This window comes from Aphelocoma coerulescens, chromosome 22, assembly GCF_041296385.1.
Source record: "Aphelocoma coerulescens isolate FSJ_1873_10779 chromosome 22, UR_Acoe_1.0, whole genome shotgun sequence".
Lineage (NCBI taxonomy): Eukaryota > Metazoa > Chordata > Aves > Passeriformes > Corvidae > Aphelocoma > Aphelocoma coerulescens.
The window spans coordinates 4,838,358-4,896,429 of record NC_091035.1 but is presented as its reverse complement, the minus strand read 5'-3'; the positions used below and the strand labels follow the sequence as shown (position 1 = coordinate 4,896,429).

The 58,072-nt window shown below is 51.9% G+C and overlaps 5 protein-coding genes across 9 annotated transcripts; 1 reads left to right on the top strand and 4 right to left on the bottom strand.

Moving 5' to 3' along the window:
- Positions 1-499: 499 nt before the first annotated feature.
- Positions 500-2,044, bottom strand: TCIM (transcriptional and immune response regulator). Of its 2 annotated transcripts, none has more exons than XM_069035523.1 (2): positions 1,341-2,044; positions 500-1,303 (listed from the first exon to the last, which is right to left on the bottom strand). In XM_069035523.1, the coding sequence occupies exon 1, from the start codon at positions 1,938-1,940 to the stop codon at positions 1,620-1,622; it is 321 nt and encodes a 106-aa protein (XP_068891624.1). In that variant the 5' UTR covers positions 1,941-2,044; the 3' UTR covers positions 500-1,303; positions 1,341-1,619. The 2 variants fall into 2 exon arrangements, with proteins under 2 accessions (XP_068891624.1, XP_068891625.1); XM_069035524.1 differs by having other exon boundaries at positions 500-1,357; positions 1,413-2,044.
- Positions 2,045-15,350: 13,306 nt separating this feature from the next.
- Positions 15,351-21,846, bottom strand: LOC138121828 (indoleamine 2,3-dioxygenase 2-like). 4 transcript variants are annotated; one of them, XM_069035693.1, is made up of 10 exons: positions 21,621-21,846; positions 21,029-21,124; positions 20,333-20,452; positions 20,008-20,126; positions 19,664-19,678; positions 19,145-19,244; positions 18,838-18,955; positions 18,695-18,746; positions 16,787-16,935; positions 15,351-16,134 (listed from the first exon to the last, which is right to left on the bottom strand). In XM_069035693.1, the coding sequence occupies exons 1-10, from the start codon at positions 21,717-21,719 to the stop codon at positions 15,764-15,766; spliced, it is 1,239 nt and encodes a 412-aa protein (XP_068891794.1). In that variant the 5' UTR covers positions 21,720-21,846; the 3' UTR covers positions 15,351-15,763. The 4 variants fall into 4 exon arrangements, with proteins under 4 accessions (XP_068891794.1, XP_068891796.1, XP_068891795.1 ...); XM_069035695.1 differs by having other exon boundaries at positions 21,029-21,120; positions 21,621-21,709; XM_069035694.1 differs by having other exon boundaries at positions 21,029-21,120; positions 21,556-21,638.
- A 1,031-nt stretch (positions 21,847-22,877) lies between these two features.
- On the bottom strand, positions 22,878-29,959 carry LOC138121827 (disintegrin and metalloproteinase domain-containing protein 18-like). The gene is given in 19 exon segments (XM_069035692.1): positions 22,878-22,900; positions 22,903-23,045; positions 23,272-23,431; positions 23,511-23,628; positions 23,713-23,793; positions 24,113-24,296; positions 24,593-24,701; positions 25,124-25,322; positions 25,629-25,718; positions 25,989-26,166; positions 26,788-26,924; positions 27,095-27,176; positions 27,598-27,764; positions 28,390-28,461; positions 28,728-28,793; positions 28,989-29,181; positions 29,338-29,414; positions 29,552-29,630; positions 29,777-29,959. Coding segments are annotated over 19 exon segments (2,229 nt in total). The 5' UTR covers positions 29,848-29,959.
- Positions 29,960-30,380: 421 nt separating this feature from the next.
- On the bottom strand, positions 30,381-54,101 carry ADAM9 (ADAM metallopeptidase domain 9). The gene is made up of 22 exons (XM_069035431.1): positions 53,944-54,101; positions 47,400-47,497; positions 47,016-47,080; positions 45,885-45,963; positions 44,270-44,346; positions 43,349-43,538; positions 42,527-42,592; positions 42,023-42,094; positions 41,311-41,480; positions 40,046-40,127; positions 39,167-39,300; positions 38,784-38,955; positions 38,574-38,666; positions 38,165-38,360; positions 37,555-37,660; positions 36,940-37,123; positions 36,223-36,303; positions 35,641-35,746; positions 34,493-34,631; positions 33,916-34,018; positions 33,203-33,330; positions 30,381-32,476 (listed from the first exon to the last, which is right to left on the bottom strand). The coding sequence occupies exons 1-22, from the start codon at positions 54,047-54,049 to the stop codon at positions 32,362-32,364; spliced, it is 2,562 nt and encodes an 853-aa protein (XP_068891532.1). The 5' UTR covers positions 54,050-54,101; the 3' UTR covers positions 30,381-32,361.
- Positions 54,102-56,363: 2,262 nt separating this feature from the next.
- On the top strand, positions 56,364-57,576 carry TM2D2 (TM2 domain containing 2). Its single transcript, XM_069035370.1, has 4 exons — positions 56,364-56,593; positions 56,669-56,756; positions 56,837-56,952; positions 57,073-57,576. The coding sequence occupies exons 1-4, from the start codon at positions 56,406-56,408 to the stop codon at positions 57,284-57,286; spliced, it is 606 nt and encodes a 201-aa protein (XP_068891471.1). The 5' UTR covers positions 56,364-56,405; the 3' UTR covers positions 57,287-57,576.
- The last annotated feature ends 496 nt before the right edge of the window (positions 57,577-58,072 follow it).

Genomic DNA, 58,072 nt, shown 5'->3' with positions numbered 1-58,072 from the left:
GCACAACCTGCAGAAAAACAGTCCAGTTCTGCTGCCAAAGCTTCATAACTTACTTCTGTTTCTTTGGGTGATGAGGAGCCAAGTCCAGGTTCCTTCTCTGCTCTGCAGAGATGTCAAAGGCTGACGAGCCATGCTGCCCACCCTGGCCCCGAACCATCATTTTCTACCCCTTTCTTTCCTCATTGCAAAAGATGTCATTCTCCTTTGTAATAGGAAACTATTATTGGAGAGCAAACTCATATTGGAGTTGATTAACAATAAATTTGGTGAGACCTTTCTGGGGAATGACATGGTTGCCATAGCAACTGTGGGCTAAACTGGTGCTGCCAGGTGGGATAGTGGGGCCATGGGGGAGCCAGGGACTGCTCCCTATCCTGAGAATGGGCTGCCAAAGCCACACCTGGGGAATGAAGGAGAGGTGCAGGTAGTCTGCTCTTAAACTGGGTCTCAATGAATTGACAAAAAAAGTCTAACCCCACCATTCCAGGAGAACTGAGCATTTCAGACAAGATAATTTGTGTTTATTTAATAATTTATTAATTTTCACATCACTGTATGCAATAAATTATAGTCGATATAATAATAACATTGTCATAAAATAATGCCATGAAGTAAGTACTCATCTAGTAGTGACTGTAACCTACACAGAGAAGAACTGTAGTTATTATATTTAGATTTTTAGTGTTAATGGTAAGTGAGCGCAATATTAGGGAACTTCACAGTAAATTCAGGGAAATCTGTCATTATTATTGCTTTTGTGCAAACGACTTTTACTGCACACACACAGCTTGGGATGGAAGGGTACAGTGGTGCAGAGTGTCTCTGGAGCAAATGTGTTCCTGGACGGCCGAACTTACTGCACCACACAGTGCATTTGGGTGCATTTAACAAATGTGAAGTGACCGTGATCAGCAGCTGATTGGTCTCCAGAGCCTCCTGCCAGCCACAGCACCAGGGCTCTGCACGGGCTCAGGCTTTAAGGAAACAAGTCTGAAAAGGCAAAGCACACGGGTCGAGTCAGTAACACCAAGTCCATCAGAAGGTCCTGTATCACACCCGGCCGTGTGGTTTCCCCCCCAGTTCAGTCCCATGGCTGCCTGGAGGAGCTTTTCTGCCTCCCGCTGGAGCTGCTCCCTCTCTGTGAGCCTCTGGCCACCAAACTGCTGTCCACACTGATGCTGCTGTGGGCACCAATGTGCCTTGGGCACCGATGCTGTCATGGGCAGTGATGTTGCCGCAGACACTGATCCTGGTGTCCACACCAGTGCTGCTGTCCACACCAGTGCTGCCGTGGGCACCGATGCTGCTGTTCACAGCGATGCTGCCGTGGGCACGGATGCTGCCGTGGGCACCGATGCTGCTGTTCACAGCGATGCTGCCATGGGCACTGATGCTGCCGTGGGCACTGATGCTGCCGTGGGCACCGATGCTGCTGCAGGCACCGATGCTGCTGTCCACAGCGATGCCGCGGTCAGCTCACAGTTTGCGGTGGGGCTGAAGCCCTGTGGGTGGTCTGTCCAGTCCCCGATGCCACGGGGCAGCGGAGCATGCTGAGTGTGGTAGGAGGTCACAAACAGTCCCGTCACAAAATGTTCTCCATTTCTGCTCCCTCCGCCAGTTCAGTGAACTTTAATGGAGTATTTCCGAAATGTCAGGAACTGGAGCAGTTTGTCTTTTCTCCTCTGCTTTAATGCCATTAGTGCTCTCGTTTTTTCCTCCATGTCCTGGTCGGTGGCGAGGATTATCTTGGCTCTTTCCTCTGCCTTCTTGTCTCCGGAGTTTCTGAAGAGTTTCTGCAGGGACTCCTCGTTGATGCTTTCGAAGATGTTGGCCGCGGCTTTCTTGCGCAGGGCCGTGTCGAAGCGGTAGCCGTGGACCGAGGGGCTCACTCTCAGTGACGTGGACATGGCTGGAGTGCTGGAGCTTGTCTTTGCTTTCATCTATGTGGGTGCTGCCGGGTCTGCCCTGGGCTCCAGTCGGAGGAGTGGGTGCTGTGCTGGCTCCAGGACTGGAATTTAAAGGCAGGCTGGAGGAAAAGCCGGAGGGCTCCGGTTACAGTGGTGAGATCACGATGATGTCAACACCCAACAGTCACAGGCGAGTTTAACAGTTAAGTTGCCAATTTTCCTGTCCTGCGGACGAGATGAAAAGTTCTCTCTGCTTCTGCAACGGAAATGGCTTTTTTTGACCCATCACAGAACAAACGGGCTTCAACCATCGCTGTGGGACTGAGCCAGCACAGCCCAAACTCCACTCCTGCCCTTGTTGCATGTGAAAAGCACTGCGTGCAGAATGTATCACACCATCAACAGGTAAAACTCCAGGTGAGAACTGTTGCAATGCTAGCAAGAGGCTGGAGCCTGTGCAAACAGCCAAGAACTTGGCTCTGTCTCCATCAGCAACACTGCAAACCTGCTCCTGTCTGGACACGGGTTCCTTTCTGCTGCTCCTTTCTGTTCCTTTCCATTCCCAGCAGAGGCAACTCATCTTTAGTGCACACAGAGCTACAGTTTCTAATTGACAAGTGCTGTCCCAAAGGCAGGTGATCCATAACATCCTTTGAAGTGACTTCCCTGGGTGCTACACCCTGGGCTGCCCAGCTGCACATGGCAATGGTCTCAGGGGAGCAAGAAAACTCATTTTGCTGCCCTGCTCCTGCCTCCAGTGTCCTTTTTTGCTTAAATTTCATGCTCATTGGTGCTGGAAAGAAAACTCACCTCTGCTCCAAAAGAGTCAGTTCTCTCTACATCACCCTTGGCCAATGACAAGCCCTTGGGCTGGGAGGACTCTCTCTTAGTCATATGGGTTAGTTTTGGCTCCTGTGAGGAGCAGGGAGTCGAACTCATGACCCTTATGGGTCCTTTCTCACTCAAGATACACTGTGGACAGGGCATGGCTGCCAGCAAGGGGCTGGCTCTGACCACCGGAGCTCCTGCTGGGCTTAGACACCTGGTGTTACTGAGCACAATCAAATCTGGCCCAGAATAGCTGTGGGTTCAAAAGTCACTTAAGGCCAGGAGCCAGAGATAAGTGTATTTTGGTTAATGTTTTAAAGCAGCCGGATGCTGCAGAGGCTCTGTTTGGAAAACTAGAAGCTTGTTTACTGTTGTCGCTGACCTTGTTACCCACCCTTGCTGAAAGACTCCAGGAACAGCCTCTGTCCCCATCCCACTTGGACCAGGGGTTTCCCTTATTTACCAGAGAGCTGCGGAAATTACCTCTGACCATACTGAAGAACAGATCCAAAGACACATCACCCAGATTCTTTTTATTCCACATTTCCTTTAAAAGTTCAGTTAGTTTGGATAGAGGGAGGGGATATGTCCAGTTCCGTCTGGGCTCAGATCAACTTCTAGCTGGCCAGGGCTTGCCAGGCTCTTATCTTTAGGAGAGGGAGTGGTCTCATTTCAGTCTGGCCACTTTCCTACCTGGGACTTGGGACTCATCCATTGGTGCTGCTGGGCACATCCTGAAACAGCCCTGCACCCTGCAGTCACCATATCCTGCCAGGACATGGGTTTCCCCACTGCTGCCAGGACTTGGCTCCAGCACAAGCTCTCTCTGCACGTGCCATCGCTTCCTGTGGTTTTGTCATTGTGTGAGTTACTTTTTACAAGTTTTTCCCAATTTCTTTTGTATATACTGGATGTTCTGTGCTTCAGTGTATAAACATCAGCTTTGCAAATCCCTGGGGTTCTTCTTTCACTAGCCAGACATTCAGCCTCTCACCTTGTCATGGTCTTGCCAAATTGGTGAGACCAATTCATCAGCTGCTTGTTCAACATTTGCAGGACTGATAAATCCACCCTGAAAACAGGACAGTTTTGGTGTGGCTGGTTCTCTGCCTGGGAAAGATCTCACGGTTTATAGACTTCACTAACATGAAATGCTATGGGGGAGCAGAAGGAAGCAGGGCCACATGTGCTGCCCAACCCTTCCTGCTCAGAGCTGTCCTGAGCACTGGGGGGAAAACCTACCCAAAATACGTGTCCAGATGAAATGCTGGAAGTGCTTTGCTTCACAGGACAGATAACACAGTGTCAGGGTACCTAGGGCAAAATTCAGTGCCAGAAGATCAGCCAAGATCTTGTGGCTGAAGAAAACAAACCCTTTTGTGTCCCCTGGTCAAAAACAAGAGCTGAGGCAGATTCACGTGCACGTTGTTTTCACCACTCCCACCGCACATGGAATCGCTCTGCAGGTATTTGCAGAGATGTGGCTGACAGCATAAATTAGCAATATCTGTGGAAGATACAAGCTCAGAAAAGTATCTGCCATGGAAACCGAGACTAAAGCTGATGCTTTAGGAGTAAGACATCAGAAAGCTGCCAAGATCAAGCACGCGTTCCTTGTGAGCTCATCTCGCACAGAGCAGTAACAAATGTCTTTGCCCCTTCAAGCTTCTCTGCCCACTTTGTATAAATTTAGTTGTGCTTGGCTCTGACAGAGCGATGAAGCATGCCTCGTCTGGTTTTTCTCCAGTAATTTTTGTTTATATCAGTCTTTTAATACTGCTTTCCCAGTAATGCTTAGGAGGAATTATTCATGTGTTGGATTGGAGAGCAACTTCAGAGAAGATGTGATTTCTATCATCGTCCTTCTGCTATTATTGTGTAATTGCTTTGTGAGACACAAACGCTCCATTTCACCCGTTAATGGGAGGATTAATTCCCATCCCCACCGTCTGCAGAGGGGCGCAGACACATCTCTAATCGCGCTCTGCTTGTCCCGACGTGACGGGCTCGGGGCACTCCGGGCACGAGGGGCTCTGCTGCCAGGAAAGCCCCCAGCCTGGCTGGGGAACCGGCACCCCAGGGCAAAAGGGGAGGGAGGCTGGGGCTGCCCTGGGTGCAGGGGCAGCTGGGGCAGCCAGTGCCTGTCTCACAAACTCTTGCAGAGAACTTGCTTTGCCTTAATCTAACCTCCAAAACCACTCCAAAGAAGGTAATCCGGGATGCGTGGCAGTTCCCTGGGGCATGTTTTGCATAGCTTTCCCTTCACTCTCTGCTGCCAAAGCCTGCACGGTCTGGAACAACCATTTGGGATCAGAGGATGCAGCAGCCCCCATGGAGCATCGGTGCTGCCCAGACCTTCCCAGCCAGACATGGGACATTCAGAAACTGAGGCTTTGGAAGAGGTCAGGGAGGCTTTGGAACAGCAGAAGAAAGTTAAATTATTGGCTTAAAATATGGGGGGGGGCAGTCACTTAAGAGTATAACTTGATGATCCTTGTGGGTCCCTTCAGACTCAGAATATCCTGTCATACCTGTGAGATATAAGAGATATGGATATGGATATGGATATGGATATATTTGCTTTGTCTTCAGATCATTCAGTGAAAACCTAAGAATGGGAAATGTTCAGGAACCTCCAGCCAATCTCTGCTCTTCCCATCCTTTCCCTGGTTTACGTGGTCTGGAACTCTGACTCCTCACAGCCTTCACAGCTGCCACCAGCCTGCAGCTGTGGAACCTCAGCCCTTCTCAGGAGCCAGAAATGCCCCTCTCCGCTGGGAAAGGTTTCCGAGATGGAAAGGTTTCCAAGGCTCTGCAGAGACAGCTGTGGCATGGCCCTAAGGTCAAGGAGGAACCAGTTCATTGTGTTGCTCTTGGAATCCAAATTCCTGGGAGGTTGTCAGACATGCAGGTCGTGCAAATGGCAGTGCCTGCCCTGGCTCCAACCTGCCTACAGCCTCTTTCTACTGGGACTTGTCTGCCTCTGGGACTCCACCTGAGATTTCTGTTTGTTTGGCTGTTGCTTGGGTTTTTCTGTGGTTGTTGTTTCTTTAATAGAACATCTGGGAACACTTGTGCAAATCTCACGGCAGGACATTGTACCCTTTGCTCACAAAACCAAGAGCTTAACTTGGCCATCTGTGTTCCTTGTGACTCCTGCTGTGGTCTCTGGTTCGGAGATGCAGGACAGGGGAGGCACTTGGTCCCTCTTCAGAGGTACAGGAAGGGAGGGATATTTGTCCCCACGTCAGAGGTTCAGGATAAGGAGGGTATTTTAGGGGCACTTCTGTTGCAGTTCAGTTGCTGGAAAGCACAGGTATGTCTCAGAAAATCCTCACACAGCTCCCTGCCAGAAAACAGGAAAAACATACTGCTTTTCAAACAACAGAAGGCATGATTGTACAAATAAGCTAGTTAAATTCCATCAGAGAATATTTTAATAGAGGAAAAAAATAAGGACGGGCCTAAGTGAGGGGAATGCAGCCCCAGAACTGTGCAGAGCAGCCCTGTCCTGCTCTGGCCCAAGGAATGGCTGGAGCTGGGTGAGTGCTGGCTGAGCCAGCATTGCTCTATGCAGGGAGACCATATAAGAGTAAAGTCTGTGGTGTTACTGATAATGAATGTCTCCTCATTTCTCATAAATTCTCTGCTAAATGTACGATCACCAAGTTAATAATGCAGTGCAGGACATAACAGATAGCCAGTTACAGTAAGTAAATCATGTCTGGTAAGAAACAGAAAAGAAACAGAAACTTCTGGCACTTTTACCAGGCAGAACCCCTTGGAAGAAGCCCTGCACACAGCAAAGCAGAGCTGAGGACACATCTGGTGTGGATGCTTGCTGCCACAGGAGACAGGAGGGTCTGGGGAGGTGAGGGCTCACTGTGTAAGGAAGCCATGGGTGCATTCTCTTGGTGGTTGAGACTTCCAAAATCCATCTTGCAAAGAGAAGCTCTGCTGCGGTGCTCCCCACGTGTCGTGGGAGATCATTCCTGAAATACAGTGGCAGGTTTCCAGCCAGAGCATTGCCACAAGAAGAGCAGCCATGTCTGCAGGGATGCAGGCGAGCGGTGCCGTCGGGGCGTGGGGCAGGGTAGGAGTTCAAGTGGGATGACTCCATCAGGTGGGAGCACGACCAGCACGCTGAGACGGCACCAACCCATCACTCGTGCAGCCCCTCTCACCATGCCCTGCTCTTCCCATGGGAGCCAGGGAAAGTATTTGAATACCCTGACTTCAGCATCTTCCTCCCAGGTCAGCAATGGAAGTTTGGACTTTCGAGCACGAACAACTTTTTTCTTTCTCTGCCCAATTTCCTGTTTGACCTTCCTGAAGGTCCCGAGGACCTGTCGCTGGAGAGGGGCGAAGGCAGAGCTGTCTCCAGCTGTCAGACAGTTCATTGTCTGCTGCCGAGGGGACGGGCTCACGGGAAATCCTGCTGTGGGGCTGGGCCAAGGGGCTGGCTCGGGTCATTGTCACAGCCCGGCTCACGGGCGACAGTACCCAACACACGTGCAGGCCCCCAGTGCCCCGCTCCTCAGGGCTCTAATCTCTCTGGAGCCGCTTCCTCTGCTGCAGGAGAGGTGGCAGACAGGATGTGCCTTTGTGCCTTTGTGCTGCTCTGGCTTCTGGGGGTCTGCAGTGCCCCCACCGCTCCCAAAGCCTCCGTGGCTGTGCTCCAGAGCTGAGGGTGGAGGCGGGATGGTGGCAATGCCAGCAGTGAGGCAGCGCGGGGGTCTAGGGGTGCGTTAAGGGTGATCTGGGGTACCTGGGGACAGCTGTGGCGGTGCAGAGGAGATGCTGGGCTGGGCAGGGGGACAGGCTGAGGTTTGGGGATGTGTAGTTGAGTAACACTGGGAGAAGAAAACTAGGAAGGGAAGGAGGGAAGCACCAAAGCTGTGGCTGTGGAGATTTTTCAGGGAGTCAACTGCAGCGTCGATCATCTGGGAGATGAGCTTGGCATTGTGGAGTTATCAGCCTCGTAGCTCATTTCTCCACTAACAAAAGAGTTCCTGGGAGAGAACAGATGGTGTTTGGCTCCTACCACCGTCTCTGGTGGCCCAGCAACTTCCCTTTGTAGCTGCTAGAAAAGCGATTTCTGTGATCCCCTTCCCATCCCTGTGGCCATGCCTGAGCCACAGGGGCTGCTGGCTGCATCCAGGATTTTGGGGGGTATTTTTTGTGTGCTGAGGCCCTGCTGCAGATCGTCCCCAGTTTCAGCTGGGGCTGGCTGTGCTCCTGCTGCTGCAGGGGAAAGGGAGCTGCTCCATGGGTGTCATACAGGTTTGTGCCTGGGCTCTGGCTGTCCCCAGGACCACCGCGACTGCTCGCAGGTTATGGCAGGTGACTGAACTTCTGCCAGTGGTTGTTTTCCCCAGAAAACTGCCATGAGCTGCACACGTCAGCCCTGCTCAAAGAGCAGCAGCAGGGCTGTAAAGCCTATCTCTGGGACAGGCAAGGTTGGCAGTTTCAGGCAGCAGACCAGTGTCGCCTGCCACAGGTCTGAGCTGGGCAGAACCGGAGCAGGGAAGCTCCCATGAACCGTGAATCATCTGTGGGGTACAGACCTGCTCTGTACAGACACAGAGTGGCCCCAGTCAGACCTGCCAGCCTAAGTGCTGTGACCTCGATATGGAGTAGCAGCCTATTGACAGCTCCTGCTCCCAGACGTGTTTAACTCTCACAGCAATGCCTTCTAGATGTTTCCCCACAATCAGTTACAGTCTCAGTGGCTGATGCCTTGTTTACATGGGAGCCTTGTCTTTGTTCTCGAGATCTGCCCTTGACTTGCTGTCAGGTGTCAGTGTGCGGGGGCTTCAGGCTCTCTGTTGGGTTATTTATGCAGCAGTTCAGACAAAAAAGAACCAGTTTAGAGCTGCCAGTAGATTTTAGTTCTGTGTGGGAGGGGAGGGGAGGAGAGGGGAGGGGAGGGAAGGCGAGAGGGGTGATGCTGTGTGTATGGCAAGCAGTGCTTTGCAGTCCCTCTGGCAGGGTCTGGCTGAGCAGCAAAGAGAGCCTGGGCTGTGACAGCTCCCAGAGTGGCTCGGAGTCCTCCCTCAGTGGCTCAGGGTCGAACCAGAAGCCCAGCAGTTTGTGCTCTGGAGTTGTTGGCATCTGCCTGGGAGAAGTAAATCAGATTTGACTTTGTGTCTGCCTTGTGGAAAGAATCTGCCCATCACAAGGGTCTGCGTGAGACTGAGGGAGCCAGGGGGTTGTGGGTCAGGGGACACATTGGAAGCCCTGATCTCACCACTCTGATGGGCACAAATAGAAATAAAATATGTTTTCTGTCAGTAAACAGTGCCGAGTGTGACGTCAAGTTATTGAGGCCAGTGAGCTCATCTCCAGGACCCTCTGTGCAGAAAGCTGAGTCAGTTCCGGCCACGATGAGCTTTGTGGAAGGAGCATTTTCCAAATGCTGTTTAGGGAAATCTTATGGAGAAAGTAAACAGATGTCTGACCCCAAAACCCTGCCCCTCTGCAGGCTTCTCTCATCACAGCAGCAGCTGGGGAAGAGACTGCTGGTGCAGCAGAGGGGATCCGCACACCTTGGGGCAGTGTCAAGGTGCTCCCGGCACTGTTTGGCAGGCACGTGGTAAACACCAAGTTTCTTGTTAGGCAAATTATTTGGGGAAGAAAAAGGATTAATAGCCTGGCCAATTGCCCCTGGGCTGGTGGGATGGTGTCCTGACTTGTGGGACTGTGTCCTAACTCTCAGAGATGGTGTCCTGATGTGCCTCATCTGCTCGTGGGGAGTCCCACTGCACGTGAGCTGTGTTCCATGTCCCCTCAGGCAAATAGTTTCCTCGGGGACTTCTCTCCCCCCCGGGCTGTGGGGCTCCTCTCTGTTGAGGAAGTGTCTTTGATCAGTAGAAATTAAACCGGGGAAATATTTTCCATTTGTGTCAGGATAAAAATGGCTCAAGGCAGGCGTGATTGATAGCTGAAAAAAACGGGAGCAGCCCCCGTGCTGTTTCGGAAGGCTTCCCACTGTCCTTGCTTACAGTAAACACCGAATATATTTAGCTGCAGAGCCCAGCATGACACAGCCTCTTACTGCAATAATAGCAGCGCCTTGTTTCTTTTCCTTTTTTTTCTCTTTTCTAAGAAATGGGATTGACTAGAGCTCCTAGGATGCCGGGTAGTGATTGCCTCATGGGGTTCACCGTGCCTCCTGCGACTCCAGTATCTGTGTTTGCCCTTGTTTACCAGGTCTAGCAGCTGTGGGCTGTGGTGACTAACTCGGCAAACAGGCGTTTGGGAGGCCACGGCGCATCCTCCGTGTGGCACCAGTGACGTGCCACCCTGCAGGCGCTGGTTAAACCCTGCTCCCAGCGTGACTGGGCACCCCGGGCACCAGAGAAATGATGACACCTTTGTCAGGACCTGCCTGTGTCTTGTTCCCGCCCTTTGTTTGCCCAGCACTAAGCTATTTTTACTCTAGTGCCAATGTTTGGGTCTCTGGCTTCTTTATTTACCAAGAGCTGTAATAGTGCAATGGTTTACATACACTGGCCAGACACCAAGGATTTTAGAGAAATAAAACCACTTCCCAAAGGTCCTTCTGGGCATCCTTTATCTAATAATGAAGACTTTACCATTTCCCAGAACCAGCAAACCATGGGAAAACACTGACTCTGGCCATGCCATCCTTTGGAAAGAGAGGAAAGCACCGGATGGAGTGAAGCAGGGGAGGCAGACGGGGTAGAGACACTCACCTGTCTGGTAAGGCAGGGAAGATAAAACACGACAAAACAGAGATTTCCTGGAGGTCACACAGAGAGCATGAATAAACCCACTCCTTCCTGTCAGAGGGTCCCTCTGAGGCTTGCCCACAGACTGCTCCACGGACTGCCCCAGCGACACGCGAGCAAAGAGCCTTCAGGACCAAGTACCAGAGCAAGTAATATGGGATGCTACAAATGGCAAAAAACCCCAGTGTTGGCAAGAGGTCCCTGCTGTCTCAGGGAGCTGTGTCAGTGTCCCAGCACAGCTGTGCTGGTGTCTCTGGGCTGGAACAGCCCTGTGTCATCCTCTTAGCAGTGGTGGCTTCTCAATCTGTTCCCCAATCCTCCTCCATATTAGGTGTAATTTAGCAGCTCCTCTCTCCTCCTCCATGCTGTAATTAGCACTTTTTGGCCTGTAATCACATCTGGCCTGCAGTCACTCTGCAGTCAGGCCTGCAGGCTCACTCTGAGCCCTTCCCCTGGTACAGATAAGCCTCTGCTTGTGCCAAGCTGAGTGTTCCGAGGGACACGGTGCTCCAGGCACGCACTGATGAACCAGCAGGACTGGGGCAAGTGGCAGCACCAGAAAGAGGTGAAGGCAATTATCTTCTGTGCTCTCACATCCCTCCCAAGGGGGAATTACAAGGCAAAGTTGGTTGTTTTTAGTAAATTGCTTAGAGACCTGTGGCTGAGGTGTGCAGGAAAGGAGCCCAACCAGGTGACAAGGAAGTGTCCCCACAGAAGAGCCCTGGGATGGTCCCTGATCACGGCGCAGGGACATTTGGGCCACAGGTGTGACAGCGTTGGGGGCTTGCGGCCTTTCCAAGGTACAGCAAATGGTTCTGCAGCAGGGCAAAATTTGGCATGTGGCATTCGGAGCCTGGCAGCCCCTGGGTGCTCCCGGGAATGCAGCAGGCCCGAAGCTCTGCTCCAGTAGCACAAGTGAAGCAGGAGTTGGGGGAGCTGCTCTGAGATAAACTCACCAGTGAATGGAGAAAGATGGGGATAGAAATGAACAATCCTGTCACACAGCAGGGACTCAGGGAGAGGAGTAGCAACCATGGCTCAGGCTAGAACTGGTCATGGCTCCAGTGGGACCTTCATGATGTAACAACAGCCTGGGGACCCTGAGATAGGGCTGAAAACTCCCAGACTCTTTAGGGAGGTTGATCATGAAAGAGTTTATAGCTTATGAGGAGTTTGTAAGGCAGCCAGGATGCAGATAATGGGGGATTTTAATTACTTAGATATTGATGGATCTAATAAGTGTGCAGCAAGCCACAAAGGGAAACCTGTGGCTGGAGGGGAGAGTGAGATTGATCTATGCACAGCATGTTAAATCACTTAAATCATTCAGAGGCTCTTCTGGCCCCAGCTCCAGGAGCAGAGCCAAGTATGATAAATAAGGCCAGAATTGGGAAGTGTCTAGAATCCAAATGTTTGTATTCCTGTTCGATTTCAAATATTCACAGGGACAAAAGCAGCAAAGCACTTGGCTGAATCTGCCTGGGGGCTGTGGGAATTCCTGTGGAGGGGGCCGGCAGCCCAGTGCCAGGAAAGGGCTGCCAGGCCCGTGGGCAGCTCAGGAACCTTTGCACAGCTTTGTCTCAGTGGAAGGTGACCTGGGTGAGACCCAGGCATGGCAAGGAGGGAACGAGAGGCCAAAGAAATTGAGAACGATGGAAAGTATGAGCAAACAGTGTGGGTGGGATGACGGGCTGGGCATGGCCCGGGAGCGGAGGGAGCCTGGCAGGCAGGGCTGGCCACCTCCTGAGGGCTGGTCCCAGGGCTGGTGAGGCTCTGTGAGGTTTGGTACATCGAAGGTGTGCCCAGGTGAGGTCTCTCCTGCCACCTTGGGTGTGCACCAGGCTTCCTTCTCCATCGCACAGGTCTGACCATCAGATACTATGGGGAAATCTCTGCTTAACAAAAGCAAGGAGTCAGGAGTCAGGTGGACACTCCAAAATGTGGCTGGAAGAGCTGCTGGGCAGCTCTGAGCTGCAGCTCCACAACGGAAATATGTGCCTCAGAGCTGCAGGGACAGGGCCTGGCTCCAGAGATAAGGGAGATTTCTGTGTGGGTGGCACCGATTTGGGGCTGGTGCTGCTGCTCTGGATGTGGACGAGGGCTGTGACATCTCTTCTGTTTTTCCATCCACTCCCTGGCAGGCGTCAGTCCCAGCTGACCCAGCAGATATTGCTCGGCTCAGGGAGATGGTGCAAAATCCGATTCTCAGTCATGTGGATCCTGGCCAGCCTGTGCATCCCAACCTCACTGCGAGATGTACCTGAGCTGAGGTCTGAGGGGCAGCACCTCTGAAGGAGGGAGGGGAGTCTGCTCTTTTGCTGCTTTTCCCTTGCTGAAATAACATTAATTCTATTACAGAGCTCTGGAAAAGGTCTTAACCCTGCCTGTTGCAGTACAGGGGATCTTGGGTGTCCCCTGTGCTCAGGTTGGGTCTGACTGAGAGAACAGCAGAGCCTGGACATTGCTGCTCAGGAGAGGTGATGGGTAGCTGTGGCTGGACTCATTCCACACATTCTGGGCTCCCCCAGTGCCTGCCAAAAGAAACCCTTCAGGACAGAGTGGGGCCTCAGGTTGGCAGCCTGTGGCAGCACGGTTCCCACTGGTGGGATGCAGCATGGATGCCAAGCACATGGTTATCCTGAAACACATTGTGCCATCTTTAGGCACAGGCATAAATTATTTAAGTGCCACGTGCTTCCAGTCAGAATGCACCTGAGACCTTAGATGTCTGTGTCTTGTGATCAGTGTTAGACAGCAGCAGTTTGAAAACTGAGAGAAATCAAAGCTCTCTTGGAGCAGCTGTCCCAGCCTGCTAGGAAAGCACACAGGAAAGGCCTGTGCCTTACTGTGGCTCACTACCTGGGTACTTCCAGAGTGGCAGGATCCTTATGGAATTCAGTTCCAAAGGAGCTGCAACTGACTGATTGTGAGCTGGCTGTGACAGAGCACTTGGTAGAGTGAACTCAGGCATGAGGAGCCTGTGTTCTGTAGTTTGCTGGCCTGGGACCGCCAGGGCTGACTCCTGCTCTGCAGTTTCTGAGGCACCTTCCTCATTCACCAGAAGGTGAGTGTGCCCTCCAGTGCAGGGAAACCCCTTGGCTCTCCAGAGCCCTCCAACACCTCCCTGATTTCCCATCTCCCCTTTTCTTTTCTGAGGTGACACAAATCCATCCTCCTTGCTCCTAAGGACCTGCTCCTGACCCCAGTGGCGTGGGGCAGGGGCAGCATGTGCAGGGAAGGGAGTTTGCAGAAGGAAGAAAACCCACCTGGGGGTCCTGTTGCCCTTCCTGGCACCGGTATCACTGCTGCCCAGCGGGGTTTGGGCATTTGCAGCATGTGTGGAGCCCCGTCCCCTGCAGGGCCAGCCTGCCCCAGCTCCCTCCGGTCCTGGCTGCGTTTCTCATTTAGATGGAGTGAATTTTCCCCTGGTCCAAGTTTGCTGTTTTCCTGAAATGGTCTGAAATGTAATAGACCAAGACAATCATCAGGATGAAATATCTCCTACATGAAATATGCAGCAGCTATTCAGAAATGAAGATCAAGTGGAAGGAGCGCTGCCAGGCAAAGATTTAAAGGTGCTGACATGTTCCCGTGGGTTGTTTACTGAAGTCATCTCTGAAGCCTCAGTTTTAGGCCTGCATTCAAAAAAAGAGCACAAAATACAATTTAGCAAGAGTTTAATAATTCAAGCTACAGTGTGCTGAGCTTCCTTCTGCCCTTATGGGAACGACATCTCATTTCAAAGGACCTTGACTCTCTTCTAGTAGTGCAGAAGGGGCACTGCCAGGGCTATTTTTGCACCAAGACACTGATTGGGTGTGAATCCTGCCTCTGGTGGCTGCGCCAGCAAAACCTGGGGAGGCAAAACAGAGCCATATGGCCTGATTTCCCTAAAGATCCAAATTCCAAGGAATCTGGGCGTGCTGACTTGCTAGAAAAGGGCATTGTGAGCACCTGCCATTATAAAAAAAGCTTTAGCACCGCTCTTGGAGCAAGGCTCTGCCCACTCAGCCCAGCTCAGTAGTGCGAGGTGAGCCCGTGCTGCAGCCTTGGGCCAGGCAGCGACACCCGGGAGCAGCCACGGCCAGCACAGGGACTGCTCGCAGGCCTCGCTTCACCTGCAGCGGGTCTGTATCAGAGGAGCCTCTAGACCGGGCTGACCCTGGCACCAGGCTGCGTGTTCTTCTGCTGCCGGTACCGAGTGAGGATCATGGGTTGTCAGAAGCATTTTTCCCATGCCGGCCCCTTGAGGAAGCCATGGGTTCCCATGTCCCCTACTACAGCACAGGATTATCACTGAGACTTAAAGTGAAGCCCGTGTGACCCCCAGAGTTGCAGCTTCTCCCCTGTGACATCCCGAGCCCTTAATGAACCAGGAGGGGCAATGGAGCTGGCCACGGAGAGGAACCCCTGTGCCCCGGTACAGCCTCTTCCCGTGAATACCAGCTTCCTGGACACCCCGCATTTATCCCACAGCCTGGCTCCCTTCTCTCATCCACACTCCTCTCGCGGCTGGGTTTGAGTGGCTTCAGCGTCACCCCCATGACGGGAGAGTTGGCGGTTGTTGGACTTTCCCTGTGGAGCAATCGTGGTCCCTTTGCAGGTGTGGAGGGAGAGGAGCCGTGTCCGGGTGTCAGAGGCTGGGGGTCACAGCGGGTCACTTGCCCTTCGCTGTCCCTTGCACCCCCTTCACCCCCCAATCGCCGCTGGTGTCCACCATCCCCATCCCTGCTGGCCCCTCTGCTCTCCGGCGCCGGGAGCGGCTCGGCCGCAGCCCAGCGCGGCTTTCTGCCGCCACCTGCTGCTGGAGCAGCGCCGCGAGGAGGTCGGGATGGACACAGGGCCCGGCCTCGCGGCTGGATCGGGAATCGCTGCTTTATTCGCCCGTGCAACCCACCCGTGTCTATCCGAGCTGCAGCCCCCACGCCCGGGGCGGAGCGGGGAAGAAGGGGGGCTTGGAGGGACACGGCTGGTCCCTGGGGCCGGGGGTGAGGTGCTGACGTCGGTGCCAGGGGAGGACCGTGCGCCCGTCCCGGTGCCAGGGGAGGACGCTGAGCTCGCTGTGTGCCTTCTGGGGGGAGGCAGCAGCAGCAGCAGCAGCAGCAGCAGCACTGTTCTTTCTCAACAGCACCGAACGTGCTCCTCCCGTCCCAGACGTGCACAGGTGGGAAGGCTGCTGCTGAGGGGAGGTTTTGCATCTTGGCTTGTGAATGGCAGACAGACACCGAAGCCCCTTGGCCTCCCGCACGCACTTTGGGCAACCCTCAGGGTAGGTCAGGCACTTATCATCCCCTCCCTGGTGGTGTTCCTGATGCTCTTCAGGAAGCTGAAGATGTGGGACCCACCAGTTCCTTTGGCCTCCAGGGCAGAAGGGGGGTTTCCCCCAGAGGGGCCAGCCCTGGAACTGGGCTCTGCCCGGCCGGCCTTGGCTTTGGCCGCCGCAATGGTGATGTACTTGGTGACGATGGTGATGTGGTAGGACCTGAAGTCTGTCAGTGCAGACACGCAGCGATTGAACGCGGCGCGGAGCCGCGAGTCCCCCGAGGAGAGCACGTGCTGCTTCAGCGACACGGCCCGCTGGATCTCCTCCACAAAGGCTCTGTGGGGTGGGGGCATGTAGTCCCTCATCCTGTGCAGGAAGGCAGCTGCAAGACACCAGCAAAGGAAGGAATAAGTTGTGGGTAAATGGATTAAAGACCCTGACCCTCTAAGAGAGAAGCTGGCCGGGAGCTGGCACAGTGTGCAGGGACCACTGACAGCCTGCACAGCCTCCTCTGCTCTGCCTCCAACTGAGTGAGAAAGAAAACCCATATTAGGTCAGTGCTCCATTAGGGCTGGTGCTAGTCCTAAAGGGCAGGGTTTAGCTCTCCTCCTAGCCCTTTGGTTTGGGGTTTTTTTGCTGGTAAAGTGGTTTTGCTAATTTCTGGTAAATATTTGTGTTGTGGGCTGGACTAATGTGGAGCTCTATGAATGGATGAGGTAAATCACTGGCAGGATGCCTGCACGCTCTACTCACTCATCTCTGGGCCCATAGAGAACCTCAGCAAAAAGCTGACATGCAAGAAGCCAGGTGGGCTCTTTTGTGAATTTACCATGTTGAGGAAGCACCTGCCAGAGCCACATTTATAACCTTTCTCCCTGGAACTGGGCAGAGCCTGGTCCCAGCCAGATTCCGCAAGGATGAGACGGGCTCATGTCCTCCTACCTGACAGAGCTGGCACAGTCGTGTGAATTGCTCTGGCTCATCTCTTCTCCCGCCCCTTATATGCTTTGGAAAAGGAAAAGCTCGTGGCTCACCACTGTCCTCACGGTGGCAGATGCCCAGGAGCTCATCGAAGGCGTGCAGGACCGTGCTCTGCGCCGCGCTGCCTCCCGAGTATGCCATGGGCTCCTGGGACACCCCCTCATAGATGAGCCCGTGCGGCATGGCAGGGTTGTCCTTCCAGCTGAGCGGGAGACACGGCAGTCAGGCAGCGGCCATGGGCTGGGGACAAGGGCCTGTCAGAAGGGACCCTGGGCTGGCAAGACTGAGCAAAACTTTCCTGGTCCAGCTCATGGATCTCCTCCTCCAACTCAGCCATGTCAGCCCTCCTCACACAGGAGATAGACTTGGAAATCAAATACTGTGCCAAGGCACACGATGAGGCCATGGGTGTAAGGTGAAATCCTTAATTTTCCTTTGCCAGAAGAGTGTTCTCTGGGATCTCCATGCCCTGGTGAGCACCCTGTGGCATGGTGCTGGGACACATTGCCCTGCCTGGCTGCACCTCCTGCTCCAGTTCAGTAAGGTTTCTGCAAGCAGAGGTGTGTGAGAGGGGAGGGGGCACTTGTCTGGGCAATAGTGGCACTATACATCAATTCCTTGAACACCAGCGGCCATTTGAAGAAGCAGGTAGTCACCCAAACACTCCTCTGAGCCCCTGAGGTTTGGATTTTCCTTTTTTCTTGTTACTCAAGGTGATGTCTTTGAAGGCATTTAAAAGATAAACAGAGGCCAGGCCCGCCTGCCCCTATTTATCTCTGCAGGTAACAAGGCAGGGATGGGGTTTCCTCCCTCTGAAGCCGCTGGTCCTGGGCAGGTCGGGAGTCAGCACTGCTGGTGCCTCCCACACACACCCTGAACTCAGACCCTGTCAGCCCCCCTTGTGCCAAAATGGAGAAGCACTCGCACCCAAATGGAGACAGAAGTTACGATTTCAGGGAGATAAAGTGCCTGGCACAAAAATATCTGTTGACCTTTAGCAGAATGCACCATTCTTTGAGGCTTTCAGTGCTGGCTGCAGTGTCTGTTGGGCTACAGGAACAGATTTTACACAAACTGCAGAGAAAATAGATTCATTATCAAATACCAGAATATTTTTAGTTCTCCCAGGATCGTATTTATAGTAACCGCTACTAGTGGGAAGTTCTTATAAGCAGAAGGGAATTTAAAAGGCATGTTTTCCCAGGCTGATGACCATCCAGACAAGGTCAGCTTGGATAAAAAAGGAGAGAAACCTAATCATGATGCATGGAGCCTTTTACTCGGGAATGCTGAGATATGATGGAGAGAAATAAAAATAGAATCCCCCCTGAGAGGCCTGGGACTGAGCGTCTGCAGACACTGCAGCCCCACAGGGATGCTGAGGGATGGCAAACACGCCGTGCTGGGCTCTTGGGGCCGTGGTTCTGCCTTGCCAAAATGGCATTTTCAGTATTTGGCGGGGGGGGGCAGATTTTGTTTTTTTTCAACTGACAGAATAGTAACAGAGCAGCAGCAAGAGGCTTGTTATGGATGTTTCCTTAACACGCAGTGGGAAGAGCTCCTGCTCAGCTTTGCAGCTTTGTGTACACAGTATGGAAGTAAAGAGAAATTCCTCTTCTCCTGTCAAAACTGTTTGGCCAAGAGCAAGAATGATTCATTTGTGCACAATTCTGGCTGTTGGGGCCGTCAGGGTTGAGCTGAAGTGTGGGATGGAGAGAAGCTGGAGGGAGGCAGACCCCAGCCCTTGGCCACAGTCCATGCCCAACTGATCCAGTGCCTAGGAATTCCTGAGGGACAGGATCATGATGCTCTTGGGAGCATCACTGCCAGACACAATGCTGGTCCCTTCCCTGCCCTGGGGGACCCCATATCCCATCTGCCCCTCCCTGCACATTCTCAGCTCCCCCCAGCCCTGGGAGCTGCCAGCACAGTGGCTCTGGAGGGAAACAGGCAGCACTTACCCAGAGAGGAAGATCCGGATCACAGTGTAGAATACTTCTGGATCCACATAGTCTAGGAGGAAGTCAATCAGATCAGAGGTGGTGGGCGGTTACACCAGCATGTGTGATGAGCTGCAGCACGCGCAGGCACCAGCTGTTCTCACCGTGCATCCGCCTCAGCGCCTCACTCATGGCCTCGATGGCCCCTGCCAGCTCCTGCAGGGCTCTGTGCAGGGTCTCCTCATCACACTGCCGGATGGCACGAAGGGTGCCGATGATTGCCTGTGAGAAGAGGGGAGGGAGAGCACCAAGTGACAAAGGGGTAGGAAGTCCAGTGGCTCTGGACATTTTCAGCCAGCCATGCCAGCTCTGCCCCTTCCCCAGTCCAGGTTCAGGGGCAGGAACACCTTGTGGGTGCACCTCTGGCACTTTACAGGTAAGCAAAGAGCCCTGGGACAGAGCAGTACCCACCTTAATGCCAGGCACAGCTGCCTTCTCAACAAGCAGGGTGACAAGGATGAAGCCCCGCAGGCTCTCTCCCCCAGGCAGTGTGATGATGGTGTCCAGGTTCCTGCACAAAGGGGCCGACGAGAGGGATTAGGGGGGGTGGTGGCTCAGGATTTCCCTACACACTGTGGGACCCACTGAGCCCTGGGAACAAAACTGTCCCAGACTCCAGAGCCTCATATCTGCACCCTATGTAGAGAGGGCTGACAGACAGTGAAAAGGGTAGCAGGACTGCTCTGGTTTAGGGGGACCTGCCATCCTCACTGTGCCCTCCCCATGGCCCATGGCCACTGGATCTGTGCAACCAGAGCAGCCAGCGGCTCTGCCACGGTCCCTGTGCTGTCGTGGCAGTGGCACTTTGGTGACAAACACTGTTCTTGTGTGCACACATCAAAACAGGTTCAGCCCAAGCAGTGCTGGAGAGCTGAGTCAATCCAAACAAAACCAACACCATTAGAAAATAAATGAGCATTAACTACTTACTCGATTTCCAGAGGCCTGAAGGCATTTCAGTCATGGCCAACAAATGCACAAGAAAAGAGGGGAGAGAGAGGGAGTGGGAGAGAGAGATTATACATGGTTCTAGTGACGGGCCGTGCTCTGCAGGGAATAGAGGAGCTGTCCCCAGGGCCTGCTCCCAGAGATACCCATATTCCCACAGAGTTCCTGTGTCCACACCCATGAGGCCGACCCCAGCAAAGGTGGGATTCAAAGGGTTTTGGCAGAACAGGAGCAGTTTGGCAACAGTCTGTCCCCAACCCCTGCTCATCACTGCTGCCCAGCCGCAGGAAGAACCGCGCTTCATCCACTGCCATTTGCCTGTTTACCCGTTGGGGTCCTTCCTCCTCCAGTTGGCCAACACAAAGTCTGCGTGGCTGAGGATGGGCGGGAGGCCCAGGGCCTGTGAGACCTCCCAGTAGGGGACGGCGAGATTTCGGGGCAGGACCTGAGTGGCACAAAGCACAGGGGAAGATGGGGATGTTGTCGGGCTGCTGAAAGGTGCCTGTCTGCAGGCAGCAGCCAGGCAGGAGGGGACACGCTCCTGCCACAGCCGCAGGGAAGGGGCTTTGCTCCCATGGGATAAGTTCTAAGGGAGCAGCATCAGCTCCCAGACCCCAAGGAGCAGGTGAACCTCCTCTACCTTGCCTTTACCTGCACGGTGCCCTCCTCGCCCTCCTGCCAGACGTAGCCCATGGTGATGCAGCTGAGCACCAGGTGTGCCAAGTGCAGCTCCTCACGTCCTCGGAGGTGCTGGGTGCTCAGCTGCGGCATCTGCCAGGGAAACCCTTGGGAGCAAGGAGCAGAGCCAGCAATGCCAAGGCCCCTGTGGTGGAGGGGCTGCCCTGCCAGCCAGGGAGAACCCTCCTAGTGCTTCTCCCCTGCCTTTGAGCCTCCCTTCCCACCCACTCTGCAGGATTTGCTCCTGCTGAACTGTTGCTAGTTTGTGAGCAGGGACAGTAATCCGTGGGATTTTCCTCAAAAAGGAGTCCCTCTCCCTGGTGCTGGCATGCCCATGGGAGCAGCTGATCCCTGTGTGCCAGAAGGGTCGAGCCTGGCCATAAGCTCATAGAGCATCTGTGCTCCTTTGGCAGGGAGCATGGCTGGGATGAGACATGGTTCTTGTGACACCTAGAGGGACCCTGCTCCAGCTCTTGCTGGCTGCTGAGCGCTTGGATCTGATGCGAGAGTTATTTCTGTGCCGATGTTAAGACTTTGCTGGCGCCTGGTGTCAGCCATGGCTCAGCACGCATCTGTGCTGCCAGGCTGCTTTTCCACATGTTTTACAGACGCTGCTGTGTCAGACCAAGGTTTGAGAGAGCTCCAGAGGCAGGAAGGAGAACACCATACCTGGTGAACGCGTGAGCGGAGCTGATGGCTCATGATCAGCTGGGGCAGTTCATGAGCGATGTCCATCCAGGGGCCGTAGGATGCCGGCAGCTCTGTCTTGGTGGAGAGAGGCAGAGGGAGGGCTGTGAATGTTCCCCGGGCTCCCAGCACCCACCCAGCCTCACACACCACTGCTGACAGCTCGTGTCCGGTTCCCTCTCCTGTAAGATGAGCCTGGGTGGTCACAAATTAATGGATGGTGAACACGATCTGTCTGTCCCCACGCACTCCCACTGTGGAGCCAGGCCAGTAATAAACAGCCCAGACCTCCTCTTCTGGTGTTCCCCAAAATCCTGTAGAGCCAAGGCCAGTGTGTAAATGGCAGAGCTCCTTCACCTCTCCTCTGTGCTGCTTGCATCCATTTAAAGGGCAGGAGTTTGTCCTATGAAACTGCCTTGGGTGCCAAAATAGCACCTGTCTTCCTCACTGCTCATTGTAAAGTGTTATAGCAAAATGCTACATCAAAGCTCCCCCAGAAAACTGCTCACCAGCCCCTCTATTTTCCTGTCTGCCTCCTGTGGCATGCAGATGGGGAGGCACAGCCAGCTCCTACCAGAGGATCGGGAAGCAGGAAACCAAACTCCTCAGAGACCTGAAACCTGGTCAGTGCCAGAAGCAGTGGGGGCTCCTCCGTGTCATCGCTGGCCTCCATTGCTGGACACTGGCTGTGGTGTCAGGATGTGCTCTGGCCTGGCCACCGCTGCCAGTATGCGCTGAGCCAGCACTGCGAGCGCCGGCGCAGGAGCGCACCTTGTCCTGGGGGGAGTCGGGCCTGGCTGCCCAATGGCCAGAGGGCCTGAGCAAACACGGGTAAAGGTTGCTGATAAGGCTTTGTCGTGGAGCAAACATTAAACTCTGTCCCTGTGGGCATCTGGCCATGGGAAAGCCTTGGGGGACCTGTCTCAGGGGAAGCAGGGGCTGTGAGCTGGCTGCCCCCAGGACCACCCTGAGGCTCCCGTGGGATGGGAGGTGGCCTGAGGCAGCAGCTCAGGGGCACTGCTTCTGCAGCTGGGGATCCCCACGATCCCAGCAATGTCAAACCTGTGTGCAGTGGGCTGCTGACCTAATGGTGACAGGCAGGAGCCAACCCTTAGCCTAGGCTGGTCGATGCTGGGAAGCTCATGCTGCCACCTGGCCAGAGATGCACGAAACACAGCAGATGCTGCTGTTTTCCCCATGGTGCTGGGGGTCACTGCCAGTGGGGTCCCACCACCTGAGGGGGGTTCAGCAGGATGCTCTGAGCAGGGCCTTCCCAAACAGCAGCTTTCTGGGGGGAAATCTGCCCTGTGAGTGCTGCCTGTGCAGACAGGGGCCAGGGCTGGAGGTACTTGTGAGTGCAAGGGAAGGGAAGGGCCAGGGGTACAGACAGCAGGATTGACATCTCTGGGGGGTGCAGGTCCAAGGGCACTGCAGGAAACAGACTGTTCACACACAAAACAGAGGTGACACCCTCACAGTCAGCACCGCATCCACCACATCAGCCAGTGGCCTTCCCTGGTCCCCAGCTCTGCTGAGGAGGGGGGCCATGAGCCCCACACATCCACAGTCATGCAGGAGAGGTCCACTTCAGAGGCAGCCATGGCACCTAACCTGTCCCTGCTGGACAGTCCCCAGCATCAGGCAGCTTCACAGCCCTCACAGATGGGCAAATCCCAACCACCACCATGTGCCCACAGAGAAAAGGGGATGATCTCAGCAGCTGTGGCCCCTCAGCCCCGAGAGCAAGGTTAACTCTGCAAAAAACACAAACGGTGTAAGCATAAAACCACGGGGCACTGGCCATGACATCAGCTTTGCCCAACACCTTTATTTAGTGCCCATGGTGCTGCCCAGCGCTGGCTCCGGTGTTGGGTCCGTGCCTGTCTTCAGCTCCAGGTCTGGCTCGAGCTCTAGGTCTGTCTGCAGCTCTGGGGCTAGCTCTGGGTCTGGCTCCAGATTTAGCTCCAGGTCTGGCTCCAGCTCCCTGTCCCAGCTGGTGCTGTGGGGGGACCTACAATGGTGCCTCAGCCCTGACTTGACTCAGGGAGAGCCTCAGCCTGAGGTCACCTCAGCCCTGGGGAATGTCCTCATGTCCCCAAGGGAATCACCTCATCCCCTTCCCTCCTCTCTCCAGGGATCCCCTCAGCCCTCTTGGGGGATACTGCGGTGCTCTCCCACAGCCTCCATCCCCCCAAGGATCCTGCAGCAGGCAGGGCCCCACTCACCCCTCCGTGCCCGGTGGCTGCTGCCCACGGCACTGGCCCAGCACCTGCTGCCGCCACAGGCCGAGACCGAGGGCCACGGTGAGGACGAGCAGAACGAGGCTGGAGCCCAGCACCAGCCAGGCCATCTCCCCATACTCCAGTGCTCGCTGCAGGGACAGGCCTGGCAGGAGAGAGCCCAGCTGGGCACAGGGCACTGCCAGCCCTGCCCACGCCGTCCCGTCCCGGCTGCCCACGCTCACCTCCCTCTGTCAGCTGGAGGCCGCTGTCCGTGCTCCCCCCCAGGCGGGACCCCTTCCTCTGGCAGTCAGGAGGCTGCCAGCCCGGGTGGCAGTGGCAATTGCCCTTATTGTTGCACACCTGGAAGGCCCAGGGGAGGGGGCATGGGTGTGCAGGGAACACATACAGTCTGCCCCCCCAGCCCCAGCACCCCGTGGGACTCACGCCATGGCCGTGGCACTTTGCTTCGCTGTCACAGCTATACCCCAGCACCGAGTGTGGGTGACATGTGTTGTTTATACACACCTGGGAAAAAACCATGGCAGCTCCAGCCCAGCACTGCCTCACCCATACAGTGCTCAGCACCTCAGGCTGTGGCCCAAAGGGGAAGGAAAACACACTATTTAAAAAAAAAACCAAAAAGACAAAGAAGCCACAGTTCTGCCCTGGGGCCAGGTCATGTTTGGTGCTCACACCCCACCAAACCTTTAATGCAACGTTTGCATGTTTTTACATTGTTTTTAAATATCAAGCATACTGCTGCCAGGAACAAGTGTTTCTACAATTGTGTCAATATCTACAGTTTATATTTGTCATTTCAGATGATTACAAAATATTTCCTTACCCTTCCAGAGCCACACTTTGTCCCTGGAGGAACCAGAAGCTGATCCAGCGGTGCCGATACATTCAGGTAGCTCAGAGACACACACAAATGATGCCGCACTCGGGCGTAAATCACAGCGGCAGCAGCCGATGGGAAGGGTTGCTGGGATGGGTACGTGCAGATTAACTTCCCACACCTGAGATCCCTGGAAAGCCAATTTGCACAGGATGTGTATCAAACACACACAGACACACACAGATACTGCCTGATGAACACTGAAACATTAAACAGCACAGTCTGGAGAGAAAACATCAGCAGGACTGGGAAGTCCAAGGAAGGGTCTGTGACACAAGGAGAGACACCATAATGAGGAGAACACACACAGAGCTATTTATTGCTTCACAAATCTCACCATAAACTGGAGTCTTGACACTTCTCTTGACTGTCCAATCCCAATTAAACATGCATTTTAGCAGAGCCAGTGCCCCCTGCCCAGCATACCTCCAAGCACAGGGCCGGTACCCGTGTCTGTTCTTGAACCCGCAGTGCCCAAACCTGTCCCGCTGGCTGTTAATCTCCTCATAACAGACCACAGGAGCATTCTTTGAATCTACAAGTTTAGCAATGATATTTGTTACAGTTAAAAGGAACACAAAGGAACATATTATTGTATCTAATAACTTCATTTTCTGTGATTTAGAGAAAACATACCTATCCCTGCCCAAACCCCCAGCAGTCCCGAACCTCAGAAATCACCAGGGGAGTAGCAAATGGGGAAGTTCTCTGAGTTTGCCCACAGAAAATAATTTGCTTTCTGTTCTTTACATTGTTATCTGTGAAGCACTGGGGGACCCTGTTAACCAGAGCCAAAACAGAGCTTGAAATGCTTTTCTAAAGCTGTGCCTTCCCTCCAGGTGCCCCACTCTCACCCGAGATTGGTGCATTGAAGAGTACAGGTACAAACTGAGCATCACGATGCTGCAGCCACCCCTGCCCCTGGGCAGTGCCAGTGCCACCAGCACAGCCTGTTACCTCTCCCGTAGAGCTGCTTGCACTGCAGGTCTAAGGACTGGCAGCGTCCCTGGTAGCAGTAGCCAGTGCCACGCCCACAGTCGTGCCCATCCTGCACGTACAGGTCAGGGGGGCAGGAGGCGGAGGAGCCGCTGCAGAACTCGGGCAGGTCACACTGGAAATCGGCGGCCGGGCGGCACAGCGAGTTCCTCCTCTTGAACTGGAGAGGAGGAAGAGCTCTGCAGCCTCCCACGCCTGCCAGCCTGAGCCCACACAACCCCTCCTGATGATGGCCTCAGGGTCCCCTTTGAGGCACTCAGGTGACCACACCTGTGGGACACTGCCCAGGACAGTCTCCCAGTAATATTCCCCCACAGGAGTTTCCAAGAGCTGAACTGGGAAGCCCAACTCCAGGAACCTTTCCCATTGCACAGCAGGAAGCTTGGCTCTATCCCTCAGCATGGGAATATATTATTTCTCCAAAAATAAAGAATGATTTTGTGATAATTATAAAAATGTACCTTACCTGACAACTTTTACAACACAATCCAGAGGAACATTTTGCTTTCGGCTTAAATGTACATGTTCTAGTGCAGCACTTGTCCTTCAGGCATTGCTGGGGACACATGGCAAACCCATGTTATTTTACTTTTTTGTACCCCCAAGGTTCTCCTCCTTCTCCCCATATTACTTGGGCAATATCCAGCAAAACAAATGGGCAAAGCAGCCACCAGATCGGTGCCACGCAGAAACAATCTCAAACCCAACACAAGCCTTCCTGGGCTGCTCCCCGCTGCAGTGGGGCTCCCGATCTCAAAGGTTTGTTACTCCACACGCGCTCACAGCACGGATGCAGGGGTTCAGCCATGACTCCCACGGCCCCCACCTGGGCTGTGCCGCAGTCGCACTGCTCGCCCGGCTCCACCACGCCGTTGCCGCACACGGCCCCGCTCCGGCGGGACAGGCGGGGTCTGTCGAAAAGGCACGCGCCTCTGCCCTGCTTCAGGAAGGTCTCAAAGTCCCTGATGCTGCAGTTACTAAAGGCTTTTGCTCCACTGAAACGGCTGAAATAAAGCAGTTATCAGCGCACATGTTACACATTCACTGCCCCTCACTCTCTCCAAAGCTCTGCGCAAGTCAAGGGCTCGCCCAGACACTGGCACAGGGTATGATGGCCCCAGGGGTCTATTAATTCGCCTGATCTACAGCTCATTATTAACAGAGATTGAAAAACATTCTGAAGTACCTTCATTTTAGAGAGCAAAGGTCTCTTTTGCCAAATTAAGCACTAAATTGCTATTTAATCAATTCTTTTTTTCTTCTTAAAGGAATAAAAGCAGGTATTTCTTCACTGAAATAGTGGTCAGGCATTGGAATTGCTGCCCAGGGAGGTGGTGGAGTCCCCATCCCTGGAGGTGTTCAAGAAATGACTGACATGGCACTCAGTGCTCTGGTGTAGTTGACAAGGTGGTGATTGGTCAGAGGTTGGACTCGATGGTCTTGGAGGCCTTTTCCAACCTAAGCGATTCCATGAGTCTGTGATTCTAATTTGTTGTGCTTTTTGCAATGGAATGACATTTGCAGAAGACACCTCTGACAAAAGGACACCATGCAACAACCATCCCTGTCTCCCACCTCATTTGCCCCAGCTCCTGCAGCCCCACGGGCAGGAACAGCAAACTCACAGCGCCTCAGGGCTCATGACGCAGACGCGCCCGGGGCAGCCGCAGCCTCGGGAGCCCTCGGAGCTCATGCCCAGGCTGTGGCCCAGCACCTGCGCCAGGAGCACGGAGAAGGACTCCAGCGTCACGTTCCCGTGGTACTAGAGGGAGGAGAGAGATGAGTTGCCAGAGCGGAGCGTTCCTTGCAGAGATCCCTGCTCCAGATGCAGATATTCCACATACTTCCATCACCCCTGTTCCTGCTGCCCATGGCTGAGTTCACAGCCATGTGGGCTGGTGAGAGACAGGCAGAGGAAAGGTGGGACCATACCAGGGCCACTGTGGCAGCAGCATCTCTCTGACATGCCGCTCCTGGAGCCGCTGCGCTCATGAACGCTCCTTGGTCCCTGTACCTGGAACAGAGGCATGGTCACCAGTGGTCCCAGGGACACCCTCTCGCTGTGGGTAAGTGGGGATCTCAGGTCTGTACAGCCCAAGTCCCCTTGGTGCCCCCGACTGTTCTGCTGTCCCCATGGGGAGCTGGGGTGGGATCTGTGTGGTGGGAGGCTGGTGCCTGGTGCTGGGCAGGGACTGGGGGCTGCCACCGTCCCCATCTCCTCAGCTTGGGTGGGTGGGAAGGGATGGACGGCACCATTGCAGCTGCTGCATCGCTAGGAGGAATGTCTTGGAAGAAATACTTCAAGAATATTAAGGATTTAGGAAATACAGATTTTTAAAAAAGCATTTGTCAAAGGAGTCTTTTATATTTCAACTTACATTGGTTTGACTAATTGCTCCCATGTAACCTTTAACACTAATGAACCTTTATCTTACCCTAAGAGAGAAGCAATGTTGTGCACCTGTGGCTCCAGAGACAACTGTTTCCACTGTAAAAATCGCTGTAGAAGGTCATCTGTGTCCCCTGCTGTCGATACTTTATTCCCCTCTGCCCACAGCTCCAGGGAGGACAGCACAATGGTGATGTTAAGGGGATTAAACATCTGAAAGTATAAGAGAGGAAACATCTGCTCTCACACCTTCCCTTCATGCAGAGTCACTGCTCTGCACACAGTAAACACGTGGGAAAAGCAAATTGCTGCTGTCAGTGCCTCAATGACACCTGTAGCCAAAAATAATGAACACACCTGAAGAATAAAGAGATACAGCAAGAGGCCTGAGCCAAAGTCCAATAACTTCACAAGTGTTAGGGGTTTGGGGAGTAACTTCTCATTACACAAGTGAACCATAAGACCACCAGTGGAGTAAAGAACAGGATTGGAAGTTGGTTACAAGCACCTGAGAGCAAGCAGGTTAATTGGATCAGTGAGATCAGGGATCTGCTGCACAGAGAGGGAAGCAACCCAGGAGTCCTCAAAACGCTGGGGTTTGGCTCCCCTAAGGCAAACTGCCTGTACCTCTGCAGGAGACATGGCCATCACATAGGGAAAGATGTTCTTTTGTGGCAGACTAACACATCCAGATGAAAAACCTTCTCATGAAACATGGAAATTTTGCATAATATCCTCCTAAACCTAAAAGCAGCTAAGAAAGAGGTGGTCACTGCTGACATCAACACCCCTGTCATCCCCCATCTCACTGCAGTATAACCCAGACTTATGAACTCACGTTGTTGATTAAATTGAAAGCCTGGATTATCTTCTGTGTCGCAGCATTCGGGTCTGATCCCATATAGTTGTACTGAAAAACAACCCAAGAGGACACAAAGGCAGACAAGGTGCTTACCAGGGTGAAGCATGACAATGTTGGAACACTGAAATGATTCCCAACACCAAGCCATGGAGACACGAGCTACAAATTCGTGTTCCTTCTTTCCTACAAAATCCACAGTACACGTAATTTTTCAAAAGGGAAAACAAATCCGTGCAAAAGCTGGGAAATGTTACCATTTCCGTGCTCACAGAAGTCAGGCAAACACAAGGAAAAAGTGGCTGGCATGGACTTACCAAAGCCTTGTCCAAAACCACGTACACTGTGAGGTATTTGGGAGATTGTGCAGCGGCCGAGAGGGGCTGAAAGAAAAAATGGGCTCCAAAGTACAGATTCTGCATTCTCTGATCACCTCACTGCTGCTGTTGGCTGTGCTTCTCTTTGAAGTGTCCCTTCAAGGCTTTTGTCCAAGTGTCTGGCCAAAGCTTCCAGCAGGGTCAGACCCCTCCTCACAGGACAGGGACAGCAGCAGCACTGTGAGAACAGGCACCGCTCACCTCATCATCCCCATGGGCCTTGTCCAAGATCTCCCAGGCTGCCAGCCCGCCGAGCCCTGCCTCAGGGGGGCTGTGGGCCAGGAGGGCCTCTGCCACGTGCTCCTCACTCACTCGGTACAACATGTGCTGGAATGCAGGGGAGTAGCCCAGGGGCTCGATCCCATAGCTCACGTTCTCAAACTGCAGCAAACCCCTGCCAAGGCACCAGCACCGGCCCTTCACCCCTGGGCACTGGGACAGCTGCCCCAGCACCAGCTGCCTCCAGGCCGGGCTATCCCTGGCCTCCCATGGCAAAGTCCTGGCAAGTGCCCACGGGGAGGGCAGCACAGGGACAGTGCTGGTACAGTACCTGAGCCCTGAGCAGGTGTTGAGGGTCACTGCCGAGCTGGGGAAGCCATCAATGTACCCCCAGTAGTGGCAGCCTCCCTATGACACAAGAGAGGACAGGGAGTCCCTTCCATGGCTGGGAAGGTGATCCCTTTACCCACCACCCAGACCGCTGGACTGGCTGCCTTGGACAGAGACACTCAGAGCACAAACAGCCCAAAGCAAGGCCAGGTTACCTCAGTGTGGGCAGAATCAGAGTGCAAAGATCCCTGCTTGCTGGACGTGTAAGTCTGGAAGTCATCAGATAAAAAGGCACTAAAAGAAAAAGGTCCAAAGTGAAGCACTTAAAACAGCATCCATTACCCAGAACTTCTCAAGCTGCTTGCGGGTCCTGCAGCCACCAGGGAACAAGGGGAACAAGACAGCTACTGTCAGTGAGGGCAATGTCAGGGCCAACTCACTGCTGCTGCAGGTGGATGGTGTACGGCCTCCCCTCAATCCTCAGGATGTAGGACACTGCATCCTTGTGCATACAGAAAAGCAGAGAAGGGGAGAATTAGGAAAAGGGGACTGGAAACAGCATGATTCAACACCTGCTCCGAACACCAAGGGGGAGCAGAGAGGGGGTGCTGTGGTGACACTGTTACAGCTGCCACCACATCTGTACTCTCCCAGCCCTCCTCTGCAACTGAAGACCTCCCTTCTCCCAACCGCCCCAGAGCCCCCCCAGCACCATGCCTGCTTCAGCCCTGCTGCTCCTGTTGTGTTTGTCCCCAGCTGCTGCGGGATTGTGATCTGGGACCAAACCTGCCCACTCAGAGGGGACAGAGACCCCCATGGCTGAGCCCAGTCCTGGTGGGTGGGGGGCTCAGGGGGACCCTGTCCCTGCAGCAGCTCCAGGAGCAGCAGGAGCAGCAGCGGTGGCATTGCACAAAGTGGCCCCATGGCCGGCCGGTAACAGCCCCACCAGTAACGGCCCCACAGCCCACCAGTAACTGCCCCCCAGGTAACAGCCCCACCGGCACCAGCCCCTCCCTCCCCTAAAGCAGAGGCCGAGGCAGAGACTTGTACAAAACTGGCATCTTTATTGCTTGTTGGGTCTGTCCAAAGGGGTCGGGAACAGCCCTTTGGCCAGAGACCAGCGTGGGGCCGGCTGCGGAGGTGAACGTGGGTGTCGACCACGGCCGCACCAGCTCCAGACCTGCCCAGGGACAGGTATCCTTTACAAAAGAAAGTCAGTAGTCATCTTCAGTATTTGACACCAAAAATTGGAGCTATTTCCTGTCCCTGGGATAGCTTCTAAAACCACACGTCCCTGCCCTCCGCAACTGTGGCTATTCCAATGTGCACACTGGGAGTACAAAAACTCTTTGTCTTGTAAAGGCACCATTTTCAGCATAGTTTAGTTCACACACACAGCGTGTCACACACAGCTAGGTACATCTCTCTGGATGACTTCATTCCCTGGATCTCCTCCTCTCTCCCCACCCTCTGACCAGGGCTGGAGATGGGCTGCATCCAGCTGCAGAGCTCATTGTGACAGACAGACAGACAGGCAGAGCGGGACACAGCAACATTAGGAAGTAATTGATTATCTTGGAATAAAAAGGAGACCCCCACCAGTACAGTTGGTAAAATTCTAGGTGACATTTTACAGATTTTAATTGTGTTATAAATCTTAGTCTAAGTTTATGGGAAACCACAGGAGTTCAAGTATTTTATTACTGCACACACTATATATATATTTAAGTATGTATATACAGAGGAAAAGATTATTTTTTGGCAATATTAGGGGGATTTTACAGATCGAGCTGTGCTTGTGGCGAGCACAGAGTGAAACAGCCCAGCACTCTCTTCAGCACTTCCCTCACTTTTAGCAAGTTTGTGCAATAGAACCTCACTTTTAGCAAGTTGTGCAATAGATTCCTACTTGTGACCATGACATCCAGCTTCTACCCACGGCATCACGGGATCAGGATCCACAGCTCCCTCTCCTACCACAGTGGATGCTGAGCACCTCTGCTCAGGAGGAGCTCCAAAATCCAGTCTAGCCCATGGTGTGGGAGCAGAGGGCAGTCTAGTCTGACACACAGTAGCCCAGAGGCATCCTGACTGACACTACAAAGGTTTGGGTATTAAAAGAAGGGGTGCATCAGTCACCAGGTTCTCATTTAAAGTGCTCAGAGAAGCTCTGGCGGTCCAGGCAGAGACACTTCCCGCATCCCAGTGCTCTGCAGGGACTGCTGCTCTGTCTTTAGACTTGAATCAAAACCTAACAGCACCCCATTTTTTAAAACCAGAATATGGCCGTGTCTTCTCGTACCTTTATGACCACTGCCCATCCATGTATTAGTGGGAATTAGTACAGGAATCTCATTTAGCCACTCTAATTAAAAAGCATTAAACTCAGTGCTCCTATAGCACAGCTTAGTGTCAGTCAGCATGGAGTTAAGAATTTAAGTGCATTATTATGCATCTATAAACATAATATACATGCATAAACATGTTTAAAATATCTCTCTCTTCCTCTGAAAAAGTCCTCTGAGACCTCACTCCATTTATGCCATCGAGGTGTACACAGGAAACACTTTCCAGTCCATGCAGAGTAACTGTAAATTAACTGACCGGATCTCCTTGATTTGCAAGCAGGTTACTCCAATTGCTCACCACACAGTCAGAGAGACAACAACAAATTGGACAATTTCCTTACCAGGGCTCATGGCAGAAATGGGGAAGCCCAAATCCACGTGCTGGATTTCAGGATTATTTCCCTGCAGGCTGCTGCACTCCTGCTGCCAGCCTGGCTGCAGCAGCAAAGCTTGGACAGAGCGAGGAACGGGCTGGGTGTTTCAGTCCCTGGAGCTTTGGTCGAGGTATTTATTTAGTGTAAAGTTCTACATTCCTGGTTTGGATCTCTCGTTTGCCCTGTCCCAGGCTGCAGCAGGGAGGCTGCCGGCACTGCCGCGGGATGCCAGAAGGGGAACTGCAATTTCAGCCGTCGCAGTGAACAGGTCAGCTCATGTGAAGGCCCCGAGGAAGCCAAAAGCTATTTGGGAGGCAAAGGTGCCGGTCGGGAAGGGAAGTACTGTCCCTGAGGTAAACATTTCTGCTGTGGTGGCGGCAGTCCCTGAGGTACAACCTTCTGCTGCGGGGGCGGGGGCCTGCAAGGGGACAGAGGAGGTGTGGTCAGTCCTGCAGCACCCACCACCCACAGCCCTCCCACGCCCACTGCAAGCATCCCCAGCCACCACACCACTGCTCCCACACCAAGACTCGTTTCGAACATGCCACGGGCACACTGGGCCTTAAACTGCCTGAAATTCTCAGGGAACCCCCATTTGTTAAAACTCACCTTTTCTCCCAAAATCCTTTAAAGAACCCCCCCGCCCAAGTGCCCCACCAACATGAGCTACATTGGGGTGCTCCCACTTAGTACCTGGCACTTCCTGGGTCTGTGTGTGCCATGGCACACGACTGCATTTTACAAGCACGATTAAAAAGATGAAAAATAAAGGAAAACTTTCTGTTCAAAGTTAAGAGAAATGGTTTTGCACTTGGCCATAACATTCACAAATCAGCAAAATGACAGATTTTTGAGTAATTTGCTTTTAAACTGACTATTTTAACAGGCCTTTCATCCACCTGCTGGGCTAATCTTCCCCCACAGCAGCACTGTGAGCCTCGTTCATCACCACACAGCCGTGACAGCGCAGGATGAATGCGCTGCCTTTCAGGGTGAAGTGAAGGAGAAACTTCTGCCAGTGAAAAGTCAGCCCTGCTTGCACACAACACGTGATGGAACACCCCAGGGCTCCCGGGAGTGAAGAACAGGACAAGAAAACCCATCAGTGGCACTGGCAATGGGCATTTGCAGTAACTCCACTGACCTGCTGGGTGCCCTGTGTGGCTGCTGCACCGGGTACTGCGGCGGGGAGTAGTAGGGCTGGTGAAAAGCCTGCTGAGGGTGCTGGTTAACTGGGTAAGCAGGGACAGGAAAGGTATTTGGATGCATATCCTAGAAAGAAAATCAAAAGAGAATGTTCACAAATTGCACAGAAGGAATCAAAGTATTTGCACCACTAAACAAGTGGCATTCAAGACCACCTTGCAAACCAGCCTGGCTATGTCAGAGTTGTTCTTTCCTCTGAGAAACTCAGTAGGAAGAAGCAACAGCAGTCTGGGAAGTGCTGGATTTGGAAAAACACATAAGGGCTAATCACAACAGCACTTGGTTTGCTCTGGGAGTGTGCTCTGGGTGGCTGTGGCTTTCAGAGGACAACTGCTCTGACAAGGAGAGGGGCTGGGGAGCTGGCAGACACCCTTCTCATGTGGGGTGGGTGTTCTGTCACGAGGAAAACCAGGTAAACTGCTTGTCAAGGCAAGCACAGCCTGGGCCAAAGCTTAAACTGGGAAACAGAGGAGCCCCCCACACAACCCTTAGGAAACAAATATTCTCCTTGCTTTTCATCAAGGAGAAACACAATTTTGAGAAATGAAGAAGTAAGTTTGAAGCTTTTATTAGGGCAAAAATTATATAAACTGCCTTCATCTCTTTACTTGAGAGTAACAAACAGACTAAAGGAAAGTACGTGATTCCTACCATGGGTACAGCCCTTGGAGCATAAGGCATGCCATGGGAGAAGCCTCTCTGCTGGTAGTCCCTGGGTTCGGTCTCTGGCCGGGGAGGAGGTGACTGGAGTGACCTGAAATCCAATGGATATGGACTGTGTGAGCACGTAACCCAGACTGTGCAGGCCATGAACCCAGGCACTGTGAACTTGACAGCTGGATTTATACTATCTTAGCACATATCAAGTGTGAGAAAGATAATATTTACCACAAATCTAATAAACAACAGCCCTTTTCTGTTCAGGGCTCTGGCAGCTTCCCTTTGCCCTTTTATAAATAGATGAAACCCAAAAATATAAACCCCTATCACCAGTGCACAAGAACAAACATAACAGTAAAGAGAAAATTCTCTGCTCTCTTGATTTGGGATGAATTTATCTTTTCTGTCATTGCCAGAGGCAAGCTACATGTGCCACTGGATGCAGGGGGCTTTACCTGACATCCTGGGACTGAGATATGTCTCCACACTTTGGCACTGGCTCGTGTAAACAAACATCCATGGACTATTCAAAGGGCAGAGGAGAAGGCAGAAAGGAGGAGGCACTCACGAATGGCAGCGGGACATCAGCCTCCTGAAGCATCGCTTCAACCTGTCTCTCTTTGCAAAGGCCAGAGCAGCAGCTACGAGGAGTGGGAGGACCAGAAAAAAGAACACTAGCAGCCCGTTGCGCAGCGAGGTGTCTTTGTCTGAGGGGACAAAACCACGGAGAAGAAATAAATCTTACATGGTGTTACCACCATCTGACTCATAATAGCAGCGAATATTTGGTAGGAATGGGTCTATAACTGTTTTCCATTTTTCATAGAAAAAAAACCCAAAAGAATCCAGTAAGACTGCAAGATATATGCCCAAATAGATCCTTTCTGTTTTGTTTATCTTTTAGAGCCGTACCTACCATGATACCCTGGACTGCAACAGCACATTAAATTAGGAGATCAATCCTCATTTTTCATTACTGTAATGCTTCATTACTAAAGCTCTTACAAGAGAGGACAATAGAGCTTCTGCCTTTTGGTCTGATATTAAATCTACCTCTTCTCCAATCACTGTTTGCTGTAGACAAAAAACTTGGGCTCTTAATCTTGACATTTTTATATGCAGCAATTCCTCCCCAGAAGTACTAAAACAGCCTTTCCATTTTTTGTCTGATGATTTGAGGGATCTGCCCAAGCTCCAGTGTGTTCCTCCAGCCTGTTACTGCATCACACTGCTTTCCCAAACCCACACCAGCTTATGAAAAGATCGTTCTTGTAGCCCACAGAAGTTACACCAATCCCATCTTTATATACTCCACATGGACACAGCATTAAGTTTTCTCCAAATTAGAGCTTGGCTCTGGCTTCCTATTTCACCTTCAAACCCTCAGTGAGCAAAGCAAGCACCCCAGCTCTGTCAGTTTGCTTTCTGTCATGCAAGAATCCTGCTTCCCCTTCACTGGGGCTCCCCTTCCCAGCCGGGACACAGAGAAGTCCAAGAGGATCTTTGTTCCAAGGTGGCAGAAATCACCTGAACTAAACCAGTCCAGATCCTTACAGATGCCTACCCCAGCATCCCCAGAGAGAAGGGCAACACCTTGAGCAGAAAACCTCTGCAAGAATTCTTTGCCAGTGAAACCTCGTGCAGAGCCATCCCCCAAAGTTCACCAACACATCGGCTGCTCTGGCACACCCAGCCCCAGCCCTCACAGCCACTTGCCATTGTAGGGAGGGCCACTGTCCACACTGCCCCCGTAGCCTTTGGAGTCACAGTAAGGAGGGGCCCATCCTGCTTCACAGTGGCAGTTCCTGTTGTTGTTGCACACCTGTTTCCAAAACACAAATACTCAGTAACTTCCATCTCTACGCATTTAAATCTGCGTGCAGCAGCCACGACCTGTTCTGTCCCTCGTATTGCTCAGCCTGGAGAACTCTACCCAGTAACTCCCAAATCAAATCCAAACAGTCCTTGGCCAGGCATCCCAAGATTTCACATGACTGAGCACACACAGCACTGTTCAGGAAGAGCTTCCAAGGATTAGCTATCCCAAAGGCTTACACACCATGGCTTTGCTTGTTTTGTTGGTTTTTTTTTCTTTGTGAGATGCAGAGTCAAATTTCATTAGTAATACTGGAACTGGGAATTCTTGCCTGGCAGAGAGTTTTGTTAAAGATTTTTTTGACACTACTACAGGTGCCCTTGTCTAGAGGCATTTTATAGAGTGCTTTACAGTTCAACAAAACAGAACAATAAAATTACTAATCACCACTTCAAAACTTGCTGCCTCTCTTCCCTGCTTACCCCATGCCCATGGCACTGCTTCTCCACGTCACAGTCATAGTTCAGGACAGAGGCACTCACACACTGGAAGTGCCTGCAGATCTGGGGAACAGAGATGCACACAGATGAGGGATGATGGCATTTCAGTGCCCCCTTGCCTCCCCAGATCCCTGCTCCTAGCTCGGGGCTCCACAGCCATGCTGTGCTTGCTGCCACAAAGCCTCACACACTCTCACTGATAATTCCAAACTCTGCAGAAACTCTGTTCTACAAAAGGCCTCTCAGCATGGGGCTGAGCTGGCACTGGAGCCTTTTGTCTCCAGTCTGAATGTAAAGGAACAGCAATTAAATTGTGCCCAGTAAGGACATGTGGAATGCACATTCCTCTGCTAGGGCTAAGCTTCTGCACTCTTTAGTTTAGTTGGATTTTAATTGAAAGTTGTCTTCAAGGCATTTGTGTGGGTCTGGCTCTTCCTGCTCATTCACAAAGCAAAGATTCTGGCTCTCAACAAACTCAATTTCTTTCGATTCACCTACAAATGAAAGGCCCATTAAATGTTTGATGCACATGCAGTGCAGTACTGGGCTGTGGGGGGGAATCAATGGACTCCTTTACTTTTACATTAACTACAGGCATCAAAAAATAATGGTCATAACTATTCATGAAACAATGCAGCTGAAAATTTTATTCCCATGAATACCCCGAATTATTACCTTAGGATATCATTTTTTAATTACCTTTCCATTACCACACTTGGTGCCTTCATTCACCATCCCTGGGTCCGGGACATCAGAGCCCAGCTGGAAATCCACCCCCCAGCATAGAGAGTCTTTGATGGGAGTTTGGATAATAGCAGGCTTGATTCCAAACACAGGCATGGCTTTCACATTTTCACACTGCAGCTTCCCACACATGGCATTCCTACAACAGCAACATAGGAACACTGTAGTGACACTTGAATTTATTCTGAGGAGGAGACTACCATGTGTTTGATACGATCTTTCCTTTCTACTGGAAGATACTACTTGAAAACAAAATTGAGGCAACTCGACAAATAAAACTGAACTGGGCTTCATTCCAGTGCTGCAAGAGAAGTTTATCCCTTCTTTCTATAAGCTGTTGGAATCTCTACATTAAGGAAAACATGATGATTTGCTTGTCATCTTCCCATATGTGAACACTTAGGAAAAGCACAATCCTTGATGGGAGACGTGGAACACGCTCTCCTCACCACAGCCCTGCATCCCTCCCCTGTGCCCCTGCTACAACATCCCAAACTGACACTACAGCACCCAAATACAGATTCCCAATGATACATTTCAGAACTTCCCAATGCACTGGGCTCAACTCACCAGCTGGAACATTTCTTGTAGTCATGGCCATGGAAACCACAGTTGCCAAATCTGTCCCCCTTGGAATTCACTTCAGTAAAGCAACTGCTGGGGGCTGCTTTGGCTTCTGCAAACAACAGCCCATCCCCAGAGAGAGGAGCCACGTTACCCAGGCACAGAAACATCTCACACAGTATCTCCTGCACCCAGAGCAACTACCCTGCTACACCAAGTATTTGCCATGCAGCAGCAAGCTTAGGAACTTGATCAAAACACTAAAGAGGTTACAATGTCAGAATTGCAAGGTTCCAAGTTTAAAAATGGAGAAAAACAGTTACTTAACCTGAATCAGTTCTAGCATTTGATATTTCTTTACAGCCCTATACAGCAAAAACCCCACTGTACCAAAAACGATAAGTGCAACAAAATTATTACTTAAATCCCCAGCACAGCACTAAGTGTAACACAGGAAGAATGCATGACCATTATGCTAAGCCATTACCACCACTGCTTCAAGGCCTCTGCCAAAGCCAGCTGGTCTTTGTTACAGAAAATCAAATAAATATATTAAATGAACTTAGTGTAGTCTTTAGTTATATCTCTAAGATTGTAACACTGTGCTCTTCCTTACTGGAGCCAAAGATATCCTGGCACTGTGCGTCGTGGTACTGGCACACGCCGTTGTAGCAATAGGCCTCCTGGTTGTGGCAGGGGTGCCCGTTCTGCACGGTGAAGTCCGGCTGGCAGAACTGGGATGTGCCATTGCAGTACTCCGGGAGGTCACACTCGTTGGTACTTGCCCGACACTCAGTGCCTCCAGGAAGGAGCTGAAGAGAGAGGGGAGGGAAAACTGCATCGGAAAGCAGGAACCTCCCAGCAGAGACAGACACTGCACCTGACCCATGATATGCTCCAAACAAGGGACTGATCTGAAGCCCTCGTGGGGCTGCGGACATGCAGGACAACTCACTCTCACAGATGCACTGACTAAGCCAATGTTCTCCTTTTCTCAACTTCCAAACAACACCGAAGTCTCCTACCTGGCAGTTTTTGCAGCAGTCACCATAAGCACATTCAGCACCAGCTCGCAGCCTGCAAGTTCCCGTCTCGCAGCACGGATCGCTTTCACATTCCTGAGGACAGAAGTGCTGGGAATGTCACAAGATCTTCCCCTCTGTCACATGCAGTCCCCTCTGAGTGAGAGGCACAAGGCTGCCCTGGCACCACTGGGAAAACACACAGCTACGAACCTTTGGTGAGCCACAGTCACACTCCTCCCCAGCATCCACCAGCTTGTTCCCGCAGTACGGGATGCTGTAGGTCTCATCAGGCTTTGGGACGTTGAGCAGGCAGCTCCCACCTTTGTTGAGTGTCAGCTTCTCAAAGTCTTCTGCACTGCAACTGCTGAAGTTCCTCGATCCCCTGCAGTGGAGAAAATGGGCTGAGCTTTACACTAAGCCAACCCAACAGCATTCCCTGTGTTTGCAGAACAAAGGAAACGTTTGCTTTCCCCATTACAAGCATAACATGACTCTTTGCAAGGGGAATTTGAAGGTGAAAGTAATCCATAAAAACAAAGCACGTGGATGGGGCATTTTGAGCCTTCTTTTCATCCCCTTGGTCAGCTACTTACGATGCTCCAGAGCTCATAATGCAGCTGCTTGCCCCACAGTGGCAGACTCGTTCATCATCATGGTTCATCCCCAGGTTATGGCCGAGCTCGTGAGCCATGATGGATGCAAACATCTGGATACTGATCCTTCCAAACTGCACAGAAGCGACACAGAAGGCAGTCAGAAGAGAGCTTGTATTAACAAAGTCAGTGTTTACTTATGTGCCAAGGAGACACTTTTGCCATTCTGTCTCTACATTATCAGGATTCTCAGATCAACAGTGCCAGATTTCCAACCAAGTGTGTGGAATTTGCTTAGCAATAAGAGCCCTCAGAGAAACCTCTCTGGGACACTACCCAACGACCTCCACTTTCCAGAGCAGCTGCAACATTAACACAAAAACTAGAACTCTCCACACCAGCCCAGTTCTCCTGAAATGTGCCAATTCCAGCACTTCTGTCACTGGTCCAAAGAAACCAGATTTCTGGGATTGCCGGTTATCTGAGACCAGCAGCTTGGTTCATTAAGGCTCTGCAATTCCATATAAAACATGCAGTGAAGCAGCACTGCTCAGGGAGGTCACAGCTGCAGGCCAGACAGTACAAGACAGATTTGAGAACACCCATAGCTCCCACAAACTTTTGAGGCAGAGATGCTTAAAACGACACAAAGAAATTCTGAGAAATCCTTTTGCATGAGTGCTGCACACTGAGCAGAGGGGAAGCTGAGCAGAAGACTACAGAGAAGTTGTGATCCAGATATCCTGGAAGTGTCAGAAATTGTTGGGGACAACATAAGAGCCCCACTAAGACACTTCAGCTTTGTTAAGAAAGACTCTGTGCTTCCAGAGTGCAAACTCTGATCTCAATGACATTCAGAGATCACTAAAGAAATCTCACCACGTTAATGCCTCCTGCATGGCTCTTGGAGCACACTGTTCCCACATAGGCCATTCCAGCTGTGCCACCAAAACCCTTCTTCCTACAGTCATGGAGAGAAACGAGAGGCCATCATCTGTCTGTACAGACACACACAGCCCATATAAGCACACCACTCCTGCCTGTGGGGCACAAATCCTGCTGCTCCAGCTTTCCAAGGCTGACACAGGAGCACTACCAGGAGCACTGCTACTGATTGCAGGCACAAATGCACCAGTTAAGCTTTTGCTTTCTGCTCAAGATGCCTTTATTCTGTTAATTTAAGACAAGCGTTTACAGACAAAGTCAGCCTCTTCCACATCATCCCTCTGCATATAAAGAGCTCAATGGTCCACCCTTAAAATCATTTGGTTTAATTGGCTGTCATCTGCCTTTCTGGTATGAGCAACTCCATGGATTCTTCCTTTGTCAACTTCCTTCTCATTGTTCTCTATTTTGTTCTTAGAGGTTAAGTGCCACAGCAAAATACACCACATTTTACTGCATATAAAAGAACTTCTAAAATTAGTATTTCCTCAGACATTTGCCTCCATCACCTGCATGCTGCTGTGCTGGGAGAGGAGGCTCCCAGCTCCCAGAGGAAGGGGAGGGCAGATTCACTGTGCTTGCACCTCTGCCCTTTCCCTGCTTTGGGCAGTGACCTCCCAAGGCCTGCACTATCTGCAGGAGCAGGAAGTGCACTGGGGCACGTGTCCTGGAATGGGGCAGGGAACAGCTCAGGAACCTCTGGGCTTGCTTGAGGGAGCAGGGCCAGACAGATTAACATCCCATGGCAAACTCAAACCAGGTCACCAGCTTCTGGAAGCCAACTGCAGAAACAACTTTGTCTCCACTAAAATGCAACACTCTGCAACAGGTTTGTGCTTATTTTCAAGTGGAAAAGGCCCTTGGATCCCCGTGGATCACAAGCCCAACCTGTTACAATGTGACAAAGGACTATCTGAGCCGAAGCTTTACACCATACAACATAGAACAATGTAGGACATGTGGGATGAGGAAAAAAAAGTGTTATTTAGCAATACATCTGTCAGAGGACACTGAAATTAAAGAGCACAGAAACCTTAAAAATGCTTAACTTGACCCAGAATGTTTTCACAAGACACAAACCACAGCAGAGTGCCTAGGACTCTCTGAAATACAGCAGCTGCTTCTGGCACTACAGCTGGGCTGAGCAGGCAGGAACAGAATAAGCTTCTTGGGGTCAAAGGGAAGGAGCTGCTACTCACAGGACAAACTGGGCACTGTCGTGTCTCCGCCGCAAAACGAGGTTTTTCTCTCGCCACTGCACAAAATTCGCCAGCACATCCCCAGCCCCACCATCCGTGCTGATGATGTTTTCATGCTTCCAGATCTCCAAACCAACCAGCACAATGCGGATGTTCAACATAACATACATCTGGGGAGAACAAAAGAGGAGAAATATTTATTAATATCTTCAGACAAAAACAAGTGTCCTGGTGTTACAGATCTTACTGCAAGTATCCATCTTTTCTGTGCAGGTTTGACTCTTTTTTCACAGCTAGTACACAACCAGAACCATCAGAATGGATGTTCTCTGTGATTTAGACCTTCATCAGCTACAGGATCAATGGTTAAATGCCACACTGGCTACATTGTAAGACCACACAAAACAGAAATAAAAAGAAGTCTCAATTCTGACAAGTATCATGTGAAATAGTAGAATTATACTTTTTCTCTAACCTTTACACAGACAAAAGAACTGCAATAATTGCAACCATCTATCCTGTCACTCACTGGATGTAGCACTGGTTGGAAGAGTTCCCTAAACTAATTCTCAAGGTGGATAAGTGCAGATGAATTTAGAGGTGGAAAAGCTTCCATGGTGATGCATTCCCCAAAGTGGTACCAGAACAGACCCCAAGGTGGACATTTACAAAAGGCAGCAGGGCTGCAGCACACAGCATTGCTCCTACTCACACTGTCAAGGAAGTTTGCCAGCTGCACCATGTGTTCTCTTACTTCTGTTTCACTCTTCCCAAAATCTTCAAACTACAAGACAAAGAAACTTAGTATCACAAAGAGAAGAGCTAAAGACAACACTTACCAAAAGGAACAGAACATTTTTGCCTGGCTCCAAATCTCCCAGAAGATGCTAACCAAGAAACAACATCTTCACTGCTATTGCTCAGCAGCTCAATATTCCAAGGACAACAGCAAAGGCAGTTTTTACTACGTGCTTTCCTTACACTACGAGATTCCTTGCTGACAGAACCTCTCCTTGTCTCATGGCTCACTCCTTTTCTGAGGAGGATTGCATAGCACATGTTTTATCCACTTCTAGGGTAGCATATTTGCACAACTTGGGTAAAGTGTCGAGTGTTTTTCAAGAATTCTTTTGGGAGTAATGAAGCCTGAGGGCTTTTCAGGCCCTCTCCTGAGGATTAAAAAAAAAAAAAAGGGAAAGCCACACACAACTCCCACCTTTTCTTTATCCACAACTATGAACAGCTCCACGTATCTTGTCTGGTGCAGGACCGCCCTCTTCCTCTGGGGAAAAAAAAAAAGGTTTTAGACAACTTCAGATTAATTAATTCAAGTGTAAACAAAAAAACCCTCATGACATTGTCAGATTTCACTTGATGCCACCAGTGGTTTGAGTCACACCCAAAGCACACAGTGCCAAACCCAAGCAGTGTAATCCAATGCAATGACAGCCTCTGTGTTTTACACTAAAATTCAGCTGCACAAAGATTTCCCTTGTTTCAAAAGCAAGGGACCTGTGCCCAGGTTGCTTTGGAAAGTCAGCACACACTTTTATAAAGGAGCAGAAAGATTCTACAAGCAAATACCAACGATCTTTAAGTGAAACACAACACCTTTCATTCTCCTGCTTTCATTTCAGTCTTGTTCCTGTACAGACAGTCCTTGAAGGATAAGGGGGACCTTCAAACCAAACTGCTACTGTGATGGTGAGGAGGATGGAATAAACACAACAATATTCTCCTGGTTCCTGATGCAGTACTTTGTTAACAAGTATCTCCATGAGGGTCACGTTCCTGCCCTTAAAAGTCCCCAAAAAAAGCCTAGGAATATTCCAGCCAGCTGCTCCATCCTCACTGCCATGTGCAGAAGCAGGAGAAAACTGTGGCTGCTTTGCAGAAGGAACTGAGTTTTCCAGTAGTGCAGAAACCCCCAAATCATAAACCTTTAGGTATGTGCTAAGTCCCAGGAAATCTGATAAGCTGCTTCCATACTCTTAAATGAACTCACAAACTCCATTATGTGGGACTGGGGAGGACTTACCCGCAGCAGCTGGGTCATACTGGGATGGAGATTTCCCTCTGCATGTTCCCCTTCCTGGCCTTCAGCAGTTACTCCACACGTTGTGGGCTCTTTCTTCACATTCTCCAGTCGATATAAAATGTGTTTAGAGCCAGAAGAGGAATCCATGGGCTCAATCCCATAGGTGACATTCCCTATTGTCACCAAACCCCTAAAATATGGCAGTGTGTGAGAAATCCAGCACTGAGCACAGAGGACAGTTACCCACAATTTTTACAGCTAAACAAAGGAACAGTTATACTTGGATAACCAAAGCCTGCCTATACCTCAGTTCTTGTGAAGCAGCACACCACTTCAGGCCTGGCAGCAGCCTTTCACTGAGTAGGGCCTTACAAATGCAGTAAATCAAATACTTCTGTAAGGCTCTGCAATGCCCCAGGAATTACATCACAGTTCTTAAGCAGAAATGCTTTAGTTCAAATACACTATTGCCACCCTGGTGCCTGGCACAGCCCTGCAAAAAAAAATCACTGGAACAGAATATAGGGCAATTAGCCCAAAGCAGAAAAAATTCCATCAGACTTGAGGTGCACAAGGTTTAGGGCCAACTTTGTGAAATTTGGAGACTAGTGTTCAACTTTCCATTTCTGCACTAGGTACAGTTGCCATGACCATCTCTGCAAGTTAGAAAATAAGCCAAATGTGTGCCAAAATCAACTTACTGCACTCTGATAACAAACTGCATTAATAACTTACTTGATGGTACTTCAAATATCCATGAACTCCTTGAATAAAAGATGGCACAAGACAACAGCACCAAGGCAGCTCAGTGCAGCCAGTGACTCCCTGACTGGCTGAGGCACAGTTAAAAACAGCAGAATTGGGTTTTGGGTTCAGCAGCCACAGTGTGACAGCCAGGACACAAAGGAGGAGTTGTGCTACCTGAGCCCTGAGCAAGTGCTGACAGCCACCAGGGAATCCAGGGTCCCCTCCACGTATCCCTGATAATGGCAGTGATCCTGGATGGGAAAACAAGGGTGCATTACATACATGTTTCAGGCATTCCTGCACACCCAGGGCAATCTCTGATCTGCCACTGACCAGCAGTGATTACAACTCAAGAACGCAGAATGTATTAAGTTAAATTTACCACAGCTGGATTTCTTAACTTGACCTAGGCTATTCCCTCTCCTGTTCTGTCCTCCACCCTGCCTCAAATATTTCAAGGCCAGCCCCTCCCTACAAAGTTGGGTCAAATTACTCTCCAGTCTTCTGGCAAAAAGTTCTGGCTTGTCTGTCACCTCTCTGTAGCAGGAGGAGGGACAACACCTGCTGTCCACACCAGCCAGTGCTGCGCTGCCAGAGCTTTCTGGCTGCACAATGCAGCCCTCATCAGCCCTGACAGATGGAGTACTTCCACTGTGTACTCTGTATATACGTATTTTGGAAAATAGACAAGGGGTAGCATGGGGCAAATACACTCTATTTTCTCTGGCATAGGTTTTTTGGACATTGATATAGGGGTCTATAATATAGATTCTATCACCTGTTGCTCAGCAAGGAATGCAGAAAGAAAGGAGGGGACGTGCTAATCCTTCAGGGCCAGCGTGACTTCTGTGACCTCATGCAGAAAAAGCATTTTTCCCGTCAGAAAAAATGCAGAAAAAGCATTTTTCCTCTAACCAATCCCTTTTAACTGGGAAGCAAAATAGTCATTTGACTCAGGTGCTCTATTTTCAAGAACAAGATCCTATGAATCATGTATGACTAACACTTCCCCTTTCAAAGGAACAACACTGATCCTTAAGAGTGAAGCCATTAGAAAAGCACTCATGCATTTTGTATCACACAACCTGCTTTTAATTCTACATTTTCAAAGGCAACGTCAGGCAGCCTGCTTGTACAGAAAGAGAGCTGCAAACTTGCTTTCCGTGGAATAACCCCAACACTACACAGATCACATCCCTCTCAAAGGTCCTTCAGACTTGATGTCATCCATCCTGTCCAGCAGTTCCCCCATGTCAGCACTAACAGACCACCTGCCCACCCTCAGAAGTTGTTAGCTCCTAACAGCCAGCCCTGCTGAATGGACAGGCCAGTGGCTGACAGTTCACTGTGGCTCAAGGACCAATCTGGAAGCTCATTGTGTATAAAAGCAAAAACAAAGCTGCCTGTTCAGTCCCTGGAGCAGCCAGCGCTGCCCTGCGGGCTCCAGTCTTTGGAGGAAGGCAGCAGAGGCCAGAAGTGACATCAGCCCCGCCCTGGGCCGTGAGACAAGGACAGGACCACTCCAACAATGAGATACCAACAGCACTGCCTTTTAGAGAAGAGCAGCTTTTAATGAGACAGCAACCAGCCCCACATCAGAAAATACAGCTCTCTTACAGGTTAGATGCTCATCCAAAATTAAGGATTCTCTCCAGGAAGAGGGCGGTTGGTTCTGAAGGTGGCCCAGTAGAAAATACAACTATCCTTTTGTAACCCCGACTCCCTCATCCCACAGATGCTCAGCGTTCCAGTCACCTTCAGTGAGGGTATGAATAGAAAGAAATCCTACCTGGACATCTGGATATTCCAGTTGCAACTTTCCCTCCTTGTTATAGGTATAAACTGTGAAATCTTTGGGCAGCAGTTCTCTGCAATGAAAGGGGAGAAGGAATACAAGAGGAATTTCACAAAATGACTGCGACATTGGAGAAGAACAGTAAGATGGTCCTAATCAGAAGTGTGACAAATAGGTAAATTGCAATTAAATAAGGAAACATTAAAAAGGAAAACCCTTCAAAACTAACAAAGAAATTGTGTATTTTCACAGCAAAATTCAAGAGACCAGAATGGTAGAACTGCTAATGTTCAAACCAACCACCTCACCTCAGAGACAGGAAAAGCAGCAAAACCCACTAAATTGTGCGAAAAGCCTGTTTCCAAACAGGAAAAAAAAAAAAATCTAGCCCTCAGTCTGTTGCACATGCCTTCTCTTCCCCAGTTTAGGGAGGAAGTGCATTGGGAAAGTCTCCCACAGCTAAGACTGCTGCACCATCCTGGTAATTCCATTGATGTGGTGCAGCTAAATTCCCATGTTTCTGAGGGTCAGGGCCTTGGAAAGTGGCAGCTGGAGCTTCCCAAGGGCTTGTAGAGTTGTCTCTATCACAAGGGCAGTTTGGAGCAGCAGCAGCCTAGTAAATGACCACGTGCTGGTGCTGCAAGTGGCCCTTCAACTCCAGACAGACAGCATCTATATCAGCTGTGAGTTCTCAGTATTCAGACCTTGGATAGAAAGTGAGTTTCCTCATTTATTAGCATCCTTGTGCTACTGAGACAGGAAAAACCACAAAACTAAAACAATAAATAAAATCCAGACAAAAGTGAAAATATTTACTTGAAATACAGCTCAGCTTGTTTATTTTTAGCTGTGAATGGAAAGAGTTGTAGATTCCCTGGGTCTCTTCAGAGTAATCTGCAGCTTCCTGCTCTGAAGGGGGTTCCCCAGGGCTGCAGGAATCAAAAAACATCTCTGGCTGATGGCCAGGACACTAAGACTCAATCTCTTCCCATTTTGCAGAGCTGGGATGTACCTGCACTTCCCACACAGAAGCCCAGGATTCAAAACTCATGTGCTATCTGCCAGCTTGTCATCTGGACACAACAGTTTGAATAATCTAATAATTTAAAGATATTCATTACTTACTTGTTCTTTTCTAGATGAATCGTGTATTCTTTTCCCTCAATCTCAACAGCATATGACACCTTGTCCTGAATATAAAGAAAAGTGCATTTTACTCATGTTAATGAATAAAACATTCTTTGAAACCAAGAAAGGTGGATGAGCCTAAAATTTATTTTATAATTGTCCCTGTTGCCAGAACCTAGCATCCCTACCTGTGTGACTGGGGAAAAGTCACATGAAAGAAATTATTTCAAAATAGAACTGTGGTTTTCTTATTCCTTCCTTCTAAAACTTCCACAGAAAAGTTATGAGTCAGAGCCAGAAAAGGACAGCACAGATTTTTTTACTGAATATTTACAGTGAGCCAGCACCTCCCCAGCCTTGGGGCAGGCAAGTGCCCAGTACCTGTATTGAGGAGCTGTTGGAAGCCTCTCGCCGTTCTCTTCCCAATCTCTGTGGAGTTACAACTTCGTAGGAAGTGAGCAGGGAAATCTCCTGGAAACCTGGAAAGCAGAACAGAAACACTGGGTAAAGGAACAAAGCAATCAAGAGGATAAGGCAGAAGGAAGAAAACACTTCAGGAAGAGTCCACACACAGAAGTGCACAGAGCAAACCTCAGAGCAAAGCACACTTCGATTGCCTTGCAAGGGGCCAGAGAAAACAAACAGCAGAGAAGACACCAATTTGTCCAGAAAGCTTCCAATTGAAATCTTCACTTTCCAATCACTGTCTTACCAATACCCATCTCATACACCACCGCTCTTCATCAGCAGGAATCAGCATTTAAAGCAGGTCAGCACAGCAAGAACTCGCTCAAGGATACCCAGTGTGAAACCAGGTGTCCTGTGCTGCAAAGCTGCAGAACTGCCCCGTGCAGCCTCTCTCAAGGAGCTCCAGCAGCTCCTGCTCTTCCCCATGGCACAGCTCAGCCTCTCACCCTTGCCCTGCGCAGCACAGCCGAACTCCTGACCTGAGGCTGCTGCTACTGCTCATTATGCTCTTAGAGAGCCCTCAAGGGCCTCAGCAAAACAACTGAGGTGAGACAAATCCCTGCGACAAAGCAGCCGTCACAGATCCCTTGATTTATTATTTGCCTACGCAACATCAGACAGATCCCTTGAACCTAACAAGTCCACGGTCCAAGCTCCCTTCATCAGTTTTTGCAAGCAACTATTTTATATTAACTGTGTAAACAACAATAAACTGTGCATGCAAATTACTTCTCCCATCAGCGGTGGCATCTGCTGGTGCCTGGCTCGGAGCCGCTCACCCAGGAAGCAGGAGGTTGGTCAACCTGGATCACAGGCAGTATCCAGAGAAATGGTTTTTCTGGCTCATGGTAAGGGAAACAATGAGCTCATCAGAGGAGTCTGAGCTTCCCAACAAAGGTAGGGGGAAGGGAGCAGTTATCCTCACTGTCTGTCTCCAGAAATCATCACCACACCTGGGGCAGGTGAGCAAGTGTTTGGTGTCCAAGATCCTCCAAGATCTCTCAAATGGGACTGAGATGCTGCATCCAGTTAAAACCAGCCCCTCTGAGCACACCAAAAGCACATACTGCAGGAATCACTTCTCTACATTTGTCATTTCCAACCACACACTCATACCCAGCCCCTAGCTCCTGCAGGTCGCTGCTCAGCACTTGCTCCTTCCCCACTGCCATTCCCACATGCCCGTAGTAGTGGGGATGGGACACTTGGGCCAGGTTCTGGAGGCTCTCGAGGCACAGGTTACACAAACAGCAGGACACAGCCAACCTTCACAGTGCTTGGAATACGACACATTAGCTCAAGAGCAGCTTGGAAGCAGAAGACAAATAAGTGAATCATCACATGAAGCAGAACTGGGAGGGATTTCTGGGAAGAGTACAACTCCAAGAGGATCCTCTTAGAGCAACGGCACTAAAAGGACGATTTTCAACTCTCTGAATGCTCCAACATTTCTCTCCCCACTTTCTGCTCTCCTTCCCATTCTTTACCTGTTCCATGCCATGTGCACTGTGCAGCATTTCACATACCACCAGCAACCCTCAAAGAGGGCACAGAGTATTTCAACAAAAATCCAACCAAAGAGACAAGTGCAGCCAAGCAGAAAGCCAACCCTGCTCCCACATTTTCCCCCTAAAAAGGCCAGGTACAGTTTGAAATCAATTTTTCAGCAAGTTACAGGACTTTTAGTCCTCAGGTGCTTTCTGCCACTGGCCAAAGCAGCTGTTGGAGCTGTACCACATCACTGCTGAGAACATGACACATGCTGATGACCCATTTCCGGATTGAGATTTTGTTTCTGAACAGAAAAATGCAATTGCATCCATGACCATATTTATCTCATCTCATTAAAGGCTGCCATTAATTACCAAGCATTGGAGACAACTAGGAAGATGTGAATCACCTTCCCCTCCCCGCCCCAAATCCACCATAGGAATTCCATGCATGCTCCCTGGCATGTGGGAGCTTGAAAACCATTGGAACACATCACAGCCATAACGGCTCTCCAGACACTGGGGGAATATCTGGGGGTGTTCAGGAAAATGTTCTGGGAGTGCCTGACAGGTAAGATCTGTATTCATCAAAAGTCAAACTGCATCCCCTGTCTTGCGAGACCTTGGCATGCCCATGGGTCATTGGCTCAGTTACAGAATCACAGCACACAGCTACAGCCACCTACACTCACACTTCCCCTCAATTATCATCCTTCCTGAGCTGTGACTCCTTCCCAAGCCTAGCAAAGGAAGGTCAAAGATACACTCTTCAAGAGAAGAAAAAAAAAAAACTAAAAAGAGGAAGTTCAGACTGTGGCCTATTACACTACAAAACAAGCTATTTTCATAAAAATGAATTCATCAGCATGTGAGCAGGTCAGCAGCTAATACCAAAACTCATTAAGTTAACTGTGGTTATCATCAATTGATTACAATTAATAGCTGAGGTCAGCTGCACCAGTCATTCCACACTTTGGCAGGGGATTGCTCACCAGAAATGCCAAAGGCATTACAGAGCCATCCAGCCCATCAGGGCCCCAGGCAGGACCAGTGCCACATGGAGCATCTCCACCGAGCATCCCTGATCTTCAACAGATCAGCTCATGTGCTTCAAGCTGTACCTCAGATCCCCAAAGGAGGTGAACCATTCACTCCCTTCTCTCTGCCTCCAAATCTTTAGATTTCCAGTGTGCTGTCACACATCCCTCTTCTTTCCTGCAACTAAGAAACATCAATATTCAGTATTTCCTTACACTTCTGCCTGTTCATATCAGGCTGTTGTGGCTGCCCTCTCCAGTCAGAGATAAACCTATTCCACAGAAGCACCTGGAACAGGACACAACAGCCCAGTGAGGCCTCACGCATCCCAAGGCACACGTGTTTTGTGTGTTTATGGATCTCCACAGGTTAATCTCACCTTCAAAACAGACAGCACGTGTCTGATTCATTTGTCATTTAACTTACTCTCACACTTATTTCCTTTCCTGCCAACATGCTCCTGCTCCCCATTTTTCACCCTTTCATACTAGTACAGACAATTATTTCCACCTCAGCAGGGCACTCTGCACCATCCTTTCAAAGCCTTCTTTCTGACAGATACTTCCCTAGTGCTCAAAACACTGGAATTGTTATCCCTGTCTTTAAGGAGCCTGAATCCCGTCTGACTGGGAGGTACCAACTGCCAGCTCAATCTGCATTCTCCATATCCTATTTTCAGAATCATACAGGAGTTTGCCAAGCGGTGTCTGAGGAGACACTTCCATGACCTGGCTTGCTTACCTATGTCCTTCAAAACAACAAAACCACCACTGCTGGTGGATTTCTCCAAGCAATGACACACCAGGAAAAGCATTTTCTTGGTGTGCTTGACTTTTGCACTAAGGTTACAGTTGTAGTAGGATTTACTCTTTGGACTACTGCAAGTAAAAACCTCCTTCACTTTCACTATGCAAATATTATCCAAGTCCACTTAAAAATGTTTAGAGGTTTATACACAACACAAAGATAACAAGTCTTCTGCTAAATGTAGGAATGTTTTTTGTGGAGCCAGCAGTTCCAGCTCCTCCCATAGCCCAAAGGCTAGAGTGCCTCAGTGGTGCTTCATCTTTAAAACACCTGGGAACATCTGGCCAGCTGTTCTTCTACAGGGCACCACTCCTTGGGACTTTTCTTTCCATCTCTCCCTCCCCTGCTCTCAGTCTTCAGACCTGCTGGGTCTCCTGCTGTGCTGGTGCCCTTTAGAAGGCAGGAAGAGATGACCAACCATCATGGCAAGGGAAGCAAATTCATCTACTTGATGTATTGCTCACCTGGAATATTTGCATAACATTAAACCTGGCCAGAACAGTTCATGAAGTTTTTTTCGGTATTTCACCAGGGATGTTGGACATTGATCAGGTTACGGAGCTCTTCCACAGAAATATTTCCTAGAAAATTCTTACTCCCCCTTGCTGAAATCCAGACCTATGCTGTAAGTGTTTCCTGTCTAGACTCTCCCCATTCCTTCTGCCCTTCCTAAAGCCTAATTTGTCTGCAAGACAACAGCTCCCCTTGTTTCACAAAAAGGACTGTCATGCGTGTCCACTGGCACTGTCACAACATCCTCTGCACCTCGGCACCTTCTCACAAGGAGAAGCAGGGTAAAGCTGTGCTGTCCTCTGGAGCAAGATGAGCAATCTCACCAGGACACCCTTCCTGTGGGTCACTGGCCCTGGAGGCCCTCCCTTCCATACATGACAGCGTGCCCACAGACAGGAGCCGAGCACGCCGAGCCCACTCACTTCCTCCCCATCTTACCAGCTGTGAAGGTCAGCTCTGCTTACCCAGCTGAGTCCGTGGGAACCTTCTCTTTGGAGACATCGCTGGCTTTACATTTGGCCACCAAAGGGAACTGTGAAATGCACATTCTTAGCTTCTTTTTTTTTTTAATTTTAGCTTGAGAAATAATAACGATCAAGACACGTAGAAATTCCCAAGTCATGGTTCAAACTTCCTTTTTCCAAAAGCAAGGCACTACGAGAGGCAACGTTTGCTACACTGAAATGCCTTTCCTCTCTTTCCTTTCCACACGGAGGAAATAACCACAAACCCCCTCTTTGCTGAATGATTGTCCCAGATTTGTTGCAATATGGGTGAGGTAGTGCTGTGTTTTCTGTGATCTGAACAAAAGAATTATTTCAACCAAACACCCTATCTCCCCAGAAATTTAAACCCAAGCATTTAGACACTTCAAGAATTGTGGCCAAGCCTGGCTGGAACATCCTGGTATGTGTATGACACCAAGTATCAAGAAAGAGATGAAGTAGCACAAAACAGTCTCTGCCTGTGAATTTTTCTGAATTCATCCAGTCAAACCTTGAAGGCTCCTATGGACACAAGCAGGAGAGGAAAACCCACACACAAAAACCCCTCAAGGCTACACATCACCATGTGATTATGGTCATTCAGGAATTTTCAATTAATGGCTTCTGGTAACACTCCACTTCTGCCTTACGTCCCTAAGTGTGTCAAAAGCGCTTACATTATAACCCAAAAGTTGGAGGTTTCTACCCTCTCCTTCACGCTCATACCTCAGGCCAAGAAGGTGCATTCTATTTCATGGCAGGTTTGGCATTAAGTGCTGGGACAGAGACTTCCAAAGGCAGAGAGGAACACTACCATCCACCATCAGGAGCTAGCACCAGTGTTTGTTTCCTACAGGCAGGAACTAAAATTTTATTCCTCAAAACACCAACCACTCCACTGGAAGCACAAGCACCTGATATCTCAGAGATGCATAATTTCAGACTTCACTCCTCGGCCTCCAGTCAGAGCTCCCAACTTGCTGTGCTACTTCCACCACCAGCCACCTCTCAAAGTTGGCTTTCACCTCACACAGCTCACACACCCTCCAGCAACGACGAAGCAAGTGAGAGGAAGAAATTCCAGCACAGAATCCCTCAGGGAGAGACACACAACACAGAAGCACTGTCCTCAGCATGAAGCACCAGTATCAAGTTGTATACTCCTCAGCTGGGAAGACCTGACTATAAAAACATGCAGTAGTGACAAACACAAAAGTTTTACACAGTGCACATGTCAGGAGGGGGAAACAATGACAGAGGAGACATTTCTGCCATGTATGTATAGCCTTGAATCAGAACCGTAAGAGTCCATAAACGGAACCATCTCAATTCATAAACAGTCCCTAAGGACAGCACAGGACCAACTCCTTAAAAGCCACGCAGAACGATGGCACTGAGTCCTGCCCTACCTCCCTGGGGACAGCAGGCTGCGCGGTCCTGCCCCACGCCCGGCTCAGACACCCGAGCTCCTCGATGGCCGAGGCCACCTGCACTGACCGGGCAGCCCTGCGTCTCTGCGGGCTTTGCCAGGGGTGCTTTGCCTCCTGCTCCGAGAGAGCCTGGCAGAGCTCCCGGCGAGCGCACGGCCGTACCTGACACGGGAGGACTGAGGAGCAGAGACAGTGCTCACGGGACACCCGGGAACTCGGGCAGGTGTGCGGGGACCCGAGGTCACTACCGGGATCACCTCCTCGTCTGGAGTTCCAGGGTCCAGAGAAAGGACCCCGCTGTCCCGCCGGGCCCTCCGCAGCACCCCTGACCAGGAGCACGTCGGCACAGACGATGCTGGGCAGGGCACAGGTGGTGCTGCCACCCACAGACCCTCCTGCTGCCACCGGCGACCCCCGGGGACCACCGCCCCCTGCCCTCGGAGCCACCGCGGGGCTTAGGGGGACAGCGGGCAGGACCTCCCGCTCTGGCCAAGGTATAGGGCGGTCTCTGCCCCACCTGCCACGCTTCGAGGGCAGGGGAGGGGAAGCGGCTGCCAGACCCTCCCCAGATGGTCCTGGGGAGGGCCCGACCCTCCGGAGGGGACGGGGAAGGGGGAACGGCGCTGTCCGGGAAAGGGAATTAGGGGCCGAGGGGGGTGCGGGCGGCAGGCCCGGCCCGGCCCCGCGCACTCACCCGCGGGCGGCCCGGGCGCGGCCGGCGGCGGCAGGAGGAAGATGAGGAAGATGAGGAAGCGGCAGAGGCAGCTCCAGGCCCGGGCCATGACAATCCCTGCCCGCATCGCCCCTCCCGTGGGGCGCTGGGTCCGGCCGGCGGCCCCGCGGCCTTATGGAGCCGGGCCGGGGCCTGCGCTGCACCGCCCCGGGGCGGAGCCGTCCGCCCGCCCGCCCCGGGCCCGGCACGGACCGTGGGCAGCGGCACCGCCCCAGGGACACCCGGCCGGAGCGGGAAGGCTCTCAACCTTTACAGTGCTTTTTTGGACTAAAAACTACCCGGTACCAAAAGCGATGGGGTGCCGAAGGAAACGCCCACAAAGGGAGCTGGTGTCAGCGCAGACTGCGGCCGCCACGGCTCTGCTGGCCTTTCTTGCCAAAAAACGGCACTCCGCATTGGAAGCAAAGAACCATAGAACATCCTGAGCTGGAAAGGGCCCACAGGGGTCATCGAGGCCAGCTCCCGGCCCTGCGCAGACACCCCAACAATCCCACCCTGTGCATCCCTGAGAGCGTTGTCCAAACCCTCCTGGAGCTCTGGTAGCCTTGGGACTGTGATCTTTCCCTCGGGAGCCTGTTCAGTGCCCCACCACCCTCTGGAGGAAGAGCCTTTTCATAATTATGTTGGAAGCACATAAGAACTCATCGTGTCAGCCCCTGGCTGGGCAATACCACAGGTACAGGTGAGCACGGGAAACTCCCCAGAAGGAGAAGGCGTCACAGGCTTTGCCCCCCGCTACAAGCACCAGGCATATTGCCCTGCTCCACTAGTGGCCCATGGACAACCTGTCAGGGCATCTTTGGAGCTCTGTGTCATCCTCCAGAAAAATCAGGAACAAACACATGACAGACCCATCACATTACGAGCAAGTAATGGCAAAGTAGCACAATATGAAGCCTAAAAGAGCCTGGACAAACACAATATTGAAGGAATCCATCTCCATCCCCTACAGAAGCTGCACACAGCTCTTGAGTCAGGGAATAAAGAGCTTGGGAATGCCCAGTCAGTGCTTGGGCATTACTCAAGATACAGAAGGCTCCTTATGGATTATGATAATAGCATGGATCACATACGGATACCTCTGTGCACTGTACAAATGATGAAAACATGAATCATCCTGTGGTTCCTGCCTGAGGGGCATGAGATTCCCGGGTTCAAACAAGAGCCACATCCATGTCCTTTGGCTTCTCCTGTCACTCAGCACCACTACTGCAGCCCTGCGACACAAGGAACTGTAAACACACCTCTAGGCTCCAGACACGCCACCACTGGGACAGCTGGGTCAGCTTCTGAGCACACCGTTCGGGTCAAATCAAATCCCTGCTCATCTGCTCTGCCAGGGGGAGCACACTTGGGACACCCACATCAGCAGGCACAGTGGAAGGTGCTCTGGGAGAGGAACCAGGTAAAACCAACCAATAAATCCTGGAGGTCTGCAGTGTCTGAAGCCACAAATGAGACCTCGGAGCCGAGCACTGGATTAGGGCTGTTCGCTGGCTCCAGCGCGGACTTTGTGACTAGAATAAAGCACAGTGAGAAAACCCGTTGCAGTGAGATTTCCTGACATCCAAGTACAGACATTTTGTCCCTCCTATGGCTCGGATAGGAGCGATTCTCCCTTAACCCGACACAAAGGGCAAACACGGAGAGTGGCTCAGTGGAGTCAATTTACTATGGAAAAGAGCACAGATGCACCGGAACCAAGGCTGCCTCCCATTCCCACAGGGCGAGGTGACACTGGGGGGAGCCATGCAGCACCACAGCCAGCCCGGATGGAATCACTCGCTGATGTGGCCGCTGAGCCGCCCCGCTGCCCGGCAACACAGACCCCTGAGAGCCTTTCTCCGGTGCGAAGGGTGTCCGCTTTCCGGGGGCGCGGAGGGTGCCCGCCCGGGGGAGGGGTGCCCGAGCCCCGGCTGGGCCCCGTTTGGGGCAGAGCAGCCCCGGGAGCGCCGCGCGCGGCGGAGGGCGGCGCACGCGCAACAGCTCGCGCTGCGCCCCGCCCCTCGCCTTCGCCCATTGGCCGCCAGCCCTCCCCGACAGCCAATCGTCTCCTCGTCTGCCGCGCCCTCCCGCCACCGCGCCCCTTCGCTGCCGCTTCCGCGGCTTCTTCCGCCTTCTCGCTGATTGGCTGCGAGCGGCTCCCCCCGCCCTCGGCGGCGGGCGCCCATTGGCTGCGGGTAGCTCCCCCCGCCCCCGGCGGCGCGGCGGCGGGCGCCCATTGGCTGCGGGCGGCTCCCCCCGCCCCCGGCGGCGCGGCGGCGGGCGCCCATTGGCTGCGAGCGGCTCCCTCCGCCCCCGGTGGCGCGGCGGCGGGCGCCCATTGGCTGCGGGCGGCTCCCCCCGCCCCCGGCGGCGCTGCGGCGGGCGCCCATTGGCTGCGGGCGGCGCGGCCCGAGGCCGAGCGGGGCGGCGTTGCCGCCATGGCGCCGCCCGTGGGGTACGCGCTGCTGTGCGGCCAGGCCGTGCTCCTGCTCGGGAACCTGCTGCTGCTGCACGGCCGCGGCCTCCCGGGCAACGACACCGAGCCCCGGGACCTGCCGCCGGGGCCGCCCGCCGCCGCCTGGGCCTACAGCGATCCGCGGGCGCCGCTCGTCCTCTGCACCTACCTGTGAGCGCCGGGCCGGGGCGGGGTGGGGGGAGCGCGGCCACCCGGCCGCCCTCACCACCCGCTCCTTCCGCGCAGCCCCGACGAGTTCGTGGAGTGCGAGGAGCCGGTGGACCACGGCGGGAACGCCACGGCACAGCAGGAGCTGGGCCACGGCTGCGTGAAGGTGAGGGCGGGGCGGGGGGGCGGCCCCACTGCCGGCGCCCCCCGGGCCCCGCCGAGCGCTGAGCGCTGCCCCCGCCGCAGTTCGGCGGACAGGCCCACGGCGAGGTGGATCACACGCGGGTGCAGTGCCGAGCGCTGGAGGGCATCGAGTGCGCCGAGCCGCGGAGCTTCCTGCGGGGCAGCCGGCCCTGTGTCAAGTAGGAGAGTCCCTGTCCCCCCCCGCACCCACTGGACGGAGCCCCCCCCCCCAGCAGGAGCAGGGCTGGTCCGGCGGGGAAGGCTGACACTCCCTGACACCGCCGCCTCTTCCCTCGCAGGTACACGGGACACTACTTCATCACCACTCTGCTCTACTCCTTCTTCCTGGGCTGCTTCGGAGTGGATCGGTTCTGCCTGGGCCACACCGGCACCGCCGTGGGGAAGCTGCTGACCCTGGGGGGCCTGGGCATCTGGTGGTTTGTGGATCTGATTCTGCTGATCACCGGTGGGCTGATGCCCAGCGATGGCAGCAACTGGTGCACCGTGTACTGAGGGAGGGGCAGGGCTGGCCCCAGCTGCAGCCCGTGGATGCCTCTGCTCGCTCCAAGCAACAGCCCCGGCTCTGCCTGGCACAACGTGGACTTACAGAACTGTAACTCAGCGTGCAGAACAGTCACTCTTGATAATGACTCTGTACCAGCCTTGGACACAAAGTTGTTCAGGATATATTTTGCTTGTTTAAAATAATCTGGCTTCCTGCTGCAAATAGTAACAGCTTAAGAAATCAGAGCTTGCAAACACAGGGGGTCAAACAAACATTAATAAAATCTGGAAGAAGCTGACTTCATGTACTTTGGGGATTAGTAGAGTCACAGCCATATGGCGATGAAGGCCATGGAGTCATGGTCTAGCCCTGAGCCCCTCCAGCCAGCCCATTAATCCAGAGTCCTGAGCCTTGGTTACCCTGGGGTCATGGGCCACCTGGCCAGCGAACTCAGGGCCCAAGGCCAGAGCCTTTCAGGCTGAGTAACCCCTTTTACAGGGACGGGGTGGCAAAGCCATGAGCTCTAATTCTGCATTATTTACACCCTGTTCACTCCTTCAGGGGAATATGGGTCAGATTTGATAAAACCTGCACCTTCTGGAGAACATTACTCTCCCCACTCTTGCAGGTGGGGAACTCAGACCTCTCTAAAGCAGCACTTGTGACTCATTCATGACAGGGTTCATTTCTACCCAGAGCTGCTGAGAACATCTGGGAGCAGTCAGAGAGCTGGGAAAGGGCCAGAGTTGTGTAGGGGCAGCTCCTGTCTGTGTGCCAGGCATTCCTCTGGCTCC

What these genes read in the sequence shown, in the direction of transcription:
- ADAM9 (XM_069035431.1), bottom strand. Translation starts at nt 54,049, where the DNA reads ATGCGGGCAGGGATTGTCATGGCCCGGGCCTGGAGCTGCCTCTGCCGC. An exon ending in TGGCAAACTTCCTTGACAGT is followed by an intron (nt 41,481 to 42,022) that starts GTGAGTAGGAGC and finishes TGTTCTCCCCAG; the next exon opens with ATGTATGTTATGTTGAACAT. An exon ending in ACTGCTGCAAAAACTGCCAG is followed by an intron (nt 38,361 to 38,573) that starts GTAGGAGACTTC and finishes CTCTCTCTTCAG; the next exon opens with CTCCTTCCTGGAGGCACTGA.
- TCIM (XM_069035523.1), bottom strand. Translation starts at nt 1,940, where the DNA reads ATGAAAGCAAAGACAAGCTCCAGCACTCCAGCCATGTCCACGTCACTG.
- TM2D2 (XM_069035370.1), top strand. Translation starts at nt 56,406, where the DNA reads ATGGCGCCGCCCGTGGGGTACGCGCTGCTGTGCGGCCAGGCCGTGCTC. An exon ending in TGGGCCACGGCTGCGTGAAG is followed by an intron (nt 56,757 to 56,836) that starts GTGAGGGCGGGG and finishes CCCCCGCCGCAG; the next exon opens with TTCGGCGGACAGGCCCACGG. An exon ending in GGCAGCCGGCCCTGTGTCAA is followed by an intron (nt 56,953 to 57,072) that starts GTAGGAGAGTCC and finishes CTTCCCTCGCAG; the next exon opens with GTACACGGGACACTACTTCA.
- LOC138121828 (XM_069035693.1), bottom strand. Translation starts at nt 21,719, where the DNA reads ATGGAGGCCAGCGATGACACGGAGGAGCCCCCACTGCTTCTGGCACTG. An exon ending in TCCGCTCACGCGTTCACCAG is followed by an intron (nt 20,453 to 21,028) that starts GTATGGTGTTCT and finishes TTTCCCTGGCAG; the next exon opens with ATGCCGCAGCTGAGCACCCA. An exon ending in CAGCTGTGCCTGGCATTAAG is followed by an intron (nt 18,956 to 19,144) that starts GTGGGTACTGCT and finishes CTCTTCTCACAG; the next exon opens with GCAATCATCGGCACCCTTCG.